This window comes from Trichechus manatus, unplaced genomic scaffold (genome assembly GCF_000243295.1).
Source record: "Trichechus manatus latirostris isolate Lorelei unplaced genomic scaffold, TriManLat1.0 scaffold00087, whole genome shotgun sequence".
In the NCBI taxonomy this organism is placed as follows: Eukaryota; Metazoa; Chordata; class Mammalia; order Sirenia; family Trichechidae; genus Trichechus; species Trichechus manatus.
In genome coordinates, this window is record NW_004444023.1 from 8,863,710 (window position 1) to 8,935,428 (window position 71,719).

A 71,719-nucleotide genomic window follows, 5' to 3' on the forward strand; every position below is an offset into this window, starting at 1 on the left:
GTCCTTTTTTTATTTGGCTATGTCTAAGCAGGGAGGTTGTGTGTTCTTTGTTGTTTGCTCATCTGTGGGCACAATACTTTTCGCCTCCTTCTCCAATTGGCAGGGTTAGTCGCTCAGATACAGTAGAGCAGGGCAGGTCTAGCTGAAGAGGAGTTACTGGGACGGGTTGTTTGTGGCACTTACTACAGCCACCTGGGTGGGTTGGTAATCAATGCAGGGAAGGTTCCAGTAGGCTGTGCCTGTGCTGCTTGGTGGTGCAATGTTAAGTGCACAGTGCAGGTAGGCAGGAGGTAGGGGGTAGAGTGTTATGTGTGGAGCTAAGATGGATATGGGAGAGAGGAGAGAGGAACAGAGGCCGAAAAAGTACAAACAAACAAAAAAGAGTGCCAGGGGAGGTTGCTGTTGGAGTGGAGAGATGAGAGACTATGAAATGGAGAAAAACAAAAAGGGGAAGAAGAAAAGAATGAATAAATAAAAATCAGAAAGGAAAAAGAACAGCAAATCTCCCAGGGATCCCACTGGTGCTGCTATGAGGTCTGGGGAAGTTGTTCTCAGGTGTTGCAGTACAGCCTGGCTAGAAGGCATAGAGTTATTCAGCACCAGGTAGTCAGGGAACAGGAAGAGAAGGATGGTATAGAGAGACGAAAAACTGAGTAATAAAGAAAGACAAAAAGGGGGAAAAAACAGAACAAATTTTAAAGAAAGAAACAAGAAAAGCCCCCCAAAAAACAGAATAAAAAACCCACAAAAAAAGAAATGCCCTCAGGGATCCCTCTGCACGTCTGTCCAAGCCGAGGGGGTAGGTCCCAAGCTGTGCAGCACTGCCCAGCCAGAACAGGCTCCCAACTCAAGAAAAGGAATAGAAAACAAACAATTCAAAACAAACAAACAAAATCCCCGGGATCCCACCAGCGCAGCAGCCCAGACTGGGAAGCAGTTCCACACTCGAATGGAGCTCCACAGCCCCTCAGGAAGAAGCAAAGATGGCCCACGGAGCCAGGTATTTGAGCAAAAGGAGAGGGAGGTGGTAAGAGGTAAGGAAGAAATCAAAAGAAGCAGAAAAAAGCAACACCAGCAGCCAACAAATGGCACTCAGAGAGCCGGCCAGTGCAAGAGGGTGGAATCCAAGCAGCTGGTGCTTCCCGGACAAGAGACCATGGCCACGGGAAGCAGAGGAGGCCGAGTAGGGGTGAAGAAGGGTGGGGGGGGGGAAAGCATATATCGCAAATTACCGGTTGTTTTGTCTCCCGCTGGAAGCTCCTTGAAGCTGCTTTCTCGTACCCCCTATTTGCTGGTCTCCGATAGGAGTCCAAGATGGTGGATCCATGCTGCATTAGCTGATAGGGGACCTCTGCATGAATCTCTCCGCACTCTCCTTTCTCTGTCAGTTTTCTCACTCCATTTGGTTCTTGGCTGATTTCTTTATCTCTTCATTTGATGTTTCAGGGTTTCAGGGTTGCTGTTTTCTCTGTTTGTCTTAGTTTTTCGGATCTTTGCTGTGGAGGGACGGCGTGGTGCTTCTGCCTAGAGCACCATTTTGATGGAAGTCTCATGAAGAGGAATTTTATTTTGGATTTTGGACTTGGAGTTGATTTAAGAGTTTTGCTATGATATGATGAGGTGAATATATTTTACGTGTGGCAAGGATGTGAATTTTGGGGGGCCAAAGGGTGGAGGGTCATGGATTGAATTGTGTCCCCAAAAAATATCTGTCAACTTGGCTGGATCATGATTCTCAGTATTGTATGATTGTGTACCATTTTGTAATCTGATGTGATTTCCTTATGTGTTGTAAATTCAATCACTATGATGTAATAAGATGGATTAATGGCAGTTATACTGATGAGGTATACAAGATTGGATAGTGTCTTAAGCCAATCTCTTTTGAGATATAAAATAGAGAAGTGAGCAGAGACACAGGGGAACCTCATATCACCAAGAAGGCAGTGATGGGAGCAGAGTGTGCCCTTTGGACCTGAGGTTCCTTCGCAGAGAAGCTCCCAGACCAAGGGAAGATTGATGACATGGACCTTCCTCCAGAGCCAATAGAGAAAGCTTTTCCTTGGAGCTGATGTCCTGAATTTGTACTTGTATCCTACTGGACTGTGAGAGAATAAACTTCTCTTTGTTAAAGCCATCCACTTGTGGCATTTCTGTTATAGCAGCACTAGATAACTAAGACACTTGGGTAGAGGTTTGTGAATAATAGTGGAAATTGAAAGTTTATATACCTTACCATCCAGTGCTAACATGTATGAAGTCTACATGCAGCTGAGTCTAAACAATGATTACTGGAGTTGTTTTAGTACTAGCTAATGGATTTCAATTGACGTTACCATGAAGTCAGGTGTTTGGTGTATTTTTTACTGGGCCAAGGTTTTTCACTTCTTCCCCAGAGTGCTTTTTGGGCAAGATCCATCTTATATTGTTCAGGTGCCTCTGAACCAAACCCTTTCTGCCTTGTTCTTAGAGTCTCACATGCCTCCTCTTCCCTGATTGTCCCTGAGCCTGCATGGGAGGGGGTGGGTAATGACACTAGATTTTCATGTCCCAGTTTTGTAAAACATTGTAATGATAGACTAGTACAATGAAATTTCCCTGCAATTATTATACAAAATAATCTAACTGGTAATTTTTTTCACCAGGTTCCCTATCCAGAGAACCACCCCTTGATCTCAGCCTATGAAGTATCATCTTCTAGGTGCTCAATTCTCCCTAGTTTTGCTGGTAAATGTATAATGCAGTGATTTACTAGATCTCAATTACCAGGAATATATACATAGCATTCAATTTTTAATAGAGCACAGAGGCCTCCTTGGGCCACGGTGATCATACCCAGGGCCATCAAATTTTCTTACACCACCCTCCTCTGGTTGCAGTATCTTCATTAAGGCAGCCAGTCATGTTCATTGCTGTCCAAGGCCAAGGGGACAAATTTCTGCAAAATCCCAGTCTTAGCCATAATGCTAACATTTTCTATCAACAATCAGTGCAAAGGAGAAAAGGCCAGAAGCTTTTAGTAGAAAGAAAGAAGCTTATTAGGTAGCTAAGTAGGACACTCATACTTCTCTATTAAAATGTTACTAGTATTATTTCCTCCTTTTGTTATTACTTCTGTAGCTTGTGGGGTTTTCCCTGGCTAGGTGTACCAAACCTTGTGACCAAGGAGGTCCCATTTGGCAGTGTTAATTACCTAAGGGGAGGGCAAGATCCATGTTATTGTTGTGGCTGGTGTCCCCCATGCTATAGATTGATGTCTGTCCCACTGTCACCTGCTTTCTTCCAGTGTTGTCCCATTGAGAAGAATGGGCTAAATGTCAGGGCAGGAGAATCCACTCAGCTTTATCAGCAGTAGGAGTCCTACCCATTCCCCCAGGACCTGCCATTAGATGCCACAACTGATTGTCCCCTGTCCAGGGATGATGCTTACTGGTGTCCTTAGCAGCAGTACATGTCGATAATGTCCAACTCAGGCATGAATGTTTCCGGTGTTGTCTTCCATATCCTTATACCTTGATCTGTGGGCGGCAGCTCACTATCTAACCGCTAGAATGAGGACCTCCCTCCCACAGTGGGAGCTTCATCTAATTCTCTCATAGCCTCAGGAAAAACAACTGCCAAGTGGAGAAAATTTGACAAACCAGTCAGTGTTTTTATTTGTTCTTGAAGGAGGCCAGTTTTCCTTTCAATTAATTCTGCACCCTGAGGCTTATAATGTGGTGTAAGTGCCAATCTAGAACTTATTTCTCAGTCCATTGCTGCACAGGGGCCTCTGTAAAGTGAGAACACTGATCACTGCTCTTTTCTTTAGGAGTACCATACATGGATATTAGTTTTCCAAACCTGAAATTGTGGCAGTCTGATTGGCTCTTATAGTAGGGAAATCCTGGGGGAGTCCACTGTAGGTATCCACACGCGTGAGAACAAATTGATATCCCTTACTTTTAGGGAGAGGGCCTATATAATCAATTTGCTAAATCTGTAAGGGACCCTTTTAATGGCCTGTTAATGTGCCATGTCTTGTACTTAAGTGGAGCATGGAGCTTGCAGCAACATACTGAACACGATGCTCCACCTTTCTTGTGTATCCACATAGAATCTACTTCTAGATTATCAACGGGGACACTGGCCCTCGCACTGCTGCTAGGGCATCTGCTTCAACATCGCCCATTGGGGAATTCACTGTGTGTGCTGGGACGTGATACACAGTTGCTTTAGATTCGGGTCATGCAGTTTGTCCCAGATATCTTGCTGTAGTTCTTGCCCCCACAGGGGTCTTCCGTTATTTCCCAACCATCCTTTCTCCATTGGGGTATCCACAGAGGGAGGCCTTTTATTACTGCCCAAGATTCAGTAAAAATAGTTAAGGGGTGGGACTCTTGGGTGATTACTAGCCAGGCTGCTCTTAATTTGGTCCATTGGCCATTAAGCCCAGTACCTGTTTCTATCCAGATGGTGTCAGTAGCAGGCCTGCTAGAAACAGCTCACCAATCAGGGAGCTGGGCGGCACTAGAATCATCAGTATAGCAGATCTCCTCTGGGATTGTGCCTGCCTCCTCTTTGACACAACCTATTTAATTGTTGCCTCCCACCTGCAGTCTTTTTTTGTTTTTTTAAGGTATCATTTGATTTCTTTACACTTTTTAAAAATTGTGGTAAAAAAATATACATACACACAAGTATGTATATATATACATAGAAAAACAAGTATTTGCCATTTCAACATATTTTGCCTGTACAATTCACTGACATTAAGTACATTAATCATGTTGTTCAACCATTGCCACTGTTTCCAAATTTTTTCATCACCCTTAACAGAAGCTCAGTTCCCCTCAAGCAATGACTCTTCCTTTTCCCTTCCCCCCCACCCCTGGTAAACATTAATAATTTTTGGTCTTTATATATTTGCCTGTTCTATATTTGATATAAATGAGATCATACAGTATTTGTGACTTATTTTAGTCACCATATTTTTTTAACTTCAGGGCCCACATCTTCTTACGTTTTTCTTTCTTGCTGTGCATTTTATGTTTCCATTGTTTACCTGACAATATTTTTAATACCAGCAGTCCGTGGTTGATGAATGTCTGACTTATGGTCAACTCATATTTAAAAACAGACCACCATGAAGCCTATTATATTAAAAATTTGATCAAAATACAATGGTTCAAAATAATGAAGGCATGAACAACTTTGTGATGCTCATGAAAACATTGTGCGGTTTCAAAGTGTTTCAAAGTGTTTTATATGCATAGAAAGGTAAAATATATACTATATACTATGACAGACATTTGAATAACTGATCTTAAACAAGAAATGTATGTACCTGTTCTGACTTACCTACAAATATGACTTAAAGACAGACTTAGGAACAGATCTTGTTGGCAATTTTGGGACCATCTGTATACTAACATTTCCGCAGGGACATGATTATATTTCAAATAGCCACCATTTCTGAGAATGCAAAGTACAAAATTCAGAAACTGGATTCCAATTCCTTCAATAACGTTAACCTAATTTTTCCTGCAATTACTCCTTGCAACTTACTTACAGTATTATAATATAGGGCCATACCCCTCCCCAGGTTACCAGTTTCCAAATGTCTATCCCAGATGATACTCCTATTTTATGAAACTGACTTTAAATTTTCATGTCCAGTTATAGTTTTAGAAAAATTTATATATCAGAATAAAAATACATGTTCCAAGACAATTCCAGTAATTCCACATTATTTCATCAGTCTTGGAAGAAGTACAGCCAGAATGCTCTGAGAAGCAAGAAGGGGCAGACTTGGTCTTGCTGACATTAGATGCATCATCAGGAGAGACCAATCACTGGAGATGAACTTCATGCTTTGTAAAGTAGAGGGTCAGCAAAAAAGAGGGAAACCCTCAATGAGATGGATTTACCTAGTGGTTTCAACAATGGGCTCAAACATACCTACAATCGTAAGGATGGCACAGGACCAGGCAATGTTTCATTCTGTTATACATAAGGTCTGCGTGAATCGAAGCTGATTAAACAGCAACTAACAAGAACAACAACCACATTATTTCAGAACTAACTGTTTTAGTATTGCACAGACTCTGAGAACGTCCATTGCAACCATGAATAAAATACAACTCTATAAGTACTTACATAACATTGACATCAGACTTCATTTACTACTGCTACTATTATTTTCTATGTATCAGCGGGGTAGAATCTCAGTCTGTCTAGTTCACTACTCTCTCTGCAATGAGACTGGCAAGTAATTGTTCTTAAGATTCTGTGAGGGATGAGTTCATCAATGACTGAACAAGGTGCAAAATATATGGATTATATATTTCTTATGAGAGATGGAAATTATATATTCTTTCTATAGCAGACAAAACAGAGTCTTGATACACGGGAGTCACTGCTCATGAGAACAAAGGGGCTGACTGTTGGTAAACACATACTGATTAATGCAGATATGTTCACCAGCCACCAACTGGAATTATTAAAAAGAGCCAGATAAGTATTAATTATGGAAGAAAGGGCATAAGATAATACAAAGGTGCTCACCAGGACAAAGATACTTTGGATGGCTCTGGTCTCAGCAGAGGATCTGGGGAGACTTTGTTCATATGAATGTGTTGGACCTGCTGCTTGTGTCTGTACAGGATGAAAACCATGGAGCCGCTGGACCAGAACATGAATCCCAAACTTAAAACATTGTGGGAGGATATCAACGCTGCATAGAGTGAGAATGTGACATTGTCATACTTTTCAGTAGAACAGTATTGCAACACATTTTCATTTATGATGGTATTGTTGCTCCATTTGCTAGACACATAAATAGGAAAAATGACACTGACCAGCATGTGTAGTATCCAGCAAAGTATATTGGAGGGACCAGTGTACTTTAGGGCTTTTAGTTTAAGCTCTGCCCATCTGGTGTGCATGGGGCTAATGGTGATGGTCTGGAAGACACTCAAGAGGCAAGTGGTGCAGATGGACATACCTCTGGCCACCCTTTGAAGATATAAAACAAGTTTGCATCCAAAATCATTGAGGAAATGTTTTAATCCAAAAGCAAGCATTGTCTGGGGGACTCCTATAGATAGAATGGCCAAGGAGTCGGCTACAGTCAGGTGCCTGAGAATCAAGTCTGTGGATCGTGACCCACTTCCATAGAAATAAAGGAAGATGTAACGAATTATGAGTGAGAAATTCCCCAGGATCCCAATGACTATCTGGAATAGGAGGATCGTTGTTATATTCAAATCCATGGAGGCTATTCTGTCACTTTCCAGGGCTTGAGATTCAAATTCACAGAGAATTCTTCATGGAAATGTGAGCTGTGGCCTTCATTGTTCATGGTTTAGAGGTCATAGATAAATGTAGATACCCTGAATAATTTTCCATGATCCAACAGGATTTATTCAATATATATTAATATGGTAACAGAATCATTCTTTTTTTTTTTTTGCCAACAAAGTACAATGACATCCATCACAGAAATTATTGTACAAAACTATGCTGTGGTCCAAATTATAGAACATGGAACATAAATAAATGATAAAGTATTTAGGGGTAAAAACTAAATTAATTCTTATCAAAGATCATGTTACCATGTATTTGTTGCTTTCGAAAAATGAAGTGAAACTAAAATTTTTTTTGGAAAAATATAAAACATAGGACAAATATGCAAAACTACAGAAAAATAATTCTATTTTGCCATTTACTATCCAGTTATAGTTTCTGCTGAGAATTAGATAATTCAATTAGCTCCATCATACCCAATACTACATACCAGAGCATTTACAAAAATAGCTATAGTACTCCTAAAAATTTCTTTGTGACTTTGCACATCACATTGAATGGTGGATTAAATTTGAAATTACAACCTTGAAGTACCATAAAATTCAGATTTTAATACTGCTTGGATCAAACATTAAGAACCACCTTCAGTGAGAATTTCCTAAATTGCATTAGGAGAAGCTGTGGGTTGGTGTCAGGTCTCAGACCTCCAGTCTCCCTCCAAAAACTCAGCTCATGCCTCAGGAATTGTCGTCCTTCCTGTGTGATGCTAGCACTGGGACAGTTTCTACCACAGATAAATCCCTTTTCCAGATATTATCACTCACCCAGCTCCTAATTCGCCTCTTTCCCTTCTAGAACCTACCTTTCAGGCTGAAATAGAAAATACTCACCTGACTCTACCTACTGCCAGGATAATGGGCTCAGTGATGGTCACAACAGCCAAAACAAGTGTGAAAGAGAGGCAGCCAGACCCTGAGATATGAGTTGGAGATTCTGTGACCTCACCTCCCCACAGACCTGCAATTATCATCTCACCTGTTATGATGGTCCACCGCTGGGGAGCTGAGAAAAGTTCTGAAAAAATTTGTCCCACTTTTTAATTAATTCCCAGAAACTTAAGTGTCAAGGAGACCATTGGAGCATCTTGGAGACTCTTCATTTTTCATGACCCTTGGAGGCAGACAGGGGCTCCCATAGACGGAGCAGGAAAGGCTGAGATCTGAGCCAGGATGGACTGGTAGATCAACTCATGGGTCTCACTGGATTCTCTCCTTCCCTGAAAAGTTCTTCCAAAATCTAATATTTTGCTAATCCTCAGACCCCTGAGTACCATTAACCTTTAATTTATTAACACAGAAATGGAATTGCATAAAGTACCTCAGAAGGACTTTTAATTTGTAATTATGAAAGTAAGAGTGTGATATCAATAATAGAGGTTAGAAAACATTTGCCTCTTTTGCCTAACTCAATACAAATATACTTGGAAACCCAGATGAAATGGATATATTCTAGATGAAAAATCTTGGCTGTAATTTTTATGGAAGCAGATCTTCATGCATTTCTTCAGCAGAGCCCCAGTGTAGGCTAGAACTGCCAACCTTTAGATTAGCATCTGATCGAAAACTGCTTGCACCATCTAGTCTCCTTTCTGAAAAATTCCAAGTCTAAATAGAACAATATCAATAGATGAATGTTGCCTTTGAGTCGATTCCAACTCATGGCAACCTCATGTGTTATAGAGCAGACCAGCTCCATAGGGTTTTCTTGGCTATAATCATTATGGAAGAAGATCACCAAGCCTTTTTGGTGTTATCGCTGATTGTGTTCAAACCCCCAATCTATAGGTTAATAGTTAAGGGCAAACCATTTGCGCCACCTAGGGACCTTTGATACTAAATACATTAATTGAAGAAATAAATCAACCAAGTAAATATAAGACTGTTATCAATGCTATGGATGATGTAAAACAAAACATATCTTAGAATGTTACTGGATGGCATAACAGTTAATTGAATGGCCATGGAAGGTGACATTAAGTTGTGATTTCTATAACAAGGAGTCAACAAGAAGACCATTCTTGCTCATGAAAAACATTCTGGAGGGAAGCGATAATGCAGGGTCATGAGACAGAGGTCAGTGCTCCATTATGGTGGGAAGGACAGAATTCAGGACATGGGTCTATAGTCCGGTGAGTGAGGGGAGACATGAGATATGAAGTGATACCGGGGGCCAGTCATGTTGGCCATTGTAAGCCAAGACGAGGACTGTGCAACTCACTTTCTAGGTGATGCAAGAAGTGAAGGAAAAATTATTACCCAAAGCACATTGCAAAATATCATCCTGCTTTCTCTGTGGGAAATAAATTGTAGGGAAGGAATTGAGAAGGCAAGGACCTGTTAAGTAGCTGTTGCAGTAATTCACATGACAGGTAAATATTGATTCTACTGATGGAAATGGGGAGAAGAACAATTCAGTAGAGGTTTGAGAGGTAGGACTTATACATGCTGGATCATATGAAAGACACCTTGAGCAACTGGCTCAATAAGATTGCTATTTACTGAGTCATTGAAAACTGGAGGAGGAACAGGCAACTGGGAAAAAGAAGCTTCTGTAATGGACTTGCTAGGAGTTGCTGGGTGGGGCAAACAATTAAGTGTTCACTAACTAATTGAAAGGTGGGCAGTTTGAATCCGTCCAGAGGCACTTTGATCTACTTCTGAAAGGTCACAGACACTGAAAACCCTATGGAACACAGTTCTACTCTAAAACACATGGGGTCACCATGACTGAGTTCATTAGACGTCAACTGATTTGGTTTTTTTGGTGTCTGATGGACTTGGTGATTTGGGGATGGTTCTTAGACCTTCAAGTAGAGATGTACTGTAGTTTATTGGAGGTTTCAATTTTACTTCCAGAAGGGGTCAGCCTGCACATAGAGATTGGGCAGTCATTAATTAAAAGGTAGTGTATAAAGCCACAAGGTAGAATGAGATCATCAAGTAGAAGTGCAAGGGTACGCAGTTACAAAACTTATTTAAGGGTCAAGCACTGGAGGAAAAAACAACAAAGAAGAATGAATCAAAAAGGAGTGACCAGTGAGGTAGGAGGAAACCAGGATGTTTCATTTCACAGGCCCTTGTTATTGTTGTTGTGGTTAGGTGCATTTGAGTCAGCTCTAACTCATAGAAACCTCAAGTATAACAGAACTAAATGTTACCCAATCCTGTTCCATCCTCACTATCACAGCTATGTTTGAGCCCATTGTTGGAGCCACTGTGTTGATCCAGCTCACTGAGGATTTCTGTCTTTTTCACTGACCCAAAAGTGTGTGGAAAGAGGGTACAGTCAACTACACTGAAATCTACTGAAGGTCATGTGAGCTGACAATAAGATGTGGTAATATGGGTGTAAGTGGTGATCATGACTAGTCTCTTCCGAACACCAGGTAAGAGCCTGACCTGAGTGAGGTGAGATGACTGTGTAAGATGAGATTGCATATGGCAAATAATTAACTCCTTTGAGAATTATGGCCAAGAAGCTGAGAAGACATATCAGCCACTGGATATAGAGTAAAGTAAGTTTAAGGCAGGGCTTGAAAAGCTGTAGAGACCAAAGTTTATTAGTGGTTAACAGAGGCAAGAAGGAGGAGGAAAGAGGTGGCCATTGTTTAAGAAGCAGTGAGTTTCTGTTTAGGGTGATGGGAAATTTGGCAATGATTATTGGTGATGGTTACACAACATGATTAATTTAATTGATATCAGTAACTTGTACACATGAGAACATTGAATTGGCAAATGTGAGATAGATAGGTAGATAGACAGACAGACAGACAGATAGATAGATGGATAGATCTTTACAGAAACACCAATGAAAAGACAGGGTTTGAAACTCAACTTTGAGTTAACACAGTCACTTTTAATATGTTACACAGGTCTCTGGGACGTACTGTTCCCATCTATAAAATGGGGATAATAACATCTGCTTCATTTTAAATGGTGTGAGGCAATTGAAAGAGTGAGAGACATGAGTGATGTCCTGAAATGGGGGTTAAAACAAGTTGAAGACTTATCACAAATATGGTGTAGTGGTTAAGAGCTATGGCTGCTAACCAAAGGGTCAGTAGTTCCCATCCACCAGGCACTCCTTGGAAACCCTATGGGGTGGTTCTACTCTGTCCTATAGGGTTACTATGAGTTGGAATCAACTGGACGGCAACAGGTTTGGTTGTTTTTTGTTTTATTAACTGGGAGAGTGGAAATGATAAAGAGCATGTGTTGGGTTAGTGGAGTGATCCAAGTGTATAGTTTATGAGGTGGAAGAGTTCAACATTTTAATTATTTGCCAGCTGAAATTTGTCTTAGTGTAAACTGATGATCTTCTTCCAAAAGGTCAAGCCTTGAACATCCTCTGGAGCAGCTCTATTCTTATCATGAGTTGAAATTGACTCAATGGTAAGTATCGACAACCACAAAGCCACGTATTATATATATGTGGAAAGAAAATATTTTCCGCCTACGAGAAGGGAAGAAGGTGGTATTGGTCTTTTTCCTTCAGTCAATAAGGTATAGAAAAATCCAACCGACAGCTGTAGCTATCCTGATATAATTGAACAAAGAGACAGGATCCATGTTCTAACTTCCTCTCATCATTTCAAAAACCATCTCCAACTTTGATATGTTTGAGCTACATGGTTTTTTATTCACTTGGCATGACCACTATTCCATTCTAACCCTGAGAACCAATTTTCCAAAAAAACCTTCACAGAGAGATTCTTGCTGACATTTGCCAAGTAGAGAAACTTGTATGCCATTTAGGAGACAGAAGTGAAGCAAAAGCGATTAATCTCAGAAGAACTTATTGACTGATGCAGAGCTTCACGGACTTCCTCATCAGACTCCATTGCACAGTCATGGCAGCCAGAAGCAGTGACTTCTCTGTCTTCTCAGTGAGCTCTGGCTTCAGAACGAAGAATGACTGTTCTCTGATCTCCCAGTTACAGTCTTCCAGATTTTCGCTGCTACAACTCCTTGCATATCCATGCTATCTTTATTTCATGTAGTAATTCCTTTATTCTCCAAATAATTATGTGTATATGCATTCCTGAAGGAACACAGACTGATACACTTGCTCAGAATGTGATCTCCATGTTTTTCAAGTCTAATCATCTCACCCACCATTAACTACTTGTATTGTTCTTATACGTCCCTAGATGACGCAAATGGTTTCCACTGGACTGCCAACATAAAGGTTAGAGGTTTGAACCCACTATAGCTTCAAATGGTACTGTGGAAGAAAAGTCCTGGTGATTGGCTTATGTAAAGATTGCAGCCAAGAAAACTATGCAGTTCTACTCTGTAATACGTGGAGTTGCCATGAATCAGAATTGAATTGACAGCAATTAAAACAATGACAACAATTGTTCCTATAGTCTATTGATTCTTCTACCACTTAATCTCAACGAAACTAATTTCAAAGATATTTCTAAAACCTAAATCCAATAGAGGAATGCTGAAACTTAAAGAAAAAATCTCATCTCTTCCCACTGAATTCAGGAGAAATTTGAAAGCTACCTACCCTAAAAGTCATTGAAGATATGAGATCCAGTATCTTTTGGAAGGAGTCCCTGGGTGGTGCAAATGGGTACAGTGCTTGGCTGATAATCAAAAAGGCTGGAGGTTCCAGTGCACCAAGGGTCACCTCAGAATAAAGGCCTGGTAATCTACTTCCAAAAAAATCAGCCATTGAAAACCCTAAAGAGCACAGTTCTACTCTGACACACATGGGTTACCCATGAATCAGAGTCAGCTCAACAGCAACTGGTAACTTGTATCTTTTAGAATAATAGAGGCAAGAGATGATGATGATGGTAATGATGATGGAAAACAGGGAGAGGAGAAATTGGTGATGAATTTAAGATGAAACAAACATATTGTGTTCCTAAAATCACAGGCGAAGAGTTACAGAGTAAGAGCACATCTTCTGCCTCCACATGACAGGTAGATTTAAGTTCATCATCTTCCATCATTCTAGAATTACGACTTGAAGAGAAACTGTTTCTTCAATTTATAAATCACCTACTGTGTACAAGTTACTGTCTTATGTGATTTTTTTCATGTCACACAATTCTCAAAACAGCCGTTTAATTCTTGTACGCTCCACATTTTCACCTCAGCAAGAGAAGCCAGAGATGTAAGTTAAGTTCACAACCTGGGTTACAAGGTGCAGAAGAAAAAATTGCAAGAGAAATTTAAATACGGTTGAAGACAAAAGAATTTCATAACATCTTGCTTAACACCATTGTGTTGAAATGAGTTTCTTTATGTAGCCATTTGTCTTGGTTCTTCAGAAAAACAGCTTGAGATAGTTTCCCCCTAAACCCTCAGGATTTACATTTGCCTTAGTTTTCTACGCGAGAAGCTTTGTTACATTTGTCCAGGTTGATTGACATTTGCTTGGCAAGCCGTAAACAACTTGTGGTTTGATACGTTTTGCTGGCCCTAGGCTGCAGTCTTCCCTGTGATTGGTATGCACCTTCCAGGGACTGGTCAATATACTATGCAAATGAAGTATCTGTGGCCTACAGAGAAGAGATAGTTCAGTTCATGGACCCTGCTGGGAGAGGCCATGCCTTGAAATTGGCAAGGAGTTGTGTATATAAACAGTCAAGCCCACAGAGGTGTTTCAAACAGAAAGAAGCAGGAAAAGAAGCAGAAGGAAGAAAGAAGAGAGAAGCAGAGAGAGAGAGAGGAGTCAAGGAACCTCCTAAAAGAGCTGTAACACAAGTCACGGGCTATAACACAGAAGACAATGAGAGATCCAGAAGGGGCCCAGTGGCAGAGCCGGCGGCGATAGACTGCAGGGCTGAGAAGAGCCCGTCCTGAGGAGGCCGAGGAGCCTGTCCTAATAGGGCTCAGAGGAGCCTGTCCTTAGGGGTTTTAGCAGTCTGTCCTGAGGGGCCCAAGAGGAGATAAGAGAGCTGTCCTGCACTGAAGAAAGGAGACTGCCTACATGCTTCCTAATCCTGATCCTGAATTCTAGACTATTGATCCTGATCTTGAGTTGTACCCTGTTACTTCGTTAATAAACTACTTAACTGTAAAGACCATCTGTGAGTTCTGTGTGGCCATTGCAAGGGTTTATCAAACCCGGAAGAGAAAACAGAATGCCGTGGGACGGATGGCTGGTGTCAAAATTGGTAAAAAGTTGGAGGGTGGAGGTATGTCTGACCAATACCTCATAGGGATCAGCCTTGGTCTGATCTTGATTTACATTATCCCCTCTGAAGTTAGACGGTTCTGACATTACAATTGCTACTACCATTTTAAATCCATAATCTCAAACTGGTGCAACTTAACTAAACATGTTTTGAAAAACAAACAAAGAAACAAACCAAACACATTGCAATTAGATCAATTTTGACTCATGGTGACACCATGTGTTACAGAGTAGAGCTGCCCCATAGGGTGATAATTACACATATTTATGTAAGAAATATTCATATAACAGGGGCACAGTGTCATATGTTGTCAAAAATAAAGGTGATATACCCCTAAGATGTGACTCTTGGGTTGAAATCAGAGATGTCATAGGTGATGGCTGCAGTTGTTTCAACCAAGCTATGTGGGTAAAAGCCAACTGGCACTGGCTGGAGGTCTAGGCAAGTGTTGAGGAAATAGAAAATGGAAAGTAGGTGACTGATTTAAAATTTAGTATAAAGTAAAAAATATTGTCAGTAGCTTTCTTTATTTCTTTCAACAAATACTGATTAACCGCCTATGAAGTTTAAGGCTCTATTTTAAGCCCTAAAAGACAATAGTGAGTAAGGGATTTATGGTCATTTCTTTCAAAACCTATTGGTTATTGGCTAAGTGCTCAAAAGTATGATCAGGTTTTCTGACTATGAAATGAACCAAACCAAAAAACCAATCCAGCTGCCAAGCCAATTCCAACTCATGGTGACCCCATGTGTTTCAGTGTAGAACTGCACTCCATAGGGTATAAATGACTGTGATCTTTGGAATTTTATTACCAGGCCTGTCTTTGAGGACACCTCCAGGTGGACTGGAACCTCCAACCTTTCGGTTAGCATTCAGCATGTTAAACTTTGCACCTTCTGGGGACTCCATGAATTGAACAGTTGCACCTAACGACTCACCATGATATCTGTCTTGCCTCAGCACCTGCATCCCCAATATGGGGATGGTAATATTGCCCATGTCACAGGTTGTCTTGTGATTAAGTTATCATATGCAAGGCCCCTGCTCCACATCCAGATATGGGAGCCTACTGTGTATTTTCGCTGTTTTGTGGTCATTCAGCACAGTGATTAAGGATGTGACCTTGGAAGCAGGCTGGGTGGGTTAGAAGTGAGCATCACACACAGGAGTTCACTGCTGGACCCTTGACTCCACCCACTCGCAAAAAGAGCTTTGACTTAAACCATTTTCAACTTGTTAAGAGGAAAGTATCTCAGTTTCCAACATAAATGGCCCACACAATTCTAAGCTTTTACTTTCAGTAGTTGGAAACATTTAAATTGAAATGGGGAGCAAGCAGCCCTGCTCCACTAGACACCACAAAGATTCCAAGGGGTCCAAATGCAGACAACCCAGTTCCTTAGGGACAAAAGCTAACAGGTCTGTAAACACCCAGGGGACGGGGCACAGGGAACGTCATCTCACCTCCTTCAGATCATGCTCTTACCTGCTCTTCTAAAGAGACTTCTTTCGTTGTGGCCACCACCTATACCCCTGTCACCATGTCTTACGATCACCTTTCTTCTATTGTGCTCGTGTGATCTTCAGCAACTTCCAGCACAGTTGACCTCACCCTCCTTCTGCACATTTTTGGGGTGATTTCACTGACTGTGAAACAACACACTCCTGGTTTCCTCCTACCTTGCGAGCCACCATTATTCATTCCCCTTTGTTTTACCTTAAATTCCCCCAACTGCTTGACCATGAATGGATTCTGGACCCGCCTACCCTGCCTTACCCATACACTTCTACTCCATGATCTCATTCCATCTTGTAGCAGAAACTTCCGTTAAACAATCTGGTCCTGGTGCTTTCACTGATATGGGACTCTTGTAATCTTTTCCCTTTTCCCTACTGATATGGTTCTGTTTAGATTTACTATCTCAACTGGAAGGAGCCCTGGTGGCACAATGGATAAGCGCTATGCTGCTAGGCAGAGGTTGATGGTTCCAACCCACCAGTTGTTCCACGGGAGGAAGATGAAGCAGTCTGCTCCCATAAAGATTTGCAATCTTGGAAGCCCTGTGGGGCAGTTCTATGCTTTCCTAGAGGGTCATTATGAGTCGGAATTGGCTGGACGGCAGTGGGTTGGGTTTGTTTCAACTAAGTTGTGGAAAAAAATTTTGAGGTTCTTCAAAAACTTAAATATAAAACTTCTATAGGGCCGAGCAATTCCTCTCCTTGATGTATACCCAAGAGACTTAAAAGCAGTGACACAAACAGACAAACGTACATCAATGATCACTGCAGCACTACTGCAAATATCCAAAAGGTGAAAACAACCTAAATGTCTATCAATGAATGTTACATAAACAAAATGTGTTGTTGTTGTTGTTGTTGTTAGGTGCTGTCGAGTCAGTTCCAACTTGTAACAACACTATGTATAACAAAATGAAACACTGCCTGGTCCCCCACCATCCTGACAATCGTTGTTATGTTTGAGCCCATTGTTGCAGCCACTGTGTTAGTCTGTCTCATTGAGGGTCTTCTTCTTTTTTGCTGACACTCTGCTTTACCAAGTCTGATGTCCTTCTCCAGGGACTGGTCCCTCCTTATAACATGTCCAAAGTAAGTGAAATGAAGTCTCTGCATCCTTGCTTCTAAGGAGCATTCTAGATGTACTTCTTACAAGACAGATTTGTTCATTCTTCTGGAAGTCCATAGTATGTTCAGTATTCCTCACCAACACCACAATTCAAAGGCATCAATTCTTCTTTGGTCTTCCTTCCAGCTTTCACATGCATATGAGGCGATTGAAAATATTATGGCTTGGGTCAGGCGCACCTTAGTCCTCATGGTGACACTCACTTTTTAGCACTTTAAAGATGTCTTTTGCAGCAGATGTGCCCAATGCAATATGTTATATGAGTTCTTGACTACTGTTTCCATGAGCATTGATTGCGGATCCAAGTAAAATGTGGTACATACATATAATGGACAACTACTCAGCCATAGTTGATTCTGACTCATAGTGACCCTATAGTAGAACTGCCCCACAGGGTTTCCAAGGACCAGCTGGTGGATTCCAACTGCCAGCCTTTTGGTTAGCAGCCAAGCTCTTCACCACTGTGCCACCAGGGCTCATTTATAAGTTTAGTTGTGATAAGTTTATCTAAGTATTCTATAGACCAATAGCACTTATAAATCAATTTAGAGGTCTTAGTAAAAGGTAGGAATTTTTATTTCTTACATCCTAAGAGAAATGGTGGGCATTTGAAATATAAGAATGCTCATGCACAAAGATTAGCATATTAAAAATATTTTCACGTAAACTTTGGAAAAATGAAATGCAGGGGGAACAAAGACAAACATAAGATTTGTGCACTGATTTAGAAAAATATGGTGAAAGAAATAAGTCAGTCACAAATATCGTATGATCCCAAAGGTTATTAATGGTTACCAAGGGTGGAAGGGAGAGGAAAAGAGGGTGTTTTGTTTTTTATTATCATGAAATAATCCTTGTGATTCTTGTGATTGATGATGCTGCTGAATGGCAACTAACAACAACAACATCATTTGGACAATGGTGGTTCAGTGGTAGAATTCTCCCCTTTCATGCAAGAGACGCAGTTTGAATTGAGTCAGTGCTCTTCATGGGCAGCCACCACCTGTCTGTCAGTGAAGGCTTGCATGTTGCCGTGATGATGAACAGGTTTCAGTGGGGCTTCCACATTAAGAGAAACCCTGTAGATCACAAAATCTGATCCCCAGCGGATCATGGTACAACTTTCTGTTGTGCATGAGTTGGCAACCAATGATGGCAACTAACAACGATATCATTCAGTTCAAAATATTTTCTTATTTTTCTAGTGATGTATTAGTTGCTCTGAGGGTATTTAAAGCTGGCTGGTTTCATTACTGAGAAATTGGGAATTTTGTTATCTTTTCTATTGATTTACAATCTAATTCCACAGTATTCAGAAACTACAGTCTAGATGATTGCAATCTCTTGGAATCGGTTAGGATTTCCCTTATGGCCTAGCATGTGGTCAATTTTGGTAATTTTGAAACATGCATTTGACAAAAATGTGACTTCTCTTCTTGGGGTGGAAGGAATGTCTATATACTCATTAGGTCAAGTTCATTAATGGCCTTATTCACATATGTATTCTTATGGATAATTTTATAGACTTGTTTTATTAGTTTTTCAGTTGTTTTTGCTGTGTGTATTCGAGTTGATTACAACTCATAGAAACCCTTTATGACAAAGTAGGACTGCCCCATAGGGTTTCCTAGGCTGGAACCTTCACGGGAGTTGAGCACCAGGACTTGTTTTCCCAGGAAGCGTCTGGTGGGTTTGAGCCACTGACCTTTTGGTTAGCAGCCAAGCACTTAACCATTTTGCCACCAGTGTTCCTAAGCTAGGAATATGAAATTTGCAAACTGTTACAGTGACTTTATCTACTTCTCCGGTTAGTTCTGTCAATTTTTGCTTATAATGCTCTCAAGTCATGCAGTGGGTTAAGACCAATTTGTAGTATAGTCTTATTGAATTGGTCCCACTCACTGGAAGCTAAATTGCTTATATCCCCCCAAAATACGTGTTGGAATCCTAACCCCTATACATGTGGATGCAATCCCATTTGGGAATAGGGTTTTCTTTGTTATGTTAACGAGGCCTTATCAGTGTAAGGTGTGTCATAAGCCAATCACTTTTGAGATATAAAAGGAGTATATCAGGCACAGAAGCAAGGATGGTCAAATGGAGAAAGATTGATGCCACGTGGAGATCACCAAGGAACTGAGGAAAACAAACTGAAAGAGACAAGGATCTTCCCCAAGTGCCAAAAGAGAGTCTTTCTCTAGAGCCAGCCCCCAGAATTCAAACTTCTAGCCTCCTAAACTGTGAGCAAATAAATTTCTGTTTTTCAAATCCACCTACTTGTGGTATTTTTCTTATAGCAGCACTAAGAAACTAAGACTCCTACCTACAAGAACTGTGAGGTCCAGGGAGGCCAGGTTGGAGGGGAAGCAGAAGGTAAGAGAGAACAGCCCACTCTCCACCTCACACATGCAGTAAATGAAATTCCATAAGGATGAAATGTTTAGTTGTTTAAAATAGAAAATGCTAGAAAAACATTACTATTTTCTTCATCATTGTATATTGAGGAAATTATAAAGCATAGGACAAAACACTCAAGTCAATAGCAAATAGTGTTATTTTATTTTTACTCCATTTAAGTCACATACATATACATTTATATGATGAAAGATTCCATGATACTAGTGTAAAATGCAAATAGAAAATTATAATAAACAAAATAGGTAAAATAAAATATTACATACTTAAAAGAATAAAAACCCATTGCCATAGAGTCGATTCTGACTGATAGCGACCTTATAAGACAGAGTAGAACTGCCCCTTAGAGTTTCCAAGGAGCACCTGGTGGATTTGAACTGCCAACCTTTTGGTTAGCAACCATAGCTCTTAACCACTACACCACCAGGGTTTCCTATTTAAAAGAATATCTATACTAAAATAAATATCCTACAATAAAATAGGTCAATTGGAAAACATAAATCCTCTATAAAGTTTAATAGTAAGAAAAAGATATGAGCAATTGATTGAAGAATAAATGAAAATGATCAACACACATTTACTGACCCTGGATTTAGATTTTACATAAAGGAAATATAAGTCAAACATCAGTGATATAGTTATTTTACTCACGAAACTAAAAAATATAAACGTATCTTAATACAAAATGCTAGTAAGCGTTTATAGATGTGAGTCAGTTATGTGCTGTCTACACTGCACATGCAAACAGGCTGTGCCTCAAACTTCTAGGCTACTAGGAATGAGACAAATACATCCTCTGGCACCCATCAGCCATTCTATGGGTGCTACATTCATCTGTGAATCAGCCAGATACACAAGACACTTACACAGTGTTGGCAAAGTGAAAGCGGTTATTATTTATAGAAAGCAAGTAGTAAACAATAACAACAGATTCCCAAAAGAAGAACCACTTCCCCAAATTACCCATGTCCATTCTTACCTCACTGGGCAGGCACGCCATGGTTCAGGTTAAATGCTGTGTTCACGTCACTGCTGCCTCCAGCCGCCACCACGCTGTCTGAGGCTTCAGCTCTGTTGTTCAGCCTCAGTGGCCTCTTTTGTCAGCTCCCGCTATGCTACCCTGGCTTGCAGGACTCTCTTGTGGTCACACTACCTGGGCCCCCGCTGCCCAGTGGGGGAGCCATGCAAACTCCACACAGGGCACACTCAGGCCTCTCTTGCCCTGCACAAGCAAGTGGTGCAGCTCTTTTAGCTCCATTGGTAAGCGGGGTGCAAGAAGTGGTATTGTAAGTGGAATTGCAAGAAAATGGACTGGGAAAAGAGGATCCTCAGGGGGAAATCCCTGGTTGGTCCCAGACTTTAATGTGGGCCCAGTGGTGAGTCTGCTCGATGCCTGTGGACCACCAAGGGAGTACAGGGAGAGACCCAAAACTCCTGCAAGGCTGGCAGAAGTTATTGAAGGTTTAAAACTGACCAGCCTATTTAAGGATGCCCACCACGCTGATCCAGGGTAGGACGGCCATTTCTGTGGGTGGTAGGCTTAGTTACAGACACCCAGTTTGAAGCAGAAGCAAAGACTGGAAAACATCAGAAAGAGCTAAGGCTAGAAAGGGATATGAGAACAACTGCTTCCATGTTGGTTACTGACTCAACTTGGAAAACAGAGCAAAAGGAAGATAAACAGAGATGGAGGAGCCTCCACTTCTTCTTGAGAAAAAGAGGATGTGCTGGAGGAGTAACCAGGGTGGAAATTCCCACGTTCTTCCCGTGACAACCTGGCCAAGTTTCCCTTCAATTTAGGGCCATTCAGGGAAACAGAGAATCTTTCTCTAGAGCTGGCACCCAGAATTCAAACTTGTAGCCTCCCAAACTGTGAGAAAATAAATTTCTGTTTTTCAAATTCACCCACTTGTGATATTTTTGTTATAACAACACTAAGAAACTAAGACCCCTACCTACAAGAACTGAGAGGTCTAGGGAGGCCAGGGTGGAAGGGAAGCCTAATTAAGGATGAACATATATTGATCCCCATGGAACAAATAAAGTTCCTGGCTTTGACTGACACTGGAGCTGAATGTTCTTTGACTCATGGTGATCCATGTAAGTTTGCAGGTCCTATGGCCCTATAGAGGAGAAATTTTGGGTGGGGTAGTGATTAAGATCTATGGCTGCTAACCGAAAAGGTCGGCAGTTTGAATCTACCAGGTGCTTCTTAGAAACTGTATAGGGCAGTTCTACTCTGTCCTATAGGGTCACTATGAGTTGGAATTGACTCAACGGCAACAGGTTTTTTTGGTTTGGTTAAAGCCCATAGAGATAGACATGCAGGAACACTGATACCGGTGAAATGGGCAAAAAATCAAAATGCAAGTTGGGAAGTCTCCTCCTTCTACCTTTAGGGTTCATATTTCTCCTGTTCCAGAAAACATACTCCAGTATTGACACCTTGCTCAGAGCCTTCCTTGAAACAACAACGGGGCAGTTCTGCTTGGCTTGCAGGACTGGAGTGTAAAACCAGATCTTCATGATTGGGCTAAATGGGAGCCTCCTTTGTGCCTCAGCCCTGGAGAATAGTAAACATAAAGCAGTATGAGGAGGATACAAGGAAATCACACAGACTATAATGAAGTTAGAAAAGGTACAATCCATCTGGCAGACTCAAAGCCCTTCCAACAGCCTGATTTGGCCCGTTTGCAAGCTGACAGAACATGGAGAATGACAGTGGATTATCGAGAATTGTATAACTCCTCTCATACATGCAGCTGTACACAGCATAGCCATTATTCTGGAGCAGCTGACAACATGCACAGAGTATACCATATTGTTTTAGATTTATCAGATGCTTTTTTCAGTATTCTCCTTAGTCTGGCTGCTAAATATATGTTTGCACTTACATGGTAAGAGAGACAATGGATGTTCCAGGTGTTGCCTCAAATATACCTGCATAACCCCACACTTTGTCATGGTGTGGTAGCTCAAGGTTTAGCTGCCGTCCCCTTGCCAGATCAGCTGTATATGGGGCATAATGTGGATGATGACATGTTGACTTCTAACAGTTTGAGTCTTTTGCAGACTGTGACCAATTGGGTGGTAGAACAACTCCAATAGTGATGTTGGGCTATAAACCCATAAATAATACAGGGACCTAAGCACATGGTCACATTTTTGGGAGTCGTCTGGTTGCCTACAGTAGTTATAGATAAAATTACTGCCTTTCCTCATCCCCAGACTGTCAAGAAAATACAAGCTTTCGTGGGGTTACTAGGATACTGGAGACCCTTTATCCTGCACTTGGCACAATGGTTTTGAGCCAGCAGAGAAGTACAGAGTGCCCTGGGAGATACAGCTGGTGTCAGGACTGGTAAAAAGTTTGGAGAGAGGAGGCATGTCTGACCTTCTTCTCATAGGAATCAGGTTTAGGTTTATGCTGATGGTGATTCTCTTTCTCCCTTGTGAAGTTAGTTAGAGAAGGTCAGACGCCCCCACCATTTTTTACTGTTGACACCATTTTTTTCTATGTATAATTTATTCTAATAAAGATTTCTCATAATGTAACAGAGAAACTAGCACAGAATTTTGGCTTTGTTGTCAAACAGACCTAGCTCAAATTTTGGCTCCACAAAGTTGTTACCAAGTGTAACGTTTGTTTTATTTACTTTTTTATTGTAGTAAATACATACATATATATAAACACTACATTTGCCAATTCAACATTTTTTGAGTGTACAATTCAGTGACACCAATCATATTAATCATGTAGTGCAACCATCACCATAACCATTGCTAAATTTTATGTCATCATAAAAAGACACTCAATGCTTCCTAAACAATCACTCATCCTTACATGTTTTGTATTATACACTTGTTTTGGGTAAAATTTCAAATATGTCTGAAATAACTGAGAAGAGGTAAAAGATTTCATTCACTTTCATGTCCCTCAATATCACTCACTTTCTCTAGAAATAAATACTCATACTCGTTCTGTATCCCTCCAAATCTTTTTGAAATGCACATATAGATCTCTTGATACATTTATGCATTCTATTTACATTTAAATATAACATTTTATGTAATGTTATGCGGCTTTTTCCAATAGTTAAGCAATACGTTCTGGAGATATTTCCTTAGTGAATACAGATTTAGGCCCCTGGGGGATGCAAATGGTTAAGCGCTTGGCTGCTAACCGAATTGTTGGCAGTTTGAAGCCACCCAGAGACACTGTGGAAGACAGGCCAGGCAATCTACTTCTGAATGGTCACAGACTTGAAAACCCAGTGGGTCACAATCGTACTCTGTCACTCATGGGGTTGCTGTGAGTCGGAATTGACTCGACAGCAACTGTTGTAAATACAGAGTTAGTACATATTTTAAATTCCTCTTATATGCATTCTCTCATAGATGACATTTTAGTTGTTTTCAACTCTTCTCCCATATGTAAAGGATGCTGCAATGACTGTCTTCAAACAAGCCAAGTTTACAAAGATTATTTTTCTAGGTCAGAAAGTGTGACCCGTAACAACTGGGTCAAAGGTCACCATGTTTAAAATTTTGATGGGAACTGCAAGCAGCCTTCCCCAAAAGCTAAAACAATATTCGATGTCACAGTGTGAGAGTATGTCCCTACTGTCTTACCATTAGTGCTTATTACCACTTATTGTAATGATGCCCATCAAATGGGTAAAAGTAACTAATATTTTTACTTCTATTGCACTTATTACCTGTGAGATTGAGCAAGGTTCATTACTTAATTATTTATTTGTTATTTATTCATCATTTACTATTATTTAACATTCACCTGTATTCTATAAAAGGGCATTTTCCTACATATAGAAAAATAAATTTTCAATTGTCTTGCTGTTAGGTGCCCTCAATTTGTCTCTGACTCATGGAGACCTTACCTATAACAACAGGAAACGTTGCTTAGTCCAGTGCCATATCCATGATCACTGGAATGCTTGAGACCATTGTTGTGGCTATTGTGTCAATGCATCTCATTGAGGCTTTCCCTCCTCTTTGTTGACCCTCTACTTCACCAAACATGAGGTCTCTTTCTAGTCATTCTATGGTAGAGGTTATTTTCTATTCTTTATTTTAAGGCTCTCTAAATAATATATTGTAGATGATTTCTGACCCTGACTAGCCAGATTCTGCCAAACTTCACAGGTTAATGTCACAGTCCTCACAAGATTGTCTTCGCTTCAGAAACCAGCCGCAAGTTAGGGATCCTCCAAGGTACCCTCACCTCTGTCTGACTGGCTCTAAGTTAGGGGATTTCCATTCCTTCCTCAGGACACCAGTTGCAAGCTTGGGGGTCCTCAGGCCCCACGTCACTTCTGAGTAGCTAAATTCAAATTCAGGAATTCCTATGCTTTACCAAACAGGATGTCCTTTTCTAGTAAAGGTCTTCCTGATGATGTGGAGCCCTTTATAAATACCTCTGTTTTTTCCAGGGATATTGTTCAGTTCAGTACTTCTACCTCTTCTTGGATCAGCATTGATAAAATACACATTGCTAGAAAATATCCATGTCAACTACATGCTCTAATTAATCTGCACTGAGTTGTACAAATGGTTTCTAATGATTTTTAATATAAATTAAAGGCACTATTTTCTTCCTTTCATTCTTCTCTTCTGGAAAAATCCTTCTCAGGACATCTGTATTCTTCACTGTCTCTGTTCATAACCTTCCTAGTTTTGGAATTTAGGAGCCTGAGGATTAACAGACAAGTATATTTTTGGACAAGGAACTTCTCAGGGAAGCACAGGATACAGTGTGATACAGCTGCTTGACTGCCAGTCCCTCATGTGTCAGATCTCAGCACTTCCTGTTTCCCTGTGTGAGCCCCTGTCAGCCTCAGGGATTATGAAAAAGGAAGAGCATCTCCCAAACACACAACCTATTGACCACAATGACTGTTTTCAAACAATTCAGTTTTTACAAGTGTCTGCCTAAGGGGATCATCGGAAAGACCTCTCTCAAAAACACTAGAGTTCCCTTTAGAGATTCTCACTAGAAACTTCTAATTGTTCCTGAGCATTGGCAACTGGAAGCAAACTTTTACAAAATACTCTCAACTGTCCAATTGTGAGGTGTCATTGAAACTACAGGTGAGGTGATAATTGCAGTTCTGTGGGGAGATGAGGTCACAGAATCACAAGCCCATATCTTAGGGTCTGACTCTCTCCCTCCCACACACCCAACGGCTGTCATGACCGTCACACTGAGCCCACCGTCCCGACAGGGGGAAGGAGTCAGGTGAATATTTTCTATTTCCATCTGAGCGGCAGAGTCTGTAAGGGAATGAGTGTATCAGGGTCTGGGTAAGAGATCATACTGGAATAAGGAAATCTTTTGGGTTCAAAACTGGCACAGTGCCCCACAGGAAGGAGGACTAAGTCCTGAGCTTGAGCTGAGCTGGAACAGAGAGATGGAGATCCTAGACCCTACCCCAATCCCTGTTGGCTCCTAATGTCATCCTCAAGAACAGTGATTTTTGGTGTTTAACCTTGTCATCATGAAGCTGATTCTGAAGGTGCTTAAAGGCTGTAGTTTTGAAATCAATCTGCTGTTCAGCTTACTTTGCAGAAATCAAACATTTTTGGGATTACTACAGGTGTGCCTAACACCTCTGTACTTGTAATTCAGAGCAGGATGAATCTACGTGAATCATCTAACCATGTGCAGAAGTTGTTTGTCTGAATGGTAGTTGCTGGAATAGAAATGTTTTCTCTAACTGTGGTGTATTATGCATTAATGGAGACAGTAATTGTGTTCCCTGAAAACATCCATGGTCTGTTGATTACGGGAAGCCTGTTTTCCCTTTTGAAGTTAGGGAAGCAGCATTTAGCGAAAAGGTATCTTGATAATAATGGGTTTCACACAGTAGCTGTTAGGCTAAAATATATCTTATCTTGTGCTCTTTTCTCTGGTTGAAAAATATTCTAATATCAGTTTAAAAATCAACCATTTCAATGTATAAAAGGCACAAGATGTTATGCCTTAGAGAGTTCATTTTTCATTTGTGTCTTTTATATGTTAATATCTGTCACAAATCTCACATCACTGCTAATATTATTACTTAACTATGCATTCATTAATTCATGAGAATATGAAGTGAAAGTAGTAATGATTTAGTTTCTATGCTCCACTATTTTATCTCATATTAATGTTTCAAGTCCCATAGTTTAGAGCACGATATGAGATTGTTCAAAAATTCCTGTGATAGGTGCCATTATATTTTGTTTTTGGCGTAAGAGCAGATGTGTCATTCTGTTGCCATCCTAATATTCAGGCAATCTTGGATTCATTAAATCCAACCTGGTCATGAGGAAGGTTTCTTTAGTATTCTACTGCATTCAGTGAATCTATCTTTTATTAAGTTCTGTAAATCTTTATCCATAATTGATATTGGCCTATGGAATAAATTTTTACACATCAATGGAAACTTGTTACAAGCAACAATTTCAAATAAAATATCCTCAATGTAAAATAAAGTGACAAGGTGTCAAAACAAAACTAAAGACAGATCTGGATTATTGGAAGAACAAAGCCAACAAGCTTGGTCACCTCAGCACAGTGGTTAAGTGCACTGTCTTTGAAACCAGCTTAGCCAGGTCAAGTATCCTTTCTATCCCCAACAAGCTTGTGAATTTAGACAAATCACTTAACCTCTCTGTGCCTAAGTTCTCCTTATCTTTATAATGAAAGTAATAGTAGTGGCTAACTCGTAGATTTGTGAAGAATAAAGAAGTTTCCACATGTATGGTCTTCTTAACAGTGTTTCCTACATCCATCACTGGGAACTGATAGAATCTCCTCCAGGAATTTGACAATATGAATGATTTTCTTATCACAGTCTACAGTTGGTATCCTGGGGAATTTTTCTCTTCTTTTCCGTTATATCTTCCTTTACTTCACTAAATGCAGGTTAAGGTCCACAGACTTGATTCTCAGGCACCTAACTGTAGCCAACTCTTTGTTCATTTTCTCTAGAGAAATCACAGAGACCATGGCAACTTTTGGGTGGAAAGATTTCCTCAGCGATTTTGGGAGCAATTTTTTTTTCTGTGTTCACAGAGTGGCCAGGGGTGTGTCCACTGGCTGCACCTGCCTATTGAGTATCTCCCAGGCCATCACCATCAGCCCCAGGAACGCCAGGTGGGCAGAGTTTAGGGCAATATCTCCCAAGTACATGGGCTTCCCCATACTCCTCTGCTGGTTCCTGCAAATGCTAGTAAATATCATTTTTCTTATGAATGTGACTAGCAATTGGAGCAATACAACGATCACAAAGAAAACAGATTTAGGATATTGTTCTGCTGTCGCTTGTGGCAAAATCCCAAGGTCACTGTAAGTGGCATTGTTTTCATTCTATGATATTGTGTGTTTGGGACTCATGATCTGGGCCAGCATCTCCATGGTTTTCATCCTGCAACAACCCAAACAGCAGGTTCAACACATTCATAGGAACAACGCCTTTCCCAGGTCCCTCCCTGCAACCAGAGACATCCGAAACAGCCTTGTTCTGGTGAGTACCTTTGGATCTTTTTACACTCTCTTCTCCATCATTCGGATTTTTTTTTGGCCGTTTTAAATTATCCCAGTTGGTGGCTGGTGAACATCTCTGCACTAACTGCTGCATGTTTCACAACTGTCAGGCCCCTTGTCCTCAGGAGCCAGGACTCCAGTGTCTCCAGGCTCTGCTTTGCCTGGATAAGGAAGACAAAATCCCCTCATCTTACCAGAAATACCTAATCATATGTTTTCGCACAAATTTCAGTTGTTTGCTTATTCATCACACAGAATTCAAGTATATATGAACCAATCATATTACAAGAGACAGGTGGTACATACACACATGCATACATTTATCTATGTATAAATGTGTGTGTGTGTGGTTGTGTATGCATATTGCCAGATTGTTTCTAATTCTTCAAGGAATAATATTGGAAAATTGTCCAGTAAGAAATGTAAAAATAATACTAATTACAACAATGATAAACTGCTTTAGCCCTGCAGTCCATTTTATCTGACATTTATATCACCATGCTAGCTGATCAGTTGGTAAAAATTACATAGAATGCATTTTTCATGTTTCTGTTTTATTCTTTCTGTCTTAGCTATATTGTATTGCTTGAAAAATATCCAATAATATAGTCAAACAATACTTGACTCTGACAAGATCAATTAGTATATATGTGTTTAATATTATAATGGATATATTTGGGATTGGATTTAGCAGCTTACTGTGTGCTCTTCATGGCACCTGCTCTATTTTATTATTTTTTCTCTAGGTGTTATTTTTAAAATAATTCTTTAGTTTGCTCTTTGCTCTGGAGGTTGAATATTGTCTCTTAGATTTTAACCCAGGAATTATAGCATGCACTTAAAACTAATCACAACATCAAGGTATTTAATACCTTCAACCTCCACCTTGACTATGTAAGGACAATAGTGCAACACGGATCTATTCACCTTCTCTCAACTTAAAAAAATTGAAGATACATTAGTATTATATTAAAATGCATTAGATTTGCCTCCTTGTACACCCTCCTAATCACTACTCTCAAGAGTAACCACAATATTCATATCTAAGAGCAGACATCACTTTCAATTCTTATGTATTTTATATAAAAGAAATTATACAGTATGAACTATTTTGTATTTGGTGTTTTAAATTCCATACATTGTTTTGAATTTATCTGTAGTTTTTGAGTATTTTTTTCTTTTTCTTTTTTATTGTCGTAATATATGGGTAACAGAACATTTTCCATTTCAACCATCTTCACAAGTACAATGCAGTAACATTAAATATGTTCATTGTTTTATTCAACTATCACCATTCTTGCATTTTTTCATCTCCCTGAACAGAAGGTCAGTGTTCCCTAAGCATTGTGTCTTCCTTTCTGCCCTCCCTTCTGCCTGCCCCTACCCATTGCTGTCAAGTTGATTCCAACTCATAGCTACCCTATAGGACAGAGTAGAACTGCCCCATAGGGTTTCCAAGGAGAGACTGGTGGATTCTAACTGCCAACCTTTTGATTAGCAGCCAGGCTCTTAACCACTGTACTGCTAGGGCTCCAGTCCCTCCTGATAACCTGTCCAAAGTACATGAGATAAAATCTCACCATCTTCGCTTCTAAGGAGCATTCTGGCTGTACTACTTACAGAAAGATTTGTTCATTCTTCTGGCAGCCCGTTGTATATTCAATATTCTCCACCAACATTGTAATATAAATGCATCCCTTCTTCTTCAGTCTTCCTTATTTGTTGTCCAGCTTTCACATGCATATGAGGCAATTGAAAATACCATGGCTTGGGTCAGGCGCACCTTAGTCCTCAAAGTGACTTCTTTGCTGTTTTACACTCTAAAGAGGTCTTTTAGAGCAGATTTGTCCTTTGATATCTTGACTGCTGCTTCCATAGGCATTGATTGTGGTGCAAGTAAAATGAAATCCTTGAGAACTTCAGTATTTTCTGTGTTTATCATGATATTGCTTACTGGTGTTTTGGTGTCATGTTCATATCTTTGGTATGTATGTAGTAGTGGAATTGTTGGGTCTTATGTTTACATCCCTTCAGCTTTAGGAGATGCTACCAAATAGTTTTCTAAAGTGTTTGTACTAATTTTCACACCCTCCAGGAGTATATGAGTTTTCTGAGGTAAAAACATCTGTACCAACACTTGGTATTTTCTGTCATTTTCATTTTAGTCCTCCGATTTATGTGTCATGGTATCAAGTAGTGAAATTACTGGTATTTCCTTGATTACTTAGAAAGTTGAACATCTTTACACATTATTCCCTCAGGACACAAGTCCCAAGCTTGGGAGGCACTAGGCCACCCTCACTTTTGAGCAGCTGGATCCAAATTCAGGAATTCCTATTTTACTAAACAGGTCGTTCTTTTCTAGCAATTGGACTTCCTGATGATGTGTTATTATTGTTAGGTGCTGTTGAGTTGGTTCCAACACATAGCGATCCTACGTACAACAGAATGAAATTCTGCCCGGTCCTGTGCCATCCTCACAATACTTGTAAGGCTTGAACCCATTGTTGCAGCCACTGTGTCAATCCATCTCATTGAGGGCCTTCTTCTTTTTCGTTGACCTTCTACTTTACCAAGCTCGATGTCCTTCTCCAGGACTGTTTCCTCCTGATAACATGTCTAAAGTATGTGAGAGGGACTCTCGCCATCCTTATTTCTAAGGAGCATTCTGACTGTATTTCTCCCAAGACAGATGTGTTTGTTCTTTCGGTAGTCCCTGGTATACTCAATATTCTTCACCAATACCAAAATTTAAAGGTATCAGTTCTTCTTTGAACTTCCTTAGTTATTGTCCAGCTTTCACATGCATATGAGGTGACTGAAAACATCATGGCTTGTGTCAGGTGCACCTTAGTCTTCAAGGTGACAGCTTTGCTTTTTAACACTTTAGACAATATTCTGCTGCTATTTGTAATGTCTTCAGTGGCTAATTCTTTTCAGAAGTAAACTGCCAGATCCTTCTTCCTAGACTGTCTTAGTCTGGAAGCTCAGCTGAAAACTGTCCACCATGGGTGACCATGCTGGTTTTTGAATACTGGTGGCATAGCTTCCAGCATCACAGCAACACACAAGCCCACATAGTACAACAAAATGACACATGCATGGGGGGGGGGGTTAAAAAATAGTCAAATATTAATCCAAAAAATCTACTATTTTAATTCATAAAATGCACAAGAGTTAACATCTTACGGGGGTCCTGAGACTAAGGAAAACGCGCTAAGTTCCCCTCGGTGGTGGAGTGGAAAAGACCCTAGCGGTTCAGGCGCGTCATGAGCGGGACCGTTTCTTCTTGCGCCCTTTCCGTCCCGGGGCGGGCGCAGGCCGCCGCCGCTCTGGGAATGTAATTGGTGGCGGCGTAAAGCAGGACCAAGTGGCAGCCCGGGTTCCCGCTCGTGAGAGCGGATGGTCACTCCCCCGCGGGGAGGGCGATCCGACCAGCTTTTTCTTGAGTCGGGGACCCGGGCTCGCAGCAGGAACTAACCTGTCTCACCCACCCTTGTCCTGTTTGGACTCGCCGGCGTCACTGCCGTGGACCTCGCTTTGGGCCATGACCAGATATAACAGGTGATTACAGCTTGCCTCTATAAATTAATTCTTGTCAACTCCTTGGGATTTGAAGAGAAAATGCCTGGTGTCATACCTAGTGAAAATAATGGGCTTTCAAGAGGTAGTCCATCAAAGAAAAACAGACTTTCCTTGAAGTTTTTCCAGAAAAAGGAAACTAAGAGAGCCTTGGATTTTACAGTCTCAAGAAAATGAGGAGAAAGTTTCTGAATATAGTGGATCTGAAATGAGTCCCTGCTGGGTAGTGCAAATGGTTAACTCCCTCGGCTGCTAATCGAAAGGTTGGAGTTTCGAGTCCATCCAGAGGTGCCTTGGAAGAAAGGTCTGGTGATCTACTTTCTGAAAAATCAGCCACTTAAGGCCCTATGGAGCACAGTTCTACTCTGACATACATGGGGTCGCCATGAGTCTGAATCGACTCAGCGGCAACTGATTGGTTCATTCACATTTTAACTACTTGATTAACATGTCATATTGGCTAAACAAATCACAGTACCAGTTCCTTAATTTTCTACTTTGTAAAATGGGAGTCTCAGAAGGAAGACCTGGCGATCTACTTCCAAAAATTTAGCCACTGAAAACCCTACAGAACACAGTTCTACTCTGACACACATGGAGTTGCCATGAGTCGGAGTCGACTTGATGCAGCTGTGATCAAGTTGTTCCTGCAGCACAGTCCTCACCTATAAACTGTGAGAAGAGAGAAAAGTTGCTACCATTTGTGGGATTGAATAATCTTGGCAATACTTGTTATCTTAATAGTATACTTCAGGTATTATATTTTTATCCTGGTTTTAAATCTGGAGTGAAGCACTTATTTAATGTTATTTCAAGGAAGAAAGAAGCTCTAAAGGATGAAGCCAATCAAAAAGATAAGGGAAATTGCAAAGAAGATTCTTTGGCAAGTTATGAACTAATATGCAGTTTACAGTCCTTAATCATTTCAGTTGAACAGCTTCAGGCTAGTTTTCTCTTAAATCCAGAGAAATACACTGATGAACTTGCTACTCAGCCAAGGCGACTGCTTAACACACTCAGGGAACTCAACCCTATGTATGAAGGATACCTACAGCATGATGCACAGGAAGTATTATAGTGTATTTTGGGAAACATTCAAGAAACATGCCAACCCCTAAAAAAAGAAGTGAAAAATGTGACAGAATTACCCACAAAGGTAGAAGAAAAACCTCATCAGAGAGAGGAAATGAGTGGTACTAACAGCATAGAAATGGACAATATGAGGCGTTCTGAAGAATATAAAGAAAAACTCCCAAAAGGAAATGCAAAAAGAAAAAGTGACACTGAATTTGGTAACATGAAGAAAAAAAACTAAAGTATTCAAGGAATACTTGGAAGAGAACCAGAGACAAACTAGATCAAAAAGGAAAGCTACAGGTGATATGTTAGAGATTCCTGCTAAAAGAATTCCCAAGTACACTTGTGAAAATGAGAGTGCAGGGCCATCACAGAAGAAATCAAGAGTTAAAATAAATTGGTTAAAGTCTGCAACTAAGCAACCCAGCATTCTTTCTAAATTCTGTAGTCTGGGGAAAATAACAACAAACCAAGGATCCAAAGGACAACTTAAAGAAAACGAATATGATCTTGAAGAGGATGCGGAGAAGTGTGAAAATGATAACACTTTAAAGGTTAATGGTTGTGGACTTGACTCTCCAGGGAATAATGTTAAGCCCATTAATGTTAATGAAGATAAGGCCATAAACAAAGGTTAGTATAATTTGTTCTTAGACATAGATATGTAGGAGCATTAACAGTTGTATAATTAGAATTTTCTCCTTAGATACATGTATAATAACAATCCTCATGGCTAAGATTTTTGTTTTAACAGAAATTTAACATTAAAATGACCTACAGGTCACATTTTAATTTGTTTTAAAAAGCATTCAGCTTAGAAGTGTGACGTATATAATCTCATTAATCTTAAGGTAATGATAATTTATGGTTTATAAACTAGGAGAGTTGAATACATTTTAATGGAAAAAGACTGTATTTTGCCCTCTAGGAGTCCCTAGGTGATGCAGATGGTTAAGTGCTTGGCTACTAACCATAAAGGTTGGTGATTTGAATCCACCCAGAGGTGCCTCAGAAGAAAGGCCTGGCATTCTACTTCCAAAGGTCATAGCCAATGAAATCCTGTGGAGGACAGTTCTACTCTGAAACATATAGGGTCGACAAGAGTCGGAATCAGCTGACTACCTATACAGTATTTGACATAACTGAAGTCATAAAAATTTGCATTTAGTGAAAAGTTTTAGAGAACTTAGTTATACTCTAAAGAGCCCTGGGGGTGTAACAGTTAAGTGTTAACCAGAAGGTTGGCAGTTCAAACCTGCCCAACTGCTGCTCGGGAGAAAGACCTGGTGATCTGCCCCCATGAAGACTGCAGTCTAGAAAACCCTATGGGGCAGTTCTGTTCTCACATGAGGTGGCTGTGAGTCAACAAGTTATACCATACTTGAACTAGATTTGTACCTAGTTTTGTCCGTACTGCAGATCTCAGGGAGAATGTGTAGTACTGATTAATGTAGTTAGTGACTTTACCAAAAATAGTAAATTGTATAGGGGCTGTCTTTAGGAAGGGTGTTATGAAAAGATACAATTGTGACTCTTCGTTTAGAGAAAATAGTAGTCAACTCTCTTTACAGGGAATTTAAATTTCATGAATAACACATCTCTTAATGCTAATAAAACTTGTCATGGAGTCGATTCAGACTCATAGTAACCCCATGATAGGGTTTTCAGTGGCTGATTTTTTGGAAATAGATCCCCAGGCCTGCCTTCCAACGCACCTTTGGATGGACTCTAACCTCCAATCTTTGGTTAGCAGCTGAATGTGTTAACCATCTGTACCATCCAGGGACCCCCAATTCTTAGGAACTGGTTGCTGTCATGGTTCAGGTAGAATTCTTGGCCTTCTGTGCTAGAGGCTGTGTGTTGCTATGATGCTGAACAGATTTCAGTGGACCTTCCATGCTAAGACTAGGAAGAAAGGCCTGGCAATATACTTCCAAAAATCAGTCCATGTAAACGGCATGGATCTCAATAGTTCAGTCTGCAGCTGATCCTGGGTTGGTTCAGGACTGGGCAGTGTTCTGCTCCATTATACATGGGGTTGCCATGATTCGGGACCCAGCTCTGTGGCAGCTAACACAACATAATGCTCTGAGATATGAAAATGGGGCTTTATTTCATGGTCTGTTTTATTTAAATAGAATATTAATGTTTCAGATGCTGAAAAATTAATCTGTACAGGTGTATATTTTTCCTATTTTCTTTTTAGGTGTGGAGCAAATTGGTTTTGAGCTAGTGGAGAAACTATTTCAAGGTCAGCTGGTATTAAGGACTCGTTGCTTGGAATGTGAAAGTTTAACAGAAAGAAGAGAAAATTTTCAGGATATCAGTGTGCCAGTACAAGAAGACGAGCTTTCCAAAGTAGAGGAGAGTTCTGAAATTTCTCCAGAGCCAAAAACAGAAATGAAAACCCTGAGATGGGCAATTTCACAGTTTGCTTCAGTGGAGAGGATTGTAGGAGAAGATAAATATTTCTGTGAAAACTGCCATCATTATACTGAAGCTGAACGAAGTCTTTTGTTTGACAAAATGCCTGAAGTTGTAACTATTCATTTGAAGTGCTTTGCTGCTAGTGGCTTGGAGTTTGATTGTTATGGTGGTGGACTTTCCAAGATCAACACTCCTTTGTTGACACCCCTAAAATTGTCACTAGAAGAATGGAGCACAAAGCCAACCAACGACAGCTATGGATTATTTGCAGTTGTGATGCATAGTGGCATTACAATTAGTAGTGGGCATTACACTGCTTCTGTTAAAGTCACTGACCTTAACAGTTTAGAACTAGATAAAGGAAATTTTATGGTAGATCAAGTATGTGAAATAGGTAAGCCCGAACCATTGAATGAGGAGGAAGCAAGGGGTGTGGTTGAAAATTATGAAGATGAAGAAGTGTCTGTTAGAGTCAGTGGAAATACACAGCCAAATAAAGTTTTAAACAAAAAAAATGTAGAAGCTATTGGACTTCTTGGAGGACAAAAGAGCAAAGCAGATTATGAATTATACAACAAAGCATCTAATCCTGATAAGGTTGCTGGCACAGCATTTGCTGAAAGTCGAAATTCCGAGACTAATACTATTAGCTAAAGGGACCCATGAATCTGATAACAACAAGGAATCCAGTGACCAAACAGGCATTAACATTAGTGGATTCGAGAATAAAATTTCATATGTAGTGCAAAGCTTAAAGGAGTATGAGGGGAAGTGGTTGCTTTTTGATGATTCTGAAGTGAAAGTTACTGAAGAGAAGGACTTTTTGAATTCTCTTTCCCCTTCTACATCTCCTACATCTACTCCTTACTTGTTATTTTATAAGAAATTATAGAGCAAGTGTATTTTCCTTGTATATATTAAACAGACCTGGACAAACATTGGTAAAGTTAATTACATCAAAGAGTCTTTAGCTTATCTTTTGAAGATACTGGATATTATTGGTCTCTTTAGATTTTATATAGTGAAATCTGAATTACTGAAAACCATGTAAATTTTTAGCATTCATTTTCCTTACTAGAGACTAGTGATACATTAGCTTCTGGGAACAAACCTGTATACAATTCTAAATGAATTATCTAAAATGGAAGCATTTGAACACTTTTGAATTTACACCTATCTATCTTTTGTGTTTGCTTTTTAAAATAAAGTACTTGTATTTGTATTCTCCATATTTTGGAGTAATTATATACATGTTTATAGGTGCTGTGGTTTTCCAGCTAAGAGGCAGAATCTCATTCAGTACATTTAGTTTTATAATTTGTGATGCCAAATCTTTGATGGGCTTTATTAGAGGCACAGAGAGTCTAGAATGTGTATATTCACAATGGTGTTCATTTTGTGCCTTGAATCACTTTGAAAAGTGTCTCAGAAAACCTGGACAGTCCCCCCTACCTTCAGAAGAATTTTATATGTATTTATGAAGATGATTCTGTACTCTAGTAAATCTTTTTGGGCATGGATTAATTTGTATCTCTTCATAGTCATATTCTGCACGATCTGTATATAGTACATCAAACTTAGAGGTATGACCTTAAATTTAACTTTTTTAAAAAACTGGGAGGTCAATAAAATTTAAACTGTTTAACAGCTATGTATACACATGCTCTAATTTTTTTTTAACTTGCATATTTCTACCATAAATAAAGCTGGGTTCTCTTAAAAAAAAAAAAAAGAGTTAACATCTTACAGATTCCATTTAGCATATGTATCTTATATTTTAATATCTTTCAAAAATCTCACCTCATTGTTAGTAGTTTTACTTAACTCAGATATTAATAAACAGAGAGAGATATAATTTGAAATCAGTGATAACTGAGTTTCTACCATACACTACTGTATCCCATATTAGTGTTTCATGTCACATAGTTGTAAAACACGAAGTACAAAAGTTCAATAATTCCTGTCATGGGTGCCATTGTACTTTGTCCTTGGCATAAAAGAAAATGAGTCTTTGCCCTGTCTTCCTAATATTGAGCCATCCTTGCACTCACCAACTTGCCACGGGGCAGGTTTCTGCAGTGTTATACTGCAAGCAGTGCATCTACATTGAATAAGATACCTAAAGCTTCATTTGTTGTGGATATTGGCCTACAGAATAAATCATTAAGCATAAATGCAAACCTGTTACAGCTAAATTATGAAAGCAAGTACCATTAATCTAAAATCAAGTGACAAGGTGTAAAAACACAACTAAATACACATCAGGTTTATTTGAAGAACATAGCTGATTCACTTCATAGGTTAGTATGGTAGTTAAATGCGTGACTTTTCTTACCATCCCAGCCAGTTTCAAGTTCTCTCCCTGCCCATAAACAACGTGTGAATTTAGACAAATCTCTTGACTTCTCTGTGCCTAATCTGCCCCCTGCCCTGCACTTTATAATGTAAATAATAGTTTTTCTCCTCATAAATTTGTGAAGAATAAAGAAGTTACCACATGTACCGTCTTCATAGCAGTGATTCTTATATTGTAAGTCTCCTTTAAAGCTATACATTCAGCTCTTGGAAATCTCTTAATAAAAGAAAAAAAATTAAGTTAAGTGGGACTTATTGGTAGGTGGAGCACAGTGGATTTCAGTGGACATGATACATGTGGCCTATGTCCCGTCTTCCCATGCAGAATCTTCTTGATCTGAAGACAAATATCAGTCACCAGGAACTGAGAGAATGTCTTCCAGAGATTTGACAGTGGGAATGATCTTCTTATTACAGACTACATTGGGAATTCTGGGGAATTTCTCTCTTCTTTACCATTATCTCTTCCTCTGCTTCACAGGGTGCAGGTTAAGGTCCACAGACTTGATTCTCAGGCACCTCATTATAGCCAACACCTTGGTCCTCTCTAAAGGAATCCCCCAGACAATATTAAGTTTTGGGTGGAAAGATTTTCTCAAAGATTTTGGATGCAAACTTGTTTTCTATGTTCACAGAGTGGGCAGGGGAGAGTCCATTGGCAGCACTTGCCTCTTGAGTGTCTTCCAGGCCATCACCATCAGCCCCAGGAATGCCAGGTGGGCAGAGTTTAAGGTGAAAGCTCCCAAGTACATTGGTCTCTCCAGTATCCTCTGCTAGATCCTGTACATGCTGGTAGATATCATAGTCCCTATCTATGTGACTGGCAATTGGAGCAATACAATTATCACAAAGAAAAAAGATTTTGGATTCTGTTCTTCTGCAGTTTATGACAAAACCACATGCTTACTATATGTAGCATTGTTTTCATTCCCTGACATTGTATGTTTGGGACTCATGTCCTGGGCTAGTGGCTTCATGGTTTTCATCCTGTACAGACACAAGCAGCGGGTCCAACACATTCGTAGGAACAACCTCTCCCCTAGCTCCTCCCCTGAGTCCAGAGCCACTCAAACCATCCTTGTTCTGGTAAGCACCTTTGTATCTTCCTATACCCTCTCTTCCATCTTGGACACTTGTGTGATTCTTTTTAATAATCTGAGTTTGTGGCCGACAAAAATCTCACCACTGTTTGTTGCATGTTTCCCAACTGTCAGCCTCTTTGTTCTCCTGAGCCGTGACTACAGTGTACCAGTGTATGTGCACTGAAAAAAAAAACCACAATTCTTTCATTTCATCAAAAAAACATAAACTGTCTATTTTTCACTAAGTTCAGTTATTGATGTACTCATCCTCCACAGAATCTTAAGCCCGTTTTTATGACCCAGTCTCATTGTGCATGGGTGAATAAGACGGAGATTCTTTTCCAATAATAAAGAGTAAATAATAATTACAATCATAAATGATACCTTATGGAATTATTACAGAAATACTCATATAATTGTATCTTATTAATGTATGTAGTGGAGAAGTTCAGAGTCCAGTCAATAATAATACAGTTAGTTATGAAATAACACAGAGATACTGGAAAAGTCTTTGAGTGTGTAGCTTTTAATCTGAGATATTAAATTTTCCCAAGATTTAATTGGGCATGAGACTGTAAGGACATTCCATAAAAAAAGGAATAGCATGTGGGATGATCCTGCTAGAAGCTAGGGGTTGGGGGCAGTAGTCTGCATTGTCTTGCATGTGCACTGGAGTGAAGCTGGAGGGAAAATTAGGTTTTAGTTTTTATGGGAATTGGAGGTCAGGTTGTGAAGATTGTGTCTTACATCATAAGAGAAATGGTGATCATTTGAAATATAATAATGCTTATGGAGAATGCTTAGCAGTCTCTGGGTGGTGCAAATGCTTAAGCTGAACTACTAACCTAAAGCTTGGTGGTTCAAATTCTCAGAGTCACTTGGGAAGACAGGCCTGGCGATCTGCTTCTGAAAGGTCACAGCCTTGAAAATTCTCTGGAGCAGAGACCTACTCTGATGCACATGGGGTTGCCGTAAGTTGGAATTGACTCTACAGCATCTAAAAACTATAACATTTATTATACATTGCTCTCCTTTTTCTAATATTCTATATGGGCGCTTCATTTCTTTTTCTCCTATCTCTTCTTAATTATTATTGCTATGTAAGTGGAAATAGATTGATTTTTGTATATGAAGGCTGGTTTTACCACATTGCTCATTGTTCTTTTCAGTTCTAATATTTAAAGAAAAAATAATCCTAGGCTTGCAGTTACCTCATCAGGAATAATAACAGTTTCATCTTGTTTATTTAATTTTTTAAGATGTAGACTTCTCTTCCCCCTCTTGTTATTTTTTTGCTCTGGATCTCCAATGCTGTGGCAAACAGTTTTAGTCCTAACAGTTCTCCTTGTTCCATCTCTGCCTTTAGGGGAAGTACTTCACAATTATATCACTACATGATATTTGCTGAACATTTCTTGTACAAAAAATATTTTTCCCTATTTGGCATGATCTTGTGTTCATTCATTTTTCTCCCACACACATTACTATGAGCACATGATTTTCAGCTTACAATCCATTAATATTGATAAATTTTAATATATGGCCTACTATTAAACTTCAATTTAGAAAAACTTCCATTTAGAAGTTGGGTGGGCTCAAACCACCAATCTTTCAGTTAATAGTCCAGCACTTAACTATTTTCTCCACTCCATGTTTTCTCCACCTAAAACAACACTAAATGAAAGGTAAGTAAAAAAATACCTTAAGAAGTATACAAGAGACAATATATTAGAACAAATATAACAAATTTACAAAGCGAATTGTAATGATGCGAAATACCACAGAGAAATAATTATGAATGTGAAACCCTGGTTTTAAGAAAGTTAAAGAAACTGGTCAGCTCCGATGTGTCTGGGTTCACTGCTCACTCCTGCATTGTTCTTGCATACCTCCTATGCTCCTGTTGCATACAACCCACATTCTTTCTAGTTCCTGAGAACCATGCCCTGTTGGGGGTCCTGTGAAGTTCACATCCCTCCCTTCCTGGAACAAACCCTGGGAAAAATGCAGGGAAATTCAGAGAACATCTACAGGAAAGAACGAGGGTCCCCAGACAGACAGAGCAAGGGAGAGTGTTGTTGTGGAAATGGGGTCAGTCACACACCAGCTACAAAAAGACAGTGTTCAGGACATTGGATCATGAACATGGAAGAAGCAAAGACACCAATGGGCAGTTGAGAGAAACTGAGCAAAAAAACCTGTCCTCCACCAGATTAGGGGGGAGAGAACTTCTATGCAGAGAAGCCACCCAATGCCACCTCTTAGAAATAACTTGGCTAAGTTAAAAGTTAATATTCAGCATCTTTGCTTTGTTCATGATTGAGGTTATTTTTTAGCTCTTAAATGTGTGTTTTTATTTCATCCATGTCTCAGTTTCTTAGTGTTGCTCTTTGTATCAGTCAGATGTGATTAGGTTTGGGGCTAAGATAGCAGAATAGTCAGATAATTTGTGTTGTCCCTCTTACAGCAAACACCCAAAAAAACATGAGTTTCGGGTATACATGACAACTTAGGAACCCTAAGCTTCAAAAAGAAGGCTGAATAATTGGACTGAGTGACAGGTGGAAGGACAGACAATTCAAAAACAGCAGAAACAGAGAATTGTGGATTGCCGGTGTCTTGCTAGCCAAATCCGCACAGTGCAGACATATTGAGACAAACAACAGCACTCTCAGCCAAAACCCACTCAACCTGGTGCAGCTAGTCAGGAGCAATTCTGCAAGCACCTCCAGAGTCATCCAGGAGTCCTTCCAGCCCTGCAAAAGTTTAGTGGACACACCTGACCCATCATACACACCTCAGCTTCCAGCAGGCCAGAGCTCCATGGGCCGAGCAGCACTCCACCTCTTTACCCATCCCCTCTCCCCACTCAGAACACCAGTCTGGGGGCATTCAACAGTGCCATACCCCCCAAGCTGGGAGCTCACAGCCTTAGTCTGGAGGCACCTGCCCCTTTGCCCAGCCACCCGCGCTGGAGGTCCACAGATTTGCAGCTCCACCCCGCTGATCACCCACACCAGCGCCCTACTGGCTGAGGTGACATAGTGTGGCCATATTGAAACAAAATGAAAAAAAGCCATTGCCAACCCTACAGGAGAGAGTAGAACTGCCCCATAGGATTTCCAAGGAGTGGCTGGTGGATTCAAACTGCCGACCTTTTAGTTAGCAGCCAAGGTCTTAATCACTGTGCCACCAGGGCGAGCTGGCACAGCACAGCTGTATTACAACAAGGCAGGCAGAATTCCCAGCTGAAGCCTACTTCACCTGCAGCAGCTAAGTGGGAGCCGCAGACTTGTGGCATTCAACACTACCCCACCCTCTAAGCCAGTAGCCCTTGGCCCTGTCTGGGGTGTCCGCCCCTTTGCCCAGTGGAGGCCCAGAAAGTCCACAGACTTGCAGTGCTTTCTGCTCCCTCCGGGTACCCATGCCAGCATCCTGCTGGTCAAGCCTGCACAGTGGGGCCATACTGAGCAAAGCAAGTAGCATCCCCAGCCAAAACCCACTCCACCTGGTGCAGACAAGCAAGAGAGACTCTGCATTCATGGCCAAGGTCAGACAAGAGTGCTTCATGCCCTATGAAAGTTAACTGCACCCACTCCACTCACCGTGCACAACCCAGTCACTGGTGACAGAGGTCCACAAGTCAGAGGATCACTCCCACCCTACTCGCACATCCCCTGCCCCCACTTCTTGCAACTCCAGACTTGTGACATTCACCACATCTTGCCAACTAAGAGAAGAACTCAGTCATGCATACTGTGATTGTACTGCCCACTGGTGGTACCACCCACTCCTTTTAGTCACCCATGCCAGTGGCCAGAGGATTGGTGGCACCACCCAATCTCTCCAACTCTTGTGGGCATCTGAGGACTGGCCACACAACCTCACCTATGACATGCACTAGTGGACAGGGGCACACTGTCCAGATGGAAATCCATGGGCAGGCAACATCCCCCTGCCTCAATCCCCCACACCACCACCCTGGCAAACTGAGGATCATACCTACTCCAAACACCTGCATGCAGCTCACTCACCTGGGACTGTCGATGAGAGTCTCCAAACCACCCACTCAGTAATTGGAGACTCAGGCACCTTTGCCCCATCCAACTGTCAAATGGCAGAGTGCACACACAACATCAAACCCAATGAATAGAACACCCCCTGCACCCATGGAAAAGTAACCAGAAGGACAGATACATCACCTCACTGAAAATGCCACCTACATGCTCAGCAGTGCCAAAGTAACAGTGAACAAAGACCTGTGCTCACACACCTAGTCACTGCTCCACTTACTCAGAGACAGGAAGTGAGAGCTTTAATGAAGCCAGATTAGTGACCAGAGTAGCATACACACTCAGCCACGTGGATATATCAAAACAAAACAAAACATTCAGGACGTAGCAAACAATCTGTTTGAGGAAAAATCAGAAAAAAGAATGAAGAAAAATGAAGAAAGCCTAAGAATTATGTGGGACACTATCAAGAAGAAAAACTTATGTGTGATTGGAGTTCAAGAACAGGAAGGGACAATGGAAAACACAGAAGTAATTGTTGAAGATTTGCTGGCAGAAAACGTCCCTAATATCATGAAAGACAAGAAGATATCCATTCAAGAAGCTCAACTAACCCCATAAGGAATAGATCCTTAAAGAAAGTCACCAACACATATCATAATCAAACCTGCCAAAATCAAAGACAAAGAAAGAATCCTGAGAGCAGCTAGGGAAAAACGAAAAGTCACCTACAAAAGAAAACCAATAAGACTAGGCTCCGATTACTCAGCAGAAACCATGCAGGCAAGATGGCAATAGGATAACATATATAAAGCCTTGAAGGAAAAAAATAGCCAGTCAAGAATTATACATCTAGCAAAATTGTCTCTCAAATATGATAGCAAAATTAGGACACTTCCAAATAAACAAATATTAAAGGAATTTTTAAAAACCAGACCAAAATTACAAGAAATATTAAAGGGAGTCTGCCAGTTAGAGAACCAACATCATCAGACAACAACTCAAGATTAGGTTACAGGAGAGATCAACCAGATACCAACCAAGACATGGAATTCTGAAAAATAAAACACAGCTGAAAGACTAAAAATAGGGAACCAGAGATGTCAGTATGGAGATGACAACTCCATCAAAACAAAAAAGAGAATAAACAGTGTAGTTATAGAACTTCCATAGTCACAATTATGGGGCTTATTAGGGAAGTAACAGGTTACAACTCAGGATCAGGATCAAGAGGCTACAGTTGGGTATCAGGATCAGGAAGCATGTAGGCAAAGTGTCCATTATTCAGTGTAGGACAGCTATCTCAACTCCTCTGGACTGTGAGGGTTCCTCTCAGCCCCCTCAGGACAGGCACCTCTAGTGGTCCTCTGTCTCCACTTGGGCCTAGCCTCTGCCCTGCTCAGTCAAGTGTTATGAAGCTCATTAGATGCACCACCCTACCATCTTGTGCCAGTTTCCTGGTTCTGCCACTGCCATTTCTGTGCTGCTGCTTCTCATTTTCTCGCACTGTCTCAAGGGTCACCACTCTCTCTCTCTCTCTCTCTGTTTCTTGGGTCCAGGTAGTTCTCAGTGCAGGGAACTCAGGTCCATAGGACATGCTCCACTTCCGGCTCTTCTTTCTTGGTGGTAGTGAGATCCCCTCTTTTCTGCCTCTGGGATGGCTCATTTTAAGCCTAGCAGGGTGGCAAAATTGCCAATTCCTTTGTTAGGACTCAATGTACCTTGTTTGCATTATTAACAGTGCTGTCGAACCCCTTGGTGAGTTCCAAGCACCTTGTTTGCATAGTCACATACAATCATTTTGTAAAAGTCACAAGACCATGCATGAGTAAAATGACCATATTAAGTAATTTATGACACCAATTTCTATCTGACAACCAAGGCTTTGGGCACCCTTCCCACCTTGTTGGGTCCAAGAGGACACACCCTAAAGTGGGAATATCAGGCTGGGGAGCCACAAATCCCTCATGGTTTATGCTTCAGAGTTGGCAGGAGCTCAGGAGCAAGCTAATAGCTGACTTTCAAAATTTGTGTACCTGGTCATTGTGTCAAGGTAGGTATGAGTCCCAAACCCGAAGGGACTTCTCTAGTTGTAGGCTGCTTCTATTTGCCAGTGGCTCCAAATGACAAAATCATCAGTCACAGTTTTCCTTGACCACAGGGAGAATTGAGCTTGTAAATCTGACCACATAGTTCCAATAAACTTTAATTAGAAAACAAAATTCTGAATTTCTTCAGGTTGTATCAACCACCCCTATTGGCAAAGAAGTAATAACTTCCTAATTGGGGCTATTGAGACTGAGGCTTCTGATTTGCTGAGAAAAAAACATCATCTACATAGAGAAAGATTTGGATATCAGAGAATAGGGGCCACCCAACCAACCAGTTGTATTCCAGTGGATTCCACTCATGGCTACTCCATGTGTGTCAGAGTCAAACTGTGCTCCATAGACTTTTCATGACTGTGACCTTCAGAAGTAGATTCCCAGGCCTTTCTTCCAGGAAGCTCTGGGTCAGTTTGAACACCCAACCTTTCAGTTAGTAGTCAAGTGCTTAACCCCATGCACCACTCAGAGACTCCTGAGAGAAGAGACCTTCATGCCAAATTCTGACCCATACAGTGGTGACAACTGGCAATGGCGTTTATCTCAATAACATTTCTCTGCCTGTGTGTTACTGTTGCACCCCACCTGACCAGCGGGAGAAGTGACTCCAAGGGTCACAAGTTAGATTTTGAAAAATGAGGCCATAAAAGCCAAATTGATTAGACATGGCTTTATTAGGGAACTTGTGAGAGGAAATTGGTATCCCTTACTTTTAGCGACAGGGTCTATATAATCAATTTGCTAAATCTGTAAGGCACCCTTTTAATGACCCCCTTTTAGTGTGCCATGTCTTATACTTAAGTGGAGCACAGCCCTTGGGGCAACATGATGTCCCATCCTTTTTATGTACCCACATAGCTGTATCTAGATTACCAGTGGGGACAATGGCCCTCACGTTGCTGCTAGTGTATCTGCTTCTACATTGCCCATTAGGGAATTCACTGTGTGTGCTGGGATGTGATACACAGTTGCTTTAGATCAAGGTCATGCAGTTTGTCCCACATATCTTGCCATAGTTCTTGCCTGCACAGGGGTCTTACATTAATTTCCCAACCATCGTTTTCTCACTGGAGTATCCACAGAGTTCAGCCTTTTATTCCTGCCTAAGAGTCAATAAAAATAGTAAAGGATGGGGCTTTTGGGTGATTACTAGCCATAGTGCCCTTAATTTGGCCCATTGGCTGTTGCACTCAGTACTCATTTCTATCCAGATGGTGTTAGTAGTAGGATGGATAGAAACAGCTCACCATTCAGGGTGCTGACCTGCACTAAATCATCTATATAGCAAACATCCTGGGGGCTTTGTGTGCCCCTACCTTGACATGCCTATTTAATTGTTGCCTCCCACCTGCAGTCTTTTTTGTTTTTTAGGTATCATTTGATTTCTTCACATTTTTTTAAATTGTGGTAAGTTTGTATATATATGTATATGTATGTACATATATAACAAACAGTTGCCATTTCAACATATTTTTACATGTACAGCTCAGTGACATTAATTACGTTAATCATGTTGCTCAACCATTACCACTGTTTCTAAATTTTTTTATCACCTTTAACAGAAGCTCAGTTCTCCCCAAGCAATGACTCTCTCTTTCCCTTCCCTCTCACCCCTGGTAACCATTAATAACTTTTGGTCTTTATATCTTTGCCTATTCTAGACATTTCATATAATTGGGATCATATAATATTTGTGACTGACTTATTTTACTCACCATATTTTTTTAATTCAGTGCACACATCTTATATTTTTCTTTCTTGCCCTGCATTGTATTTTTTCAGTTTACCTGAAAATATTTTTAATACTGACATTCCCCCGCTTATAAACAACTGACTTACAGACAACTCGTACTTAAGAACACATTGCCATGAAGCCTATTATATTAAAAATTTGAGTTAAATACAATGGTTCATAATAACAAGTGCATGCACTACTTTGTGACGCTCATGAAAACATTGCACGGTTTGGAAGTGTTTCTTAAGTGTTTCATATGCATAGAAAGGTAAAATATATACTATATCCTCAGACAAACATTTGAATAACTGATGCCAAATAAGAACCGTATGTACCTGTTCTAAATTACCTACAAACGTGACTTAAAGACAGACCTACGAACAGATTTCATTCATAACTTGGGGACTGCCTGTATACTAACTTTTTTGCAGGGACATGATTATATTTTAAATAGCCACCATTTCTCTGAGAATGTGAGGTACAAAATTCATAAAATGGCATCCAATTCCTTCTATAACATTAGCCTAATTCTTCCTCCAATTTACTGCAGGCCACTTACTTACAATATTATAATACAGGGCCATACCCCTTCCCAGGGTACCAATTTTCCAATAGTCCATCCCAGATGATACTCCTATTTTATGAAACTGAACTTTAATTTTCTTTTCCAGTTAAATCTTTGGAAAATTTTAAGTCTCAGATTAAAAATACATGCTGAAAGACAATTCCAGTAATTTCACATTATTTCATCAGTCTTGGAGGAAGTACAGCCAGAAGGCTCCTTAGAAGCAAGGATGGGCAGACTTGATCTTACTTACATTAGTCGCATCATCAGGAGGAACCAATTGCTGGAGGACATCATGCTTGGTAAAGTAAAGGTTCAGCAAAAAGAGGGAGACCTTCAATGAGATGCATTGACATAGTGGCTACAACAATAGGCTCAAACATACCAACAATTGTGAGGATGGTTCAGAACCAGGGAACATTTCATTCTGTCATACATAAGGTCGCCATGAATCGAAGCTGGCGTAACAGCAGCGAACAAGAACAACAACCACATTATTTCAGACGTGTTTTATTATTGCACAGACTCTGAACACCTCCTCTGCAACAATTAATAAAATTCAACTCTATAAGTACTTACATAGAATAATATATTTCATTTACTATTGCTACTATTATTTACTGTTTATCATTGGGGCAGAATCTCAGCCTGTCTAGTTCACCACTATGTCTACGAGACTGGCCATTAACTGTTCTTAAGATTCTGTGAGGGATGAGTTCATCAATGACTGAACAGGGTAGAAAATACGTAGATTATATTTTTCTTATGAAAGTTGCAAATTACGTATTTATTCTATAGCAGACAACACAGAGTTTTGATACACGAGTGTCACCGCTCATGAGAACAAGGGGACTGACTGTTGGGAAATATGCAAAGATTAATGCAGACATGTTTACCAGCCACCAACTGGGATTATCAAAAAGAGACAAATAAGAATTAATAATGGAGGAGAGGCCATAAAATGATACAAAGGTGCTCGCCAGAACAAAGATGCTTTGGTTGCCTTTGGTCTCAGCAGAGAATCTGAGGGAGATGTTGTTCGTATGAATGTGTTAGACCTACTGCTAATGTCTGTACAGGAGGAAAACTATGGAACCACTGGCCCAGGACATGAATGCCAAACACAAAACATCATGGGAGGATGTCAATGCTGCATAGATTGAGAATGTGACATAGTCATGTAGTGTAGTAGAGCAGTATTCCAACACATTTTCCTTTATGATGGTATTGTTGCTCCATTTGCCAGACCCATAAGTAGGAAAAATGGCATTGACCAGCATGTGTAGTATCCAGCAGAGGATATTGGAGGGACCAATGTACTTTAGGGCTTTTTGTTTAAGCTCTGCCCACCTGGAGTGCATGGAGCTGACGGTGATGGTCTGGAAGACACTCAAGAGGCAGGTGGTGCAAATGGACATACCCCTGGTCACCCTTTGAAAATATAAAACAAGTTTGCATCCAAAACCATTGAGGAAATGTTTTAACCCAAAAGCAAGCATTGTCTGGGGGACATCTATAGAGAGAATGGCCAAGGAGTTGGCTACAGTCAGGTGCCTGAGAATCAAGTCTGTGGACTGTGACCTGCATCCATAGAAATGAAAGAAGATGTAATGAATTATGAGTCAGAAATTCCCCAGGATTACAACAACTATCTGGAATAGGAGGATCGTTGCTATTTTCAAATCCATGGAGGCTATTCTGTCATTTTCCAGGGCTTGAGATTCAAATTCACAATAGAGGACTCTGCATGGAAACATGAATTGTGGCCTACATTGTTCATGGAAAAATAAAATTCAAACATTTTTCACTTACCATTACTTCACTCTAGAATCAATTTGTAAATATATTTTCTTTTGTTAAGAGATTCCCAGTGTTTTCTGTGTTTCTTTTTGTAGCACTCAAACTTTTTGTCACTGTTTTGAGTGTTTTACCTGTTCTAAATTATTTAATATTCATGATTCTGTAAGTTATGAGCTAATATTATTCTGTTCTGTCAGACAAAGAGAATTTAGCCACAAGGAGGTTAAGGGACTCATAAAAATAGACATAGAGTCAGGATTTGAACCTAAGAAAATTGGTTGCAAATACATTGGTGTTTTCTACTGTGCTGGCTTATCATAGCTCTCTAATTGAGTACTTCAAATAACCAAAATACATGTTGTATTTTAAATCAGAACATTGTCTGATACAGTGCTGGAAGATGAGGAGCCCCTCAGGGTGGAAGGCACTCAAAAGACAACGGGGGAAGGGCTGCCTTCTCAAAGTAGAGTTGACCTTAATGACATGGATGGAGTTAAGCTTTCAGGACCTTCATTTGATGATGTGGCATGACCCAAAATAAGAAGAAATGGCTGCAAACATCCATTAACAATCAGAACACGGAACGTACGAAGTATGAATCTAGGAAAATTGGAAATCATCAAAAATGAAATGGAATGCATAAACATCGATATCCTAGGCATTAGTGAACTGAAATGGACTGCTATTGGCCATTTTGAATTGGACAATCATGTGGTCTACTATGCTGGGAATGACAACTTGAGGAGGAATGGTGTTTCATTCATTGTCAAAAAGAACATTTCAAGATCTATCCTGAAGTACACTGTCAGTGATAGGATAATATCCATACACCTACAAGGAAGACAAGTTAATGCACTATTATTCAAATTTACCCACCAATCACTAAGGCCAAAGATGAAGAAATTGAAGATTTTTACCAACTTCTACAGTCTGAAATTTATCAAACATGCAGTCAGGACATATTGATAATTACTGGTGATTGGAACGTTAAAGTTGGAAACAAAGAAGAAGGATCAGTAGTTGGAAAATATGGTCTTAGTGATAGAAATGATACCAGAGATTGCATGATAAAATTTTGAAAGACCAACGATTTCTTCATTGCAAATACTTTTTTTAAACAACATGAACAGTGGCTATACACGTGGACCTCGACATATGGAATACACAGGAATCAAATTGACTACATCTGTGGAAAGAGACAATGGAACAGCTCAATATCATCAGTCAGAACAAGGCCAGGGGCTGACTGCAGAAAAGACCATTAATTGCTCATGTGCAAGTTCAAGCTGAAGCTGAAGAAAATTAGAACAAGTCCATGAGAGCCAGTATATCCCACCTGAACTTAGAGACCATCTCAAGAATAGATTTGACATACTGAACACAAACGACCAAAGACCAGATGAGTTGTGGAATGACATCAAGGACATCATACATGAAGAAAGCAAGAGGTCATTTAAAAGAGAGGAAAGGAAGAAAAGACCAAAATGTATGTCAGAACAGACTCTGAAACTTGCTCTTGAACTTAGAGTAGCTAAAGCGAATGGAAGAAATGATGAAGTGAAAGAGATTGTCTCAGTCATCTAGAGCTGCTCTAACAGAAGTACCACAAGTGGATGGTTTTAATAAAGAGAAATTTATTCTCTCACAGTCCAGTAGGCTGCAAGTCCAAATTCAGGGCATCAGCTCCAGAGGAACACTTTCTCTGTCGGATCAGGAGGAAAGTCCATGCCATCAGTCTTCCTTTGGTCTGGGAGCTTCTCTGCACAGGAACCTCAGGTCCAAAGGGCACACTCTGCTCTCAGCACTGCTCTCTTAGTGGTATGAGGTTCCCAAGTGTCTGTTCACTTCTCTCTTTTATATCTCAAAAAAGATTGCATTAAGACACTAATCTTGTCAACCTCATCAGTATAACCTCATCACAGTGATAGAATTTACAACACATGAGATCACATATAATCTCATCATAGTGATACAGTTTACAACACATAAGGAAATCACATCAGATAACACAATCATACAATACTAGGAATCATGACCTAGCCAAGTTGCTACACACATTTTTGGGGGGGACACAATTCAATCTATGACAGAGATGAAAAGAAGATTTCATAGGGCAGCTCGAGAAGACAAAGTAAAGTATTATAATGACATATGCAAAGACCTGGAGTTAGGAAACCAAAAGGGTAGAACACACTCAGCATTTCTTAAGCTGAAAGAACTGAAGAAAAAAATTCAAGCTTCGAGTGGCAAAAATGAAGAGTGGCAATGCAGAAAGCATAAAAAGAAGATGGAAGGAATACACAGAGTCACTGTACCAAAAAGAATTGGTTGATGTTTAACCATTTCAGGAGGTAGCATATAATCAAGAGTCAGTGGTAGTGAAGGAAGAAGAGCAAGTTGCACTGAAGACACTGTGAAAAACAAGTCTCCAGGAATTGACGGAATACCAGTTGAGATGTTTCAACAAACGGATGCAGTGCTGGAAGTGCTCACCAGGCTATGCCAAGAAATTTGGAAAACAGTTACTTGGCCAACTGACTGGAAGAGATCCATATTTATGCCTATACCAAAGAAAGGTGATCCAACCAAATGTGGAAATTATAGTACAATATCATTAATATCACCTGCAAGAAAAATTTTGCCGAAGATCATTTAAAAGTGATTGCAGCAGTACGTCAACAGGGAACTGCCAGAAATTCAAGATGGATTCAGAGGAGGACGTGGAACCACGGATATCACTGCTGATGTCAGATAGATCCTGGCTGAAAGCAGAGAATACCAGAAAGATGTTTACCTGTGTTTTATTGACTATGCAAAGGCTGTGGATCATAACAAATTATGGATAACTTTGGGAAGATTGGGAATTTCAGAACACTTAATCGTGCTCATGAGAAACCTGTACATAGATCAAGAGGCAGTCATTCAAACAGAACAAGGGGATACTTCATGGTTTAAAGTCAGGAAAGGCGTGTGTCAGGGTTGTATCCTTTCATCATACTTATTTAATCTTATGCTGAGAAAATAATCCGAGAAGCTAGACTATATGAAGAAAAAACAGCATCAGGATTGGAGGAAGACTCATTAACAACCTGCATTATGCAGATGACACAATTTTGCTTGCTAAAAGTGAAGAGGACTTGAAGCACTTACTGATGAAGATCAAAGACTACAGTCTTCAGTATGGATTACCCTTCAACATAAAGAAAACAAAAATCCTCACAACTAGACCAATAAGCAACATCATGATAAACGGAGAAAAGATTGAATTTGTCAAGAATTTCTTTTTACCTGGATCCGCAATCAACACTCATGGAAATAGCTGTCAAAAAATCAAACGATGCATTGCATTAGGCAAATCTGCTGCATAAGACCTCTTTAAAGTGTTAAAAAGCAAAGATGTCACTTTAAAGACTAAGGTGCGCCTGACCCAAGCCATGGTGTTTTCAGTCACCTCATATGCATGCGAAAGTTGAGCAATGAAAAAGGAAGACCGAAGAATAATTGACGCCTTTGAATTATGGTGTTGGTGAAGAATACTGAATACACCATGGACTGCCAAAAGAACGAAGAAAATCTGTCTTGGAAGAAATACAGCCAGAATGCTCCTTAGAACCAGGGATGGTGATAATTCATCTCACATACTTCGGACATGTTATCAGGAGGTACCAGTCCCTAGAGAAGGACATCACGCTTGGTAAAGTAGAGGGTCAGTGAAAAAGAAGACGACCCTCAACAAGGTGGATTGACACAGTGGCTGCAACAATCGGCTCAAGCATAACAACAATTGTGAGAATGGCTCAAGACTGGACAGTGTTACGTTCTGGCGTACATAGAGTCGCTATGAGTCAGAACCGACTCGACTACACCTAACAATAACAACAACATTTTAAATGTATTTTATGAGTTTAGTTCCGATAATTTCCCATTTTATCTAAGTATTCTATAGACCAATAACATTTATGAATCAAGGTTTACAGGTTGTAGTAAAATGTGGATGCCCTGACTAATTTTCTATGACCGAACTGGATTTCTTCAATAAATATTAACACAGTAACAAAACATTCAATTTTTTTTTGCCAGAAATTAAAGTACAAGGACATCCATGGCATAAATTATTATTCAAAACCATGCCATGGTCCAAATCATAGGACATGGAACATCAATACATGATAAAGTATTTTAAGGGTGAAAACTAAATTAATCTTCATCAGAGATCATGTAACCATATATTTCTTGTTTCTGAAAAATGAAGAGAAATTATAATTAATATTTGTTTTGGAACATATATTAAACATAAGACAAGCGTGAAAAATTACAGAAAAATAATTCTATTTTACCAATTGCTACCCAGTTACACAGTTTTAGATAATTCAGTTAGCTCTATCATACACATTACTACATGCACAGAAGGTTTACAAAAATAACTATAGTACTCCTGAAAATTTCTTTGTGATTTTCACACACCATATTGAATGGCAGACTAATTCTACAAGTATAACTTTGAAGCACCAGAAAATTGAGATTTTGATACCACTTGGATCAAACACCCAGAACCACCTTCCTTGAGGATTTAATTAAATTACCTTAGGAGCAGCCAGGGATTGGTTTCGGGACTCAGACCTCCAGTCTCCTCCAAAACATCAGCTCATGCCATGGGAATTTTCATCCTTCTGTGTGACACTAACACTGGACTAGTTTCTACCCTCAGAGAAACTCCTTTTCTAGACATTGTCACGCACCCAGTTCCCGATCCATCTCTTTTCCTTCTAGAACCTGCCTTTCATGTAGAAATAGAAAATACTTACCTGATTCCTGCCTATTGCCTGACGATGGACTCAGTGATGGTCACAACAGCCAAAACAGGTGTGAAAGAGAGACAGCCAGACCCTGAGATATGGGTTAGAGATTCTGTGACCTCATCTCCTCACAGAACTGCTGTTATCACTTTACCTGTAGTAGCCATGATGATCTACCACTGGGGAGCTGAGAAAAGTTCCAAAAAACTTTATACCACTTTTTGATTCCCAGAAACTCAAGTGTCTGGTGAGCATCTCCAAAAAGATCATTGGAGCATAAGAAGCATCATATGACTGATATGCATACACACCGACACACACACACACACACACACACATATACATACAAGTATATGCATGTGTGTGTGTATACCACCACTGTCTTGTAAATAAGACTGTTTCATATGTGCTTGGATTCTATGTGATATATATAAACACTGAACTTCCGGCAAAAGTATACGATTTACATATTTCTGATAAGAATAGAGTGTTTCGTGTTACTTATTCAGGTGAAGCAGAGCCTGAAGACACCAGAGTCACTACTTATGAAAACAGAGGGCTTACAGTAGGGAAACATGCATTGAATAGTGGAGAGATGTTTAACAGCTACCAGGTAATACTAAAAAGGGCCACACAAACTTGAAAGATGGAGGACAGGGTGTAAAAGGATATGAAGGTGTTCACAAGGACAAGGATGCTTTGGGTAGCTCTGGACTCAGGGGAGGAACTGGGGGAGACATTGTTCCTATGAACGTGTTGGACCCGCTGCTTGTATCTGCATAGGATGAAAATAATAGAGCCATAGACCCAGATCATGAGTCCCGAGAGTACAACACAGGGAATGATAACAATGCTGCATGTAGTGAGTGTATGCTTCTGCCAGGAAATTCCCTATAACAATATCCTAAATCTCTTTTCTTTGTGATAGTTTTATTGCTCCAATGGCTAGTCACATAGATAGGAACTATGATATTTACCAGCATATGCAGGATCCAGTACAGGAATATGGAGAAGCCCATGTGATAGAGAGCTTTCACCTTAAGCTCTGCCCACCTGGCATTCCTGGGGCTGATGGTAATTGTCTGAAAGATACTCAAGAGGCAGATGCTCTCAATGGACACTACACTGCCCACTCTGTGAAGATAGAAAAAAAGTTTGCATCCAAAATTATCGAGCAAATCTTTACACCCAAAAGCTGCCATGGTCCCTGGGATTCCCCTAGAGAGAATGATCAAGGTGTTGGCCACAGTCAGGTGCCTGAGAAGCAAGTATGTGGACCCTAACTTACATTTAGTGAAGTAAAGGAAGATACAATGGAAAAGAAGGGAAATGTTCCCCAGGATACCAACTGTCATCTGTAATAAGAAAGTCATTCATATTGTCACATCCCTAGAAGACATTCTCTCAGTTCCCAGTGACTAATAATTGTCTTCAGATCCAGAGGGTCCTGCATGGGAAGATGAGACATGGGCCACATGTATCAATTATGTCAATTGAAATTCACTGTGATCCATTTACCATTAATTCCTACTTTGAAACGTTGACTTAGTTTTTCTTTCATTAAAAGGTTTCCAAGAGTTAGGTGTATAACCTTTAAAGAGTACTTGTTATATAGGAATCACTGCTATGAAGACTGCACATGTGGCAACTTCCTTATTCTTCACAAATTTCCGAGGCAGGCACTACTATTATTTTCATTATAAAGATAAGGAGAACTTAGGCACAGAGAGGTTAAGTGATTTGTCTAAATTCACATGCTGGGTACGTGCACAGTGCAGACTTGAACCTGGCTGAGTTGATTGCTCCAAGCTAGTTAGCTGTGCTCTTCCAATAATCCAGATCTGCCTTTAGTTTTCTGTTGACACCTTATCATTTTATTTTATACTGGTGATATTTTATTTTATAATGTTGGTTGTGACAACTTTCCATTGCTATGTAAAAATTTACTCCATAGGCCAATATTAATCATACTCATTGCTGTCAAGTTGATTCCAACTCATAGAGTTGAACTGTCCCATAGGGTTTCCGAGGAGTGACTAGAGGAGTATAACTGCTGACCTTCTGGTTGACAGCCGAGCTCTCAACTCCTGCACCACCAGGGCTCCAATATTAATTAGGATAATGATTTAAAGAGCTTAATAAAATACAGATTTACTGATTGCAGTAGAATAGAATAGGAACCTGCCTCATGACCAGGTTGGGTTTAATGAATGCAAGATTGACTCAATATTGGAATGGCAACAAAATGACGCATTTGCTTCTATGCCAGGAACAAAATACATTGGCACCTATCACAAGAATTATTAAACAACTCATATCATGCCCTAAACTATGGAACAGGAAACAGTAATACATGATAAAATGGTGGACAGTAGAAACTCAGCCATTACTGTTTTCACTTTATGTACTCATCAATTCACACATCAGTTAAGTAAAAGTATTAGCAGTGAGGTGAGATTTTGAAAAATATCAACACGTAAGACACATATGGAAAATGAGGTCCATAAGCCATGACATCTTGCTCATTTTATAAATTGAAATTGTTGATTTCTTAATTAATATTAGAATATTTTTCAACCAGAGAAAATGGCACAAGATACATTTCAGCCTGACAGCTGCTGGGTGAAACTCATTATTATAAAGTTACCTTTTCCTTAAGTGCTGCTTCACTAACATCAACAGGGAAAGCAGGCTCCACATAATCAACAGACCATGGATGTTGTCAGGAGAGACACAATTGCTGTCTCCCTTAGTGCATCATACACCCCAGTTAGAGAAAACATTTCTATTCCAGCAACAGCCATTCAGATACACTGTTTCTGACAGGATTAGAGGATTCATATAGATTGATTCTGCTCTGAATTACACGTGTGGAAGTGATACAGGCAGACATCCCATAATCCCGAAAATCTTATGATTTCTGTATAGAAAGTAGGCTGAAAAGCAGATTGATTTCAGAACTACAGACTTCAAGCTTCTTAAAAATCAGGTTTCATGATCACTATGATTAGAAAAGGAGTCTCGGTGGCACGGTGGTTAAGCACTTAGCTGCTAACCAAAAGACAGCAGTTTGAACCCACCAGCTCTTCGGGAGAAAGATGTGGCAGTCTGCTTTATAAAGGTTTATAGCCTTGGAAACTCTATGGGGAAGTTATACTCTGGCCTATAGGGTGGCTATGTGTCTGAATTCAACTCTGTGTCAATGGGTTTGATTTTTGGTTTGGATTGGTTTAAAAACCAAAAATCACAGTTCTTGAAGATGATACTAAATGACATCAGGAGACATCAGGGATTGGGGTAGGGTCTGGGACCCATGTCTCTGTTCTAACTCATCTCAAGCTCAGGACGTAGTCCTCCTTCCTGTGGGCCACTGGACCAGTTTCAAACCCAGAAGTTTTCCTTATTCCAATATGATGGCTTACCTAGACCCTGATACACTCATTCCATTACAGGCTCTTCCTCTCACCCTGAAATAGCAAATACTCACCCGACACCTTCCCGCTGAAAGGACCGTGGGCTCAGTATGATCATGACATCTAGGACAAATGTATGAGGGAGGCAGCCAGACCCTGAGGTCCAGGTTTTTATTCTGTGCCCTCTCCTCCCCATAGAACTGAAATTATCATTTCACCTCCAGTGGCATTGACAGCGCAGGCTTGGGGAGCTGAGAACATCTCTGGAAAATGTTTCCCCAGTGGCTAATTACCAAAACCAATTACAAATTCCCAGTTAGTATCTCCAAAGAGACCATGGAAGTGTTTGGGAGAAGGTCTTTCTTGTCCAAGATCCTGGAGACAGACAGGGCCTCCCATGGAGGGAGCAGGAAATGCTGAGGTCTGACACGTGGGGGACATGAGTCTCTCTGGATTCTCTGGTCTCTAAAAAGTTCTCCTGTCTCAAATATTTTCTCATCTTCAGCCCATGAGCTGCATCATTAAGTCGTGAACAGAGAAACAGAATCAGACAAAATATCTAAGAAGGATTTTTAAAGTGATACAAGCAAAAAAAAAAAAAAACAACGTGATACCAATAATTTACATGAGAAATCACTGGACTCACTTGCACAACTCAATGCCAATAAATATGGACATTTTGCAAGAAAACATACTGTATCATTATTGACTCCTCCAGCAGTGATAGGAGGCCTAAACAGAACAATATCCATGGAAAGAGAGGTTATGAGTCCCTCACAAATAAAAGCTTCAGAATCGAAAGGTTGAACAGGTAGTTTTTGTAATTGCTTTAACTATCAGGAAGCCCCGTGTTACTTAATTCAAGAGCATCAAATGTTTACCACAGTCATCTACACTTTTTTTCTGCTGAATTACCATAATGAACACTGGTTACTTTTTGTTTTTGTTGTTAATTCTACTGTGGTGAAAATATGCATAACAAAACATATGCCATGTCAACAACATCTACCTGTACAATTCAATAACATTGATTACATTCTTCAAGTTGTGCAGCCATTCTCCCTAACCTTTTCCAAGTCACTCCAACACCATTAGCATTAAACTCAATGCTCCCTAAGCAAAAGCTCCCCCTTTTTCCTCTCTCTCCCACCCCTGGTAACCATTAATAGTTGTTAGTTTCTCTATGTATATTTATTTCATATCAGTGATATCAGACAATATTTTTTCATTGTGACTGACCTATTTCACTCAGCATGATGTTTTCAAGGCATATCCATGTTGTGGCATGCATCAGGACTTCATTTCTCCTTATGGCTGAGTAGTAGTATTCCATTGTGTGCATTTACCACATTTGTTTATCTATTCATCTGTTGATGGACACAAAGGCTTCTTAAGCCTGGGAGAGGAAACAAAAAGATGAACCCATGGCCTCTCCTGTCCCTTCTGGTCCATCTCAAACTACCACCCATCCTGGCCCAGGTGGATCCTCCACTCTTCTCTGAGCCTCTCTTCATCTTCTCATTCCACCTTAAATATGCTTTGGCATAAATAGTTATTCCAGGTATGTTATTGCATACATACCCCAAATATCAACTGTGTCTATGTTCACCTCCTTAGAAATCTTGGGGCTGACCCCCATATTTTTAAGACCTTGGAAGTTTGAATTTTTCCTAGGATTTTCTTCTACTTCTCAGGATCCTATTTTATTCAATTTATACTTCCCTGAAAAATCTATCTCTGCCTCATATAAATCCAATCATAGAACTCAGTCCCCCCTTAGCTATCTCCCAAAGAATCCAGTTTCAAAAATAAAAGAAACCTCAGTGAACCACATGGCCTTAATTAAAGACACTGTAAGATGACACAGGGGAGAGATGTCAGGACACCCATGGATCATCACAAACTCTTAGTGATTCTTCTCCCAAATTCCCTAAGCTGCTCTGTCCATGAAGACTCTCAGCTCTCCCCCACCCCACCCCACACCCGTGCAGACAGTGCCCCCCTCCACCAGTCACTCTCTGCTCTCTCCCAAGTCCCCTCCCTGCCCCAACGTTTTACATTCTCTCCCATTTTTATACTGATCAATTTGCTCTCCAAGTTTATGCCCCACCTACACATCTAACCCCTTGCCATCTAGTCGATTCCAACTCACAGTGTCAACGTCGGACATAGTAGCACTGCCCCATAGGGTTTCCAATGCCGTAAATCTTTACAGAAGCAGACTGCCACATCTTTCTCCTGCAGAGTGGTTGGTGGGTTCAAACTGGTGACAATTCAGTTAGCAGCTGAGTGTTTGACCACTGTTCCTCCAGGGCTCCTTTACAAATCTAAACTCATCCTGATTTGGAGAGTGGGTGAGCCTTCAGAGCCTTCCCTTAGGTATAATCCAAACAGTAGGCATATAAATATGTGTGTGTGTGTGTGTGTGTGTGTGTGTGTGTGTATCCCCACAAAAAAAAAAATCTAAACATACTGCTGTATTGCTGTCCAGTCGATTGCAACTCCTGGAGACCCCATGTGTTACAGAGTAGAACTGTTCCATAGGAGTTTCTTGGCTATAATATTGATTGAAGCAAATCTACAGGCCTTCCTTCTGAGGTGCGGCTAGGTGGGTTTGAACTGTCAGCCTTTCGGTTAGTAGTTGAGCATAAACCATTTGTGCATTCAGAAATGTATATATATATAGTGTGCACGTATATGTATGAACAGAAAACCAAAACCATTGCCGTAAAGTCGATTCCGACTCACAGCAACCCTATAGGACAGAGTACAACTGTCCCATAGAGTTTCCAAGGCTGTAATCTTTACGGAAGCAGACTGCCACGTTTTTCTCCTGGGGAGGGTGTAGTGGGTTCAAACAACAGACCTTTTGGTTAGCAGCCAAGCACTTTAACCAGTGCACCACCAGGGCTCCCTATATATATACCAATTACCGTCAAATCAGTTATGAATCAAGACGATGTCATGTGTTGCAGAGTAGAACTGTGCTCCATGGGGTTTTCAGTGGCTGAGTTTTCAGAAGTAGAAAACTTTCATCACGACTTTCTTCCAAAGCATCTCTGGGTGGACTATATATATATATATATACACACACATATTTTAATCACACATTTGGTTAATATCAGGAACTCTGAAGAGTTTAAGATTTTACCAAACTTCCAGACTAACATGTGCACCTGCAAAGATTTTATGGATGCGGGCAGAAGACATGAGGCCCCTCGGTCAGAGACAAGGACGTTATTATTCATGGTACAGCAGGAGCTTGATATTTGCATTGATTCATCTAGCCCCTCAAGCCTAAAACCTGCCCAGCCTTTGCCTGGTGGGAAATACTATCTTTATTTTTCTGGACAGACAGAAGACAAATATCATCTTTGACCCAGGGGGAGACACTATCTTTACCCTACAAAGGTGTTTTCTCTACAGAGACACTTGAAAATATAGTAAAAAACAAAATCTGTCCATGACTGTGCCCAGAAGACTTGCAGAAATTTGAAAAACCCATGGATATCCACTACTCTTTTCTATATTGTCTTTGATGCTGTAAAATTTCTCATGAATACACCACTCCATCAACCATTCTGATTAATTTGACAACAGGATGTGAGACCAAATCTGCTCTATTTGTCTCATGCAACATTTGATTAAGATGACTATCAACAAGACTCCAAGCAGTGAGTTTGGGCCAAGTTGCAGTATTGATGACTTCAGTAATGCCCCCAAGGATCTTTGACTCAACTAGCTGAACAAATCCTATAAACCATCAAGATGTTCCTTAGAAAGTCAGGTAGCTTTTCCTTAAGTTTCTACAGTGACCTTTCTGCTTGACTAGAATTAATCCTGGTTCAGTAGAATATAATAGAAATGGCACAAAGAGGAAGTCTAGGGCAATTCTATTCCCCATGACTACACAGACTAGAAAACTGAGGCTGACCCGAAGGCTTTCCAGGCCCAAGGTGGTCTTTCCTTAAACACTTTTAGAGTTCTTATGACCATCCCTAAGGTGCAATTCTCCTTGTTTTCATGAGGAAGGCACCTCATTAATGGTTTTTACACAGGAACCAGAACCCCAAGGTTGTACATGGTGCAGGTAGAAAAAAAGTATTTTTTTACAAATACTGGGGCCCTCCAAGAGGGACATACATCAACCAGAGTGCACTGCTTGAGAATACCTAAAACATATCTCCCTGGAAGCCTGTAAAGCTTAGAGTTCTCTGATTAGTTCCAATAGTTGCATTTACTCCTTGTTTTCAGAGGGACTGCCTTAGACTACTCAGTCCAAATTGTACTGTTTGCCCTTGTAACCAGCAGTGTGGCATTCAACCTTAAAGAATGATTGAGAACGTAGGTGGGGAAAACAGATAGTGGTGTTTTGCCTAGGAGTTGCAAGAACTGAGGCCATTCCCTGGTTTGTGTTGTTTGGTTTTGGATGGACTTCTCTGTAAGGTTAAGAAGAATGGCAATTAAATAGCTGTGGTTATGGCTGTCTGGTAGGGAAAAGCAGATGAGCAGTTAATTAAATTTAAGATGCTTGCAACAGATTAGGAGCATGGCGTCATGTGACTTTCTTCTGGAGGAGAGCTCCCAGGGTGACTCTTAGAGAGAAGATAATACTGATGCCCCTTCATCCCCAGCACTTCCTACAGTCTAAGGTGTTCTCTCTCCAGGTTCTGTGTTGTTGGTCTCCCTTCACCTCCGCAGAATTGGTATGTTCCATTACAATGCTGATTATTTCACCTTTTTTCACCAGCCATATCCTAGTTGCTCCCAGATATTTCATCTGGAAGAGCTAAGTTCAAGGCTGTTTATATACAACATGACCAGAATTAAGTATGAACCTCAGAGGCATCATTTTAGTTGAGCTGTCACTCAGAGGGTGTATCCAACACGCTGGCCTGGGGTTGCTGTTAGGAGAAAGAAAGACATATTCTGTCCAGGATTGGTCAGTATTAATCTCAAAGTTGAAAAGTAAGTCCATATAACCCAAACCTCTTTCCTTCTTGTACTGGAAGCAGCCAAAAACAGACAATGCTTTCTTGGAAATAGCTACATTTATTCATCAAATTACCTAACCAAGATTTGTGGACAGGAGGAGGTAGAATTATAGTGTGGGTCCAGTTTTAGCAGCTTTGTGATAAAAGACACACACTGGTCAGAGTGCAAATGATCCAAAATGAAAATCAAACTCATTGCCATTGATCTGATTCCAACTCATGGTAACCCACTGGGTTACAAAATAGAAGTGCTCCATAGGATTTTCTTGGCAGTAATCTTTACAGAAGCACATCACTAGGCCTTCTTCCACAGTGACACTGGATGGGTTTGAACCACCAACTATCAGGTTAGTAGTCATGTGCAAACCCTTTGCAGCACCCAGGGATCATGCAAATGATCCAGAAAGTCTAAATTATGACACAGATTAGTTTTAAATGTCACAGTGGAGTTGGGGTCAGCTGATCAATTGCTGAAGTTGTCAAAATTGGTGAGGCTGGGTGGGCAGCCTAAAGGGAGGGGTCAAAGATCCATTCTGCCAGGGGTGGTTGGGGAACTCTCCAACTATGAGAGAAATGATCAATTCCCAGAAGGTGCCATAAGTCTGGCATGTAGTGGTAGCATCTGCATCAAAAACAGAATCAGAATCAACCAGCAACTTCCTTCCAGCCTGTCTTTTCAGAGAAGAGGCTCTAACTATGGGTTTCTGTAAAAACGGTATGGGGGTGGCGTCTGACCTCCTCAAAGTTCACAGGGCAAAGAGGATCAAGATCAACAGCCCAAGGCTGATACCCATGAGGCAGAGGTCAAACATGCCTCCTCTCTCTGCCATCTTCATCAGTTGTGACACCAATCATCCCCTCCACAGTACTCTCTATTTCTCGTTGGGTTCAATAATTCATTGCAATGGCCACCCAGAACTCACAGACAATACGGAGGATTATGCAGTTTTTTAGGGAAGTAACAGGTTACAATTTAGGTTCAAGAACACTCAGGATACAGTTCTTCCATCAGGATAGCCTTTTTTCAGCTGTGCTCACAGGCATGGCCCTCTCTGGCCCTCGGCTCCTTGGCCTGTGTTTCCATAGTTAAAAAAAAAAATAGAAAACAGTTGCCATAGAGTCAGTTCTGACTCATGGCAACCACATGTGTACAGAATAGAACTGCTCCGTAGGGTTTTCATGGCTGTGACTATTGGAAATTAGATTGCAAGACCTTTCTTCTAGTCACCTCTGGGTGGGTTCAAACCATGAAACTTTCAATTAGTAGCTGAGTGCTTAACCATTTGCACCACCTAGGGACTCCTTCCAGTTAACGGCCCACAAAAGGAGTGTCCATATTTCACCAGTATATTATTTTCAAAATGGCAGTCTAAACAGGTAGAACACCGGCAAGAGCCGAAAACTCAAGCTGACCACAGAATAAAGGAAGCATGCCTGCTTTCGATTTTGCATAGCTGGTACTGAAGCTAAACAGCCACACCAGCCCTGTGGACACCATAGGTTTCAGCTTAGTGGAACCATCAGTGAGCCAGGGTCAGGCATTTAGGAGACACTCTAGTGGAGGGTCTCATAGAGACAGAAACTTTGCTTCAAGGGGCAGAGTGAGGCATAAAATTTCTGCCAACAAAAATTGGTTATATTTTTCTGTAAAGCTGAGATGTAACTGGGGCAACTCTCTTTTCTTGTATGTTTGTGTGTGTGTATGTGTGTGTGGTTTTGTTTTGTTTTCCTCTCATGAATATTCCATTTGTCGAAAAGTGGCATCAGACCTCATCGTCTAACTTCATAAGAGGGAAGAGAGAGAATCAAGATCAGCAGCCCAACATGTATGAAGTCTATATGCAGCCGAGTCTAAACAATGATTAATGGGGTTGTTTTAGTACAAGTTAATGGGTTTCAACTGATGTTACCATGAAGTCAGGTGTTTGATGGGTTTTTTCCTGGCCCAGGTCACTTTCCAGTAAGGTTGTCTGGTTCTTCCCCAGAGTCCTTTTTGGGCAGAATCAATCTTATATTGTTCAGGGCTCTCTCAACTAATTCCTTTCTGCCTGGTTCTTAGAATCTCATGTGCCTCTCTCTTTCACTATTGTTCCTGAGCCTGCATGGGAGGGGGTTAATGTCAGTAGGGCTTCGTGTCCCATTTTTGTAAAACACTGTAAGCAAAACCCACACCAATAATATAGAAAAGTGCAACAAAATATCCCTGCAATTATTATACAAAATAATCTGAACGGTAATTTTTTTTCACCAGGTTCCCCATCTAGAGAACCACCCCTTGATCTTAGCCCAAGTATCATCTCCCAGGTGCTCAGTTCTCTGTAGTTTTGTTTGTAAATGTATAGTGGAGTGATTTACTGGAGATTCATTACAAGGGATATATACACAGCACTCAATTTTTAATAGGGCCTCAGTGATCATATACAGGACCACTCAATTTTATAACACCACCTTCTACATGGCTTCAGTTTCTTCATTTGAGTTAGCCAGTCATGTTCATTGCTCTTTAAGGCCGAGGAGAGAAATTTTTGCAAAGTCTCAATCTTAGCCATAATATAAATATTTTCAATCAGCAGGAGGGCAATGGAGAATAAGCCAATTAAGGTTTTAGTGGAAAGAAAAAAGCTTATTAGGTACATAAGTTGGACACGCATCCTTTTTTATTAAAATGTAACTAGTGTTATTTCCTCCTGTTGTACTACTTCTGTAACTTGTGGGTCTTTTTCCTGAATGGGTGTAATATACCTTGTGCCCAAGGAGGTCCCGTTTGGCAGTGTTAATTACCTAAGGGGAAGGCAAGATCTGTATTATTGTTGTGGCCAGTGTCCCCCATGCTATAGGTTGATGGATGTCCCATTGTCACCTGCTTTCTTCCAGTGTCGTCCCATTGAGAAACAAAGAGCTGAAGGTCAGGATGGGGGAAACCTCTTGCCTTATCAGCAGTAGGAGTCCTACTTATTCCCTCAGGGCCTGCCATTGTATGCCACAACTGACTGTCCTCTGTCCAGGGGTGTTGCTTACTGGTGTCCGGAGTGACAGTACATGTCGATAGAGTCCAACTGGGGCATGAAGACTGCCAGCGCTGTCTTAGATATCCTTATACTTGACCTGTGGGTGGCTCACTACCTAACCACTAAAATGAGGATCTCTCTCCCACAGTGGGAGCTTCATTTAATGCTCTTATAGCCTGGGGAAAAACAACTGTCCAGTGATGCAGGTCTGGCAAACCAGTCAGTGTTTTTATTTGTTCTCTAAGGAGGTCAGTTTTCCTTTCAATAAATTCTGCCCCCTTATAAGGTAGTGGAAGTGCCAGTCTAGACCCTGTTTCTCAGTTCATTACTGCACAACGGCCCCTGTAAAGGGAGAACCCTGATCACTGTTAATTTCTTTAGAGTACCATACATGGATATTAGTTTTCCAAACCGGAAATGGTGGCAGTCTGATTGGTTCTTACAGTAGGAAAAGCTTGTATTAATGCACTGTAGGTATCCACACACATGAGAGCAAACTGATATCCCTTACTTTTAGGTAGAGGGCCTATATAATCAATTTGCTAAATTTGTAAGGGACCCCTTTAATGGCCCCCTCTTAATGTGTCATGTCTTTTACTTATGTGGAGCACAACACTTGGAGCAACAAACCAGATATGATGCTCCACTGTCTTAGTTATCTAGTGCTGCTATAATAGAAATACCATAAGTGGATGTCTTTAACAAACAGAAATTTATTCTCTCACATTCTAGGAGGCTAGAAATTCAAATTCAGAGGGCTAGCTCTAGGGGAAGGCTTTCTCACTGTGTCAATTCTGAAGGAAGGTCCTTGTCATCAATCTTCCCTTGGTCTAGGAGCTGTTCCACAGAGGAACCTCAGATCCAAAAGACACGCTTTGCTCCTGGCACTGCTTTCTTGGTGGTCTGAGGTCCCCATGTCTCTCTGCTCTCTTCTCTCTTTTATATCTCAAGATGGGTTGGTTTAAGACACAACCTAATCTTGTAGATTGAGTCCTGCCTCATTAATATAACTGCCTCTAATCCTGCCTCATTAACATCATAGAGGTAGGATTTACAATACACAGGGTAATCACATCAGATGACAACATGGTGGCCAATCACACAATACCAGGAATCATGGCCTAGCCAAGTTGACACATATTTTGAGGGGACACAATCCAATCCATGACACCCACTTTTCTTATGTATCCACAATCTATGTATCCATAATATATATCTAGATTATCAGTGGGGACAATGGCCCTTACATTGCAGCTAGGGTATCTGCTTCTACATTGCCCATTGGGGAATTCATGGTGTGTGCTGGGAAATGATCAACAGTTGCTTGAGATCCAGGTCATGTGGTTTGTCCCAGCTATCTCACCATAGTTCGTGTACTCACAGGGGTCTTCCATTAATTTCTCAAACATCCTTTTCCCATTGGGGTATCCCCAGAGGGAACCCTTTTATTACTGCCCAAGTGTCAATAAAAATAGTTAAGGCATGGGGCTCTTGGGTGATTACTAGAAAGGCTGCCCTTAATTTTGCCCATTGACTATTGCACCCAGTACCCATTTCTATTCAGATAGTGTCAGTAGCAGGCCAGATAGCAACAGCTCACCATTCAGGGGGTGGGCCTGCACTAAACCATCTGTGTAGCAGGTATCCTCTGGGGGTGTGCCTGCCCCCTCCTTGACATATCTATTTAATTGTTGCCTCTCACCTGTGCAGTCTTTTTTTATTTATTCAGGTATCATTTGATTTCTTTATACTTTTTCAAAATTGTGGTAAGCTTATATATATAACAAACATTTACCATTTCAGCATATTTTACATGTACAATTCAGTTAACATTAATTACGTTAATCATGTTGTTCAACCATTGCCACTGTTTCCAATTTTTTTTATCATCCTTAACAGAAGCTCAGTTTCCCCCAAGTAATGACTCTCTCTTTTCCCTTCCCTCATATGCCTAGTAACCATTAATAACCTCTAGTCTCTTTTATATTTGCCTATTCTAGTTATTTCACATAAGTGGGATCAAACAATGTTTGTAACAGACTTACTTTACTAATCATATTTTTTTAAAAATTCAATGCACACATCTTATGTTTTTCTTTATTGCCCTGCATTTTATTTTTCCAGTGTTTATATTTTTAACACTGGCATTCCCCGGGTTATGAACATCTGACTTACAGACAACTCATACTCAAGAAAAGACTTCCATAAATCCTAATATATTAAAAATTTGAGTTAAATACAATGAATGATTCATAATAACGAATGCACACACTACTTTGTGATACTCGTGAAAACATAGTGCTGTTTGGCAGCGTTTCTTAAGTGTTTTATATGCATAGAAAGGTTAAATATATACAATATACTAAGGCAAACATTTGACTAACTGATGCTAAATAAGAACCATACGTATCTGTTCAGACTTACCTGCAAATTCAACTTAAAGACAGACTTAGGAACGGATCTTGTTCGTAATTTGGGGACTGCCTGTATACTAACCTTTCTTCAGGGGTATGATTATATTTCAAATAGCCACCTTTTCTCTTATGATGTAAGGTACAAAATTCAGAAGGTGACCTCCAATTCGTTCAATAACATTAGCCTAATTTTTCTTCCAATTCACTCCAGGCCACTACTTAGAATATTATAATATAGGGCCATACCCCTCGCCAGGATACCGGTTTCCCAAAGGCCCATCCCAGGTGATATTCTTATTTTATGAAACTGATGTTAAATTTTCATGTCCAGTTAAATTTTTGGAAACTTTTTTGTCTTAGATTAAAAACACACTCTCAAAGACAATTCTAGTAATTCCATATTATTTCATCAGTCTTGGAGGAAGTACAGCCAGAATGTCCCTTAGAAGCAAGGATGTGCAGACTTGGTCTCGCTTACATTGGATGCATCATCAGGAGGTACCAATCACTAGAGAAGGACATCATGCTTGGTAAAGTAGTGGGTCAGTGAAAAAGAGGGAGACCCTCAATGGATTTGTTGACATAGTGGCTACAACAACAGACTCAAACACACTAACATTTGCAAGGATGGTGCAATACCAGACACCATTTCATTCTGATACATATAAGGTTGTCATGAATTGAAGCTGACTTGACAGCAACTAAAGAACAACCACATTATTTCAGGACTAACTGTTTTACTATTGAGCAGACTCTTAATGCCTCTATTGTAACCATCAATAAAATACAACTCTATGAATAGTTGGAGCCTTGGTGGTGTACTGGCTAAGAATCTGGCTTCTAACCAAAAAGTTGGCAGTTCAAATCCACCAGCCGCTCCTTGGAAACCCTACGGGGCAGTCCTACTCTGTCCTATAGGATCCCTATGAGTCCAAATCGACTCGACGGCACCTAACAACAACAACTATAAGTACTTATGGAACAATAGCGTCGGATTTCATTTACTTTTGCAACTATTATTTACTATTTATCACTGGGGTAGAATCTCAGTCTGTCTAGTTCACCACTCTCTCTGTAGTGAGACTGGCCCATAATTCTTCTTAAGATTCTGTGAGGGATGAGTTCATCAATGACTGAATATGGTGCAAAATATGTGGATTATATTTTTCTTATGAGACATGGAAATTGTGGATTCCTTCCACAGCAGACATAGCAAAGTCTCCATACACAGGGGTCACTGCTCAAGAGAATAAAGGGGCTGACTGTTGGGAAACACGCAGTGATTGATGCAGACATGTTCACCAGCCACCAACTGGGATTATGAAAAACAGCTAAATAAGCATAAATAATGGAGGAGAGGCCATAAAATGATACAAAGGTGCTCACCAGGACAAGGATGCTTTGGGTGGCTTTGGTCTCAGCAGAGAATCCAGGGGAGATGTTGTTCATACTAATGTGTTGGACCCACTTCTTGTGTCTGTACAGGATGAAAACTATGGAACCACTGGCCCAGGACATGAATCCCAAACATAAAACATCATGGGAGGATATCATTGCTGCATAGAGTGAGAATGTGACTTTGTCATGTTTTTTAGTAGAACAGTATTCCAACACATTTTCCTTTATGATGGTATTGTTGCTCCATTTGCCAGACCCATAAATGGGAAAAATGGCATTGACCAGCATGTGCAGTATCCAGCAAAGGATATTGGAGGGACCAATGTATTTTAGGGCTTTTAGTTTAAGCTCTGCCCACGTGGAGTGCATGTGGCTTATGGTGATGGTCTGGAAGACACTCAAGAGGCAGGTGGTGCAGATGCACATGCCCCTGGCCCAACCTTGGAAGATATAAAACAAGTTTGCATCCAAAATCATTGAGGAAATATTTTAACCCAAAAGCAAGCATTGTCTGGGGGACTCCTATAGAGAGAATGGTCAAGGAGTTGGCTACAGTCAGGTGCCTGAGAATCAAATCTGTGGACCGTGACCTGCATCCATAGAAGTAAAAGAAGATGTAATGAATTATATGTGAGAAATTCCCCAGGATTCCAATGACCATCTGGAATAGGAGGATCATTGCTATTTTCATGGAGGTTGTTCTGTCATTATCCAGGGCTTGAGATTCAAATTCACAAACAGGGGGCTCTTCATGGAAACATGAGTTGTGGCCTACATTGTTCATGGAAAAGAAAATACAAAAATTTCCACTTACCATTATTTCACTCTGAGAATTAATTTCTACATATATTTTCTGTTGCTAAGAGATTCCCAATATTTTCTTTCTTTTTGTAGCACAGTTTTGTGACTGTTTTGAGTGCTTTATCTGTTCTAAGCTATTTAATATTCATGACTCTATGAGTTAGGAGCTAATATATTCTCCTCTCTCAGACAAAGAGGATTGAACCACAGGGAGGTTAAAGGACTCATAGAAATAGATGTAGAGTGAGGATTTGAACCTGGTTGCAGTGACTTGGGGTGTACTACTGTGCTATTCTGTCATAGCTCTCTCGTTGGGTACTTCAAATAATCCAAATACCTATCATATTTTAAATACATTTTATGAGTTTATTTGTGATAATTTCCCATTTTGTCTAAGTATTCTATAGACCAATAGCACTTATAAATCAATTTAGAGGCCTTAGTAAAATGTAGATGACCTGATTAATTTTCTGTGACTGACTGGATTTATTCAATAAATATTAACATGATAACAGAATCATTCGTTTGTTTGGTTTTTTTTTGCTGAAAGTTAAAGTACAATGATATCCATCACAGAAATTATTGTACAAAACTATGCTGTGGTCCAAATTATAGGACATGGTATATAAATGTGTGATAAAGTATTTTGAGGTAAAAACTAAATTAATCCTCATCACAGATCATGTTACCATATATTTGTTGTTTTTGAAAAATGAAGAGAAACTATAGTCAATATTTATTTTGGAAAATATATTAAAAAATAAGACAAGCATGCAAAACTACAGAAAAAATTCTATTTCACCAATTGCCACCCAGTTACACAGTTTATGCTGAAAATTAGGTAATTCAGTTAGCTCTATCATACCCATTACTACATGTACAGAGCATTTACAGAACAACTATAGTACTCCTGAAAATTTCTTTGTGATTTTCACACATCATATTGAATGGCAGACAAATTTAAAAAGTATAACCTTGAAGCTCCATAAAATTGAGATTTTGATACCACTTGGATCAAACACTAAGACCCACCTTCCTTGAGGATTTCATGAAATTACCTTAGGAGCAGCCAGGGCTTAGTATCACATCTCAGATCTCCAGTCTCCCTCCTAAAGCTCAGCTCATACCTCAGGAATTGTCATCCTTCCAGTGCAACACTGGCACTGGACGAGTTTCTTACCCAGAGAAATCCATTTTCCAGAAATTATCACTCACCTAGCTCCTGATCCGCCTGTCTCCCTTCTAGAACTTGTCTTTTGGGCTGAAATAGAAAATACTCACCTGACTCCAACCTACTGCCAGGACGATGCTCTTAGTGACAGTCACAACAGCCAAAACAGGTGTAAAGGAGAGGTAGCAGACCGTGAGATATGGATTAGAGATTCTGTGACCTCACCTCCCCACAGAATTGCCATTATCACCTCACCTGTAGCAGCCATGACGATCCACTGCTGGGGAGCTGAGAAAAGTTTTGAAAACGTTTGTCCACTTTTTAATTCCCAGGAAGTCTAGTGTCTGGTGAGCATCACCAAAGAGACCATTGGAGCATCTTGGAGACTTGGTGAATAATAAACATCGTCTGACTTATATGTACACACACCCACAAACATACACACACACACACACACACATATATATATACAAATGTATGTGCATGTGTATGTGTACCACCATTCTCTTGTAATATGACTGTTTCATATGTGCTTGGATTCTGTGTGATGAATAAACAAACAACTTAACTTTGTGCAAAATCACACAATTTACATATTTCTGGTAAGTTTAGGGAGTTTTATGTTACTTATCCAGACAAAGAAAAGCCTGGAGACACTGGAGACACTGCTTATAAAAACAAAGGGCTGACAGGAAACGTGTTGAATAGTGCAGAGATGTTTAACAGCCACCCGGTAATATTAAAAACAGCCAAACATAGCTGGGGAGTGGACAGCCCCATAAAACTAAATGGGACTAATGAGGCACAGCAGTCCAGGGACAAGGGCCAGAAGGCAGAAGGGGACAGGAAAGCTGGTGATAGGGAACCCAAGG

General features: G+C 40.3%; 4 protein-coding genes and 3 pseudogenes across 4 annotated transcripts; 3 read left to right on the top strand and 4 right to left on the bottom strand.

The window, feature by feature from the left end:
* Positions 1 to 6,345: 6,345 nt before the first annotated feature.
* Positions 6,346 to 7,253, bottom strand: LOC111821481 (vomeronasal type-1 receptor 2-like). The gene is given in 2 exon segments (XM_023736227.1): positions 6,346 to 6,593; positions 6,596 to 7,253. Coding segments are annotated over 2 exon segments (906 nt in total).
* A 20,112-nt stretch (positions 7,254 to 27,365) lies between these two features.
* Positions 27,366 to 28,318, top strand: LOC111821482 (vomeronasal type-1 receptor 2-like; annotated as a pseudogene).
* Positions 28,319 to 31,584: 3,266 nt separating this feature from the next.
* On the top strand, positions 31,585 to 36,891 carry USP1 (ubiquitin specific peptidase 1). Its single transcript, XM_004381735.3, is given in 6 exon segments — positions 31,585 to 31,854; positions 31,856 to 31,903; positions 32,327 to 32,996; positions 32,998 to 33,403; positions 34,977 to 35,848; positions 35,850 to 36,891. Coding segments are annotated over 6 exon segments (2,355 nt in total). The 5' UTR covers positions 31,585 to 31,735; the 3' UTR covers positions 36,090 to 36,891.
* A 1,018-nt stretch (positions 36,892 to 37,909) lies between these two features.
* LOC105756552 (vomeronasal type-1 receptor 4-like) lies at positions 37,910 to 38,818 on the top strand. Its single transcript, XM_012557011.2, is given in 1 exon segment — positions 37,910 to 38,818. A coding segment is annotated over 1 exon segment (894 nt). The 5' UTR covers positions 37,910 to 37,924.
* Positions 38,819 to 47,831: 9,013 nt separating this feature from the next.
* On the bottom strand, positions 47,832 to 48,740 carry LOC105756553 (vomeronasal type-1 receptor 2-like; annotated as a pseudogene).
* Positions 48,741 to 54,247: 5,507 nt separating this feature from the next.
* LOC111821483 (vomeronasal type-1 receptor 2-like) lies at positions 54,248 to 55,021 on the bottom strand (annotated as a pseudogene).
* Positions 55,022 to 68,635: 13,614 nt separating this feature from the next.
* LOC105756554 (vomeronasal type-1 receptor 2-like) lies at positions 68,636 to 69,554 on the bottom strand. Its single transcript, XM_012557012.2, is given in 2 exon segments — positions 68,636 to 69,310; positions 69,312 to 69,554. Coding segments are annotated over 2 exon segments (918 nt in total).
* Positions 69,555 to 71,719: the final 2,165 nt, after the last annotated feature.